This window comes from Humulus lupulus, chromosome 1, assembly GCF_963169125.1.
Source record: "Humulus lupulus chromosome 1, drHumLupu1.1, whole genome shotgun sequence".
In the NCBI taxonomy this organism is placed as follows: domain Eukaryota; kingdom Viridiplantae; phylum Streptophyta; class Magnoliopsida; order Rosales; family Cannabaceae; genus Humulus; species Humulus lupulus.
The window spans coordinates 57,678,429-57,750,517 of NC_084793.1; the positions used below are offsets into that span (position 1 = coordinate 57,678,429).

Sequence of the window (72,089 nt, forward strand, 5' to 3'; positions counted from 1 at the left end):
TTCTTTTTATGACCTTAAGTGTAACCAAGCATATTATATGTTGTGGCTAACTCTCACCATGTGTGCATGGCCCATGCACACATGAGTTGTATGAAAGGGCAAAATAGTAATTATATGAAGCTAAGAAATATCGTTTTGATTATGGTATAGGCTCGTTGAGAAGTTGTGGTTTTACTTAGCTTGGACCTGAGGTAAGGAAGTTAGATAGAATTTATGAATGTTATATTATGAATGGTAAGACTGTTGTGTGAATGAAATGTTATGAATTATGAATGCCATAATGTGATGATATGTTGGCTTGTATGAATATTGTATGATATGAATGGATGTTAGCGTGATGAACGCGACACATCAAAATGGGTTGCTAAGGATAATGAAGACGTAACCCGAGTTACTAAGGATATGAATACGTAACTATATGGGCGGACGCGCCGAGGTTATTCAAGGACCAGAGACTCATGTTTACCTGAAAGGGTGGCCTGGACAACTTAGCGGGCCATGTTCACAAGGAATTGTTTATGAACGTGTTATGATGTCTGGTGATGTTTATGAATATGTTATGATGTTTGGTGATGTTTATGATATGACAGTAGCATTATGTTTATGTTTATGATATTGATGCCAATTTTATGATGATGCTATGATGTATAAAGATGAATGATAGTGTTTGTAAATTGTTGTATCTTACTTGCTTGTTGTTTGTACTTCCTTACTGGGCTTTTAGCTCACCCCCTTACTTTCCCTTCCAGGTAGCAAATGGGTTTCTTTGTGGCACGCGGGTGATGTGGGGAGTTCTGTCGTCCTGGTGTGTATGGCGTGAGGGCATCCTATGGACGAAAAACGATCAATTAAAAACGCCATTTTTAATAATGTTATGTTTTATGAGACCTTTTAAAAACTTATCAGTGGGACTTGAATTATTGGTTGTTTTAGAACTTTGCATAAAAACTGATATTTTCTTTTAAAACTATTGGGCCCAACTTGCATGTTTTTAAGCAAAACCCCACTGAAACCTTTATAATAAGTGGCTTTCTTTTATAGACCAATGAAAATGTGAATGTTTTATTACGTACTAGTCTAGGGCGTTTTTTACAGTGAGTATTAGAGTGTTCTTGTTGTTTTTTGCTTTGTTTCTATTTACTATTGTTCTTATTTCATTCTTCATGTTCTTGTTTGTTCTTTATATTTACTTGTGTAGTGCACCAATTTTTTTTTTGATTATTTAAATTTTGTGTTTTATTTTATTTAAATGTTAAGTGTGATGAATTGTTTTATTTAAATGTTGTTTATTTTATTTAGTTGTTGTTTGTTTTATTTTATTTGTTTGATTTAATTGTTAGAATTGTTTGGTATAATCTTTTGAATTTAAATTTGTTAATTGTTTGTTTGGTTATTTATTTTAATAAGTGAATAATTGTGTAACATGTTTATTTTACTATTAGTGTTACATTTTATATAAGTGTGACAATTGATGTGATTATGTGAGTTTTGGTTGAATGCATTAAGGTGCATGGTAGATAGTGATGCACCCTAGTGATTTAGTTTGTGCAAGTATATGGTAATAAGATGCACATGTGTGGATTTTCTACACATTTTATAATTTCCATTTATTTGATATTTTTGGGTAGTTTTATTTAATTAATAGGAAAATAAATAAATAAAATACAAAGAGGCAAGTGGTGTGGACGTGTAGTGTAGGATATTAGGGGGATTGATTGATTTCTTTCCATTTTTTTTTCTTTTAAGAGAATGAAATTTAATTGGATGAGGATAGACATATTGGGAAACCACCATTTGACTCTAATCTTTTGTAATAAAAGAAAAATAAAAGAAATTAAAGGAAAATGGAGAAGAAAGGAAACTTACCATTTCCTCTTGATGGTGGCTTTATGTAGAGTCCAAGAACTTTACTTAGCTAATTGTTAGTAGTATTATAGTATGTTTAGTGTTATCTTTGTTACTATGGATTTTTGGTTCAGACCGGGAGTTATTTGGACACTCATAGTAGTACTTATAGATTTTCTAAGTTTAACCTATAGTTTAAGAATATTAAGTATAACCTAAGGTTTGATTAATGTGACTGATATTAAGGATTATATTATTATATTATAAGGTTTAGACATCAACCAATAGGATTTTAAGCACATGTTATGAATGGTAATTAAGGATTAAGTATTTTTGAGGATTAAATTAAATAAGGGTAAAGTTTGAATGTTATAGGGTCAGTCAGCAGCTTTGAGTACGTTGAGGGCTTAGTCAAGGCTGTTTACTCCATTCAAACTTAGCTAAAAATGTGTAAATTCGTGTTTAAATATTCAGCGTATGCCGATATATCGCAGCTATAGGGGGCGATATATCGCAGCACGTAGATACGGAAAACACGAATCGATGCACGGTCGCCTCGGGAACAAAGGTCCAGGCGATATATCGCCTATAGGGGGCGATATATCGCCTCCACCAGCATGTTTTCAAATACTTTTGAATTCTTTTCCTTTCAGCCATTCAAACTCCTTCAACAGTCCAGCATCTTTTGAACGAGTCTTCAGCCTCTGCTGAACGATTATTCAAATGATTTTCACCTAAAAAGCCATTATTTTTATTCAAGTAAAATCAAGATATTTTCATTCCCAAACTCTATAAATAGGACCTAGTACCCAGCCATTATTCACCATTTTCTCTAAGTTCAGAAGCTGCTAGTGTTAAGTGAGTGTGAGAGTGTAAACACTTGGTTTGGGGAAAAACTATAAGCTTAAACATCATAAGCTTATCAAACACTTTGGGAAGTGAGTTCTATAGTATTTCGGTGAAGGTTGGATTGATCTTGCAATCTTTGAGGTAAACCCAAAACTCTAGTTCCTTTCTGTATTTTATGTTATTTCCTTTCTCAAAACCTTCTACTCAGTCCCCTAACCTTATTCTTATTTTGGTTAGGGAATCCAAGCTCTTAAGCATATAAGTCGGTAAGTATGTTTTTTTTATGGTTTAGTCTTTCCATCTCTTTCATTTCATCTCCTTTCTTTAGACTCACTCTTTCTTATGGTTTTAGGAGTGTTCCAAAAGTCCCAACTCAGTCCATAATCCCGGTAACTTTGGTAAGGAAAATAAGCTAGAATCAATATGTTATGTGCTTATGTTATCTATATGTTTTATGTTATTAAAAGTGTTATGATATGTATATATGTGTTTGTAGGCTTGGGCATATGACCCATATGACTAACAAGACCCCAATAATGGGTTATGGGCATATGATCTACTTAGCTAGTAGGACCCCACTAATCCCATGGGCATATGCTTGTTTAGTCTATGGGACCCCAAGTAATAATGGCCATTATAATAAGTGTATGTTATATGTGTTATGTTTAGTCTTTATGTTTTCTTATGAAATTATGTATATGACTTTGTGTTAGATTTTCCTTGATGGGCATTAGGCTCACTCCTTTCTGTTTATGTGCAGGAAAATAAGCTTTAGAGGTGGAAAGATTTGTGACGCTTGGAGGATGTGTATCGATGATGAATGGAGTTAAGGGGCCGAGCGTTATTCGATTCGAGGATGTAGTTTCAGTTTTATGTCTTTTTATATGTATTTTCCGCACTAATTATGTAATGTTTTATTATTTTAAATTATGTTTTTGTTTTAAAGACAATGGGATCCCATATCCTTTTTGGTATTTACTTTGTAAATAACTCTTATTTTGCAAGTTATTCAATAAATTATGGTATTTTCGTAAAAATGTAAGTTTTATGTATAGTTTCGTTAATGGTCCAAATAGTCTAGAGTAGTGGGTCATTACACTTTATGGAAATGAGAATTTAAAAAGGGGGTTAAGAAGGGATAAGGCCATTTGGCCGTGACCTAGAGAGAAGATAGAGAGAGAGGGAGGCGAGCTAGAGAGAGAGAAAGGAAGGGTTGTGTTGTACCCAGTTTTCGAGCCATGTTAAATGTGACCTCTGGATTCGCAGCGAATGAACTCGTACAGCTTGAAGCATGCTCCAGGTTTAAATATCGAGCCTGCAAAACTGAGACGACTTCGATTATGGTGACCTCGAAATATTTACGATCTCGAAAGATAGTTTCCGAGACGCATCTATCTTCAGGAATGACCTCGGATCAGGGGGTCCGAGCCTGACGTACGTACGATCTCGAAGCCGTGTGACCTCAGGAGATGTCATTAGCTCGGAAGCTGATAAGAAACCTGGGAGATTAAAGGCTTGGAGATATATGATAAAAACCGTGAATATCTATAAGTGTTGTCCATAAGAGACGTAATCTTCAGTTATTATTGTATATCCCCTAGAATCGTGGGATATTATTTGGTTAGTTATACGCCCCCTGGTCTTCAGGGGACGTTTCCTTTTATATCTGATTATAGGCATTTAAAGCCATTTATTTTATTTATACAAAAAGAGTAACTACCCAAAATATGTGGGATAGTATTCTGCAGCCTTCTCTATAAATAGAGAGGTCATGCACCATTGTAAGGGACCGAAATTCTGAACCTTGAGAGAAAACTCTGAAGAATTCATGCTTAAGAATTTTCAGAGATAATCTTGAGTTTAATAACAGAGACTCGTGGACTAGGCAGATTTAACTGCTGAACCACGTAAAAATCGTGTGTTTGTATTGTCATATTTTAATCGGCCATTATCAGTTATTTTTTACGTGCTCTCCTTTCACTGTTGACGAAAAACGGCGTCAACAGGCTGTCATATTTTTCTAGAGAAGAAGAAGAAGAAGAAAATAAAGAGAAGGAGAAGAAGAGGGTTTCGAACCCTAGGTAAGAATCTATCAACTAGTGTTTCACATATGTGCATTTGGATCTTCTCCTCTTCTCTAATCTAAGGTTGATTTTGTGGTTTCTTTCTTTGGGTGTATGGTGTTTGGAAATCCTCTATAGGTGACAAGGTTTTCTTGCTAGAGTGTTCTTGATTCAACAATCAAGAGAGGTAATGGTCTTTCTTAGCCTATATATTGGTTTTGATGGGTTTATCTTTGAGGTTGTTAATGGTGATGCTAATGGTTTGATTATTGTAGGATTGATGATTATGATTTGTATTGTTAAAGGGAATATGTTTTGTTTTAAAAAGGGTTCATGGGAATGATTGAGAAAAGGTATTTGATAGGGTTTATATGAGGTTATATTTTATGTTTATATTGCTATGGTTATTTTTAAATCTTTGATTTATGTAAAATGGCAAAAATGATGATAGAAGCATACTAGGTTTTATGTGAAGGTAGATGGGAATTTTGTGATGTTTTATGGTGGATCTTAAATGTTTAGGCCTAGAGGTAAAAAGTTCAATCATATGTATTTTCTTGTGTGTTTTGAAATAATGATGATTTTAGAAATATGATAAGATGTATGTGATTTTTTTACCAATGAATCTTGATATGCATAAAAGGAGAAATGATAGAAATATGTTAGGGTTATTATAAAGGCATGTATGAAATTTGGTGTTCATGAATTAATGTATGTTATTGCCATTGTTATTTTTGTTGGATTTCATGTGTAGATTCAATGGAATAGAAAAAATGGGTTTTATAAGATTGCATGTGAATATGTTAGTAATATTCTTAGAATTATGTATATAATAAGAGTATGATGAGATTTTGGACATGTATGATTTTATGTGAAATTTTTGGGATAAAAGATGAATTTCATGAGAAATTAAGCTTGCTGATTTTTGTAAGTATAATTTGGTAAAAGTTTGATAAAAAAAATGATTTGCAAGCATAGGTAATGTCCTTGATGTTATGTTAATTTTATGAAATTAAAAAGGGTATTTTAAGTCCTAATAAAATGATATTTTACTCAAATAAATACCTACAGAATTTTTATTGAATTTTTAGAAAAATAGGAGTTTTTAAATTGAATATGGTGATTTTTAAAGATAAAAATGGTTGCTGGGATTTTTGTAAAAAAAAAAAAGTGAAGTGTGTTTCACTAAAATGAATTTGATGAGTTTTTTAAACAAAATTATTATCCTAAGTTATGGTAATATTAAAAATGGTATTTTAATTTGGTATGAATGCATATTTTGATAAGTTATGATTTTTTTTCTTTATTTTGATTGAGAAAAATATTTAGATTCGATTTATTTGTGATTTTTAAAGAAATTAAATAGTAGCTGAAAGTTTGGTTTAAATGTTAAAAATGATTATTTAATTATCACATATGGATTTATGTTACATAAAAACTAAAAATTATTTAAATGAAAATATGTTTTTCCACACTTAAAGATATATTATTTTCTCACATCATTTATGCAACACAATTAACCAATGTTAAAATTTATTTTTCCAAAGAAACATATTAATCATATGTATTTTAATTAATTCCAAGCTTTTTGTTACTTCTTTGTAATTTGAGAATAATAAATGAAATTGTCACATATTTTCTTAAGCTAAATCAAATTTATTTTATAAAATAAAATAATATTTTGAGAAATTTAATCAACCTAGAAATTTTAAGAAAAATAAAGCATGTTATATGTCTATTAATTTTAAAACGATAAAAGTAAGAAATGTAGAATTATCGTTTTTAAAACGTCTCAATTACGCAATGTTCCCACGTATGCATGTTACATGCAAATCCACTTTTACGTTCAAAATTATGTTTATTATTCAACTATGTGGTTTTTATAGAAAGATCATGCATGTAAAATAGGAAAAATGAGCATTATTCTTTTATGGCTTTATGTGTAGTTAAGATTAATTGCATGTGTGTAACTCTTATTATGTGTGCATGACCCATGCACACATGAGTTGTATGAAAGGGCAATATAGTAATTTTTATGAACCTAAGAAATGTTGTTTTGGTTATGGTATAGGCTCGTTGAGAGGTTGTGAAATTTCTTAGCTCGGACCTGAGGTAAGGAAGTTAGATAGATTCTATGATTTTATGCTATAAATGGTAAGACTGTTGTATGAATGAATTGTTATGAATTATGAATGCTATAATGTGATGATATGTAACTTGTATGAATATGATGTGTTTATGGATGTTAGCGTGATGAACGCGACACATCAAACGAGTTACTAAGGATATAAAGACGTAACTCCTAGGGCGGACGCGTCGAGGTTATTCAAGGACCAGAGACTCTTGTTTACCTCATAGGGTGACATGGACAACTAGCGGGTCATGTTCATCATGTATGCTGTATGAATGTGATATGATGATATGTTACGAAAACGTTATGATATGCTATGATGATATGTTACGATAACGTTATGATATGCCATGATGTGTTAGATGAACGTTAGTGTTCGTATTTGTTGTATCCTTACTTGCTTATTGTTTGTACTTCCTTACTGGGCTTTTAGCTCACCCCCTTACTTTCCTTCTAGGTAGCAAATATGATTTCTTTATGGCACGCGTGGTGACGTGAGGAGTTATATCGTCGTGGGGTGTATGGCGTGGGGCATCCTATGGACGGAAAAATGATCGTCTTAGGACGACATTTAAATTATGTTATGTTTTAAGAGACTTTCCAAATTATTAGTGGGACTTAGTTATTTAATATTTGTTTTTTTTGAACTTTGCATAAAAAATCATGTTTTCTTTTAAAACTAATGGCGCCAACTTGCATGGTTTTAAGCAAGTCCCCACTGAGACCTTGATAATGAGTGGTATTTTTTTATAAACAATGTTATGTGAATGTTTTATAAGTATTAGTTTAGGGCGTTCTTTACAACTTGTACTATTTTGCTTTGAGTTTGTAATCTTCTTCTTTTCTACTTCTTCTCACATCTATTTACATGTTTTTTTAGCAATTGAGTTGTAACATTTATTTTAGTCAAAACCTTGTCTATTGTATTTCTTGCTTAAAGTTGTATTTTAGTTTCCCATTTTCATTTAATAATATATATTCTCTAATCGTTGTGCTTTTGTTATAAATTGTTAGTTTGGTGAATTGTTTGTAATTTTAGTTAATTTTTTTTTATCAAAACTGGGTTTATGGTTATGTTTGAACCATTTTACAAAACACGAGGTCTAAAAATTAATTTGTTAAAACACATGGTCCAACAGATAATGAGACAAAACATATGGTCAAAAAAAGTATAAACCCATCAATTAACACTAAACTTAAAAAATTGTATTTTTTCATAAATATTAAAATCTATGGAGAACTAAATCCCACTTTTTTAATTAAAATGTGGTAATTCTATATAAAAAGAGATTTTTACAAAGAATACTTAATTTTGTTAAAAAATTACATTTTTATGGCGATTTTTTTTGTTCAATTTTTGTAGTTTTAAGATATTTTTTACATTTTAACAGTTTTGTCTTTTTTTGTGTTGTTTTTATGTTATTTTTAGGTTTTTTTGTTGATGTTATTGTTTTTTTTTTGTTTGTATTTTTTTAAGTTTTTTAGTTTGATGCAATGAGTTGTTTTTAAGTTGCTTTCAAGTTATTTTTTAGTTATTTTTTCTATGACCCTATTTTTGTAATTATGACATTTTGAAAATCGTATGTCTGAAAATTTGAGTACGTATTTTTTAAAAAAAAAATAAGAATAAAAAAAAGTAAAAACAAAAACTAAAAAAATATGTATTTATTTATTGAGAAAGATCAAATTTCCATATTTTTCGTAAAAAGTTGAAAGAAAAGTTATACTTAGTGTAATTTGGACATATATATCATGAGTTTTTTTTAAGAAATATATATCATCAGTTTTGATAGTATATAAATATTGTTCTAGAATAAAATTACGTTTTAACGTATCTGAGTTACAAAAGATGGTAATCAAATTTTTGTCTATAGTTGTATATAATTTCAAGGACCAATTACGTCTGTCTTGTAAAAATAATTTTATTTACAAAAAATACTAGCTGAAGTTTTGTTTTAAAATTACCAGACTTTAAAATATTGGATTTTCAAATTTTACACACATAATACATATTTTTATCTCTTCTATATAAAAAACATGTAGATCGGTTTGTTTTGTTAATCTTAAAGGAATATTATAAATATTTAACAAAATATACTTTTAAAACTAACTAAAATAGAAATTTATTAATTATATTAATATAAATTCAAATACAATATTATAAAATATTATTATTATAATGGTATTTAATATAAAGCTATATATATATAGTAATTTTATTAATATAAATTCAAATTTAAATGTTACACAATATCATTATTATAGTAATATATAATACATGATTAGACATTTAATAACTATATTAATATAATTTTAAATGTTATAAAATATTATTATGATAATAATATATTATCCTATTTTTTTACTAATTATATTAATATTAATTCGAATATTATTATAATAATATTTAATACAAAATTAAATATTTAATATGTATATTAATATAAATTTAATAATATTTAGGTCCTGAAGCGCGAGTCCCATATTTTCTAAAGTGGCTTTGTAAATGATATTTACCGAGCTCCTGTTATCAATCAGAACTCGGTGTACCCTCTTGTTTTCGAGCTAAAGGGTGATGACCAGCAAGTCATTATGAGGGAACTATACATGAGACGCGTTATTCTCAGTAAAAGTTATGGGTTGAGATTCTACCCTTTGCTGTTTTGGAGCTCTGGGTTTGGGTTCGTAGGGAGACCCGTCACCAGTTTTCAACTCATTCACATATCATTTCTGGGTATTCCTGCCCGATCCTGCAATATGGGGTCCCCCCGAGATGGTTATGACATCTTCTCCATCAATCGGAGGGGGTTGTTCATCTTCCCTTGCTCGAGAGTTGCTGTTCTGGGCAGGTGGTGCAGTTGTTGTCCTCTGGCTGGTGGAAGCCTGATTGGGGTTCTGATTTCTTACATACTGCCTTTAATATCCTCTCGAGATCAGTCATTCGATCTCATCTTTTAGTTGTCTGCATTCATCGGTTGTATGTCCGATATCTTTGTGGAATCTGCAATGCTTGTTGGAGTCTCTTTTCGTCTTTTGGTTTCCCATGGGGTCAGGCCGTCTGAAAGGGACATAGTTTTCATTAGCCAGGTAGATATTTTCCTGAGACTCATTGAGCTCGGTATACACCTTGTATACGGAGAAGTATCTTTCCCCTTTCTTCTTCTTTCCCCCATCCGCCTCAGGATTATTCCCTTCATTTTTGTTTCTTCTAGAAGGGTTGTCCCCAGGGGGTTTTGATGTCGTAGGATCCGCTGAGGTTGAGGCAGATTTTGTGTTTGTTGTTGTAGTTATGGGCTGAGTTGTCATATTCAATGTTGACCTTGCCTCTTCTACATTAAAAAACCTCTAAGCACGTCGATTGAACTCGGTTAAGGACCTTACAGGCTTCCTTTGCATATCTTCCTAGAGAGGACTTCCAGGCATTACTCCAGCTCGAACAACCATTAAATGGCCACTATCATCGACATCACGAGCTCAAGCGACTTCCAAATTAAACCTTGTGAGGTAACTCTTAAGTGTTTCATTTGGCTGTTGTCGGACATTGGTCAAGGCAGATGCCTTAGGCCTAATGTCGACCATAGCTTTGAATTGCTTCTTGAAATCTCTTGATAATTGATCCCAAGAAGCAATCGAATGTCTCTTATATTTTTCAAACCAGTTCTTCGCTAGTCCCGTGAGAGAGGCTGGAAACAGCATGGACCTGAGCTCGTAGCCCACATTACTAGCTCGCATGATTGTGTTGAATGTACTTAAATGACTGTATGGATCCGAATTTCCATCAAATGGTGGAACATGAGGAATTCTGAATCCTTGAGGAAACGGGGTGCTGGAGATGTGCGGGGCAAAGGGCTCGAGTTCTTCATCAAATTCTTCGTCCCTTTCCCGACTTCGTTCATTTTGTAAGAGCCTAAATGCTCTTTCCAATTGCTCAATCCTTTCTTGGACTAGATCTATGGGGGGTCTGACTTGAAGTAGCAGGAACTGGTTATCGTTGATTACAACTCCAGTTCCGCGCCCTGGCGCAGGGTGCTTACGCCCATTAAGATGATCTCTCAGATCTGGATTCGATGGATTATCATGCCCCCGATTATGGTTTAGATGCTCCCGTAAATCTGGGTAATCTCCTCGATTTCCAGTGTTTCTACGTTCCTGGTTGTATATACTTACAGACCTGGTGTCACCCGAGCCTTCGCTGACAAGGCTCGTAGCATGGTTATTTCGAGGTGGGTTTCTTGCTGGTTGTCTTGTCTCAATAGTGTGAGATCGAGACATTTGGCTTCTCGTGGGATGGGGTCCCCTATGCTCCCTAGCAGTTTTCCCATTCCCACGCCTTCGCCCAGGTCGCCTTTCCTTATCACCATGGGTCGGTTGTGCATCCCTTTGAATTGGAGAGGGGTGCCTTATTGGCGATGGCGGGTGTCTTATTGGCAATGGTGGCTGCCATCCATTATGGGGCCTAGAAGGCCCTGAGTTTGCTCGATCAGGTTTCGCAACATTCTGCGCGGTACCAGGATTTCAGGTCCGAGCCTCCAAGGGGGCTCGGTTGTTCCCTACTCCGGCTGGTGCCTTCTCGGTTGGGTTGGCATGTTCTCCAGCCTGGTTACTTCTCCAGAGTCTCAGCGGAGCAGGCTGCTCTGCTGGTGGCGGAGGTTGCTCCACTCTGCCGGTAGCTGCATTTTTGCGCGTCCGTCCCCGAGGCCTTTGTAGTGGAACATGAACGTCCCACAGAGGCGGAGCCTGGACGTCTGGCGGAGGTGGGGCCTGAGTTGCTTGCGCTTCAGCAGCTAGTCTGGCTAGCTCTTCATTCCGTTTCTTAGCTTCTGCCAATTGTTTTCGCAGTTGACGATTTTCGAGTTCCACTATTGGGACATATCGTTCAGGATTGTAGTACATGTCCTCGTCGTCCCTGGGGGCAGGTGGCCTCCGAGAGTCGGATGATCCACTCCTCTCATCGGGGTCAGAATTCACCATAAGCTTCTTCTAGGGCGCCAGGGGTACTCAGCATCATCTAAAATTTCCTCCTAAGGAATATTGGGATCATTTGCTGCCATTGCCAATCCGAGAGGCTTTCTGACTAAACAGGCTCACACACGTACTATTTAATGACCATCAATGAAAGCACCAAACTGTTGACACCGTTTTTCGTCAACTTAAATAGGAGAGCAATTAAACAAGAAAATATTGGAGGAAATGAACAAAGAAGAACACAAGAAGATTTTTACGTGGTTCAACAGTTAAATTTGCATAGTCCACGAGTCTATGTTATTAGAACTTGGGAGTTTTCTGGAAACTTTTAAGAGAATAGTTGCCCAGAGTTTTCTCCCTAGAAATCAGAAATCAGTCCTTTACAAATGGAGCCTCCTTCTCTATTTATAGAGGAGGTTACATCATATTTCGGGAAGATATTCTGGAAATCAATTAATATAATGCTATTTAATGCATTATTTCCCACATACATGGAAACGTCCCACAAAATGTGGGATCGGATAACAAATTAAATAATATCCCTTGAACAATGGGATTGTACAACAATAAATATGTTCACATATAACTGATTAACTCCGGTATGAGATTCATCAAATCTCCGAGATTAGCAGTCGATTATGAGCTCGTCGCCTAACATTGCATATGCTCGGAACAAGTAGCTGTTGATGAAGTCATCTCATTCGAGCTTACACTTCCCGAGCTCAAACCATCTCGCCTGAAGGCAAGAGATGTATCAGAGAAAAATATACATAAGTGTCAAACCATGGCCATTGCGAGCTCAGAGAATATTCGAGGCTACACATTCTTGAGCTTTTCGAGGTTGTTACTTACAACAAAGCAGTCCGACTGAAGGATCATATGACGACCGTGTATATTTCGAGCTCACACCTGACAAGCCCAGATTTCAGGGACATAACTCCTCATGCCCGAAATCTGGGTGTAACAACTCTACATTATATATATATATATATTTATATATAAATTTATGTTTTGGCTAATCACCCATTTGAACCCTTTATTTTTAAAAATGAACTTTTACATTAATTAATTAATAACCATAAATTAATTAATTAAGTAGAATAAAAATATGAGAAAAAAGGACCTTAATTATTATTAAATTGAAATTGTATGTTATAGATATTTTTGATTGACCTATTTAACTTTAATTTTTGATAAGGGTAAATGTTCATTTGGTACCCTGTGTTTTATTGAAATATAAACTTTGTACCCTCTGTTTCTAATAATTATCAATCGATACTCTCTGTTTGCAAAAACTACATATTTTGGTACCCTTTCTTGCATTAAAATTTTTAATATTCCCATATCACCCCTCATTTTAATGATTTATTTGATTTCAATTGTTTTATTATTTTTAAATGATTTAAATATATTATCATAATTCATAAAATAAAATAAATGTTTAATTAAAAATTTAAAATAATTTTAATAAACAAAAATATTTTAATTAAAATGAAAAAACTAATTAAATCTTATTATGTAAAATTAAATAAACATAATTTTAGTTTAATTAACAAATCAATCCAACTTTGAAAAAAAAAACGTGGGTGAGAATAGGAGGGTGGGGAAGTGAGATGGTGTTGGTGAGATTGGGTGAAATATGTGTTTTTTTTCATTAATTAAATTAAAATTTAGGTTTATTTAAAGTTAATTAATAAGATTTTAATTAATTTTTAAAATTTTAAATTCCAATTTTTTTAATTAATTAAATTTATTTTAAAAATAATATTTTTTATTGAAATTATTTAAAAGTTTTAGTTAAACATTTATTTTATTTTGTGAATTCTGAAAATATATTTAAATCATTTAAAAATAATAAAATAATTAAAAATAAAATAAATCACTAAAATGTGGGGTAATCTTAGAATTTTAAATATGTAAACACACAAAGGGTACCAAACTATGCATTTTTTGTAAATATAGGATATCGATTGATAATTATAAAAAAGAGAGGGTACCAAATTTGTATTTTGATAAAACACATGGTAGCAAATGAATATATAACCATTCAATCTGAAAAAAATGTTTTATTATATGGTTCCAAGCCTTTTATATATTCAGATTTTCGTTCACATTTGATTTTTCATCTCTTTTTTTTAGTTTTTTATATTGTATTCTTGATCTAGTATCTATCTAGTCTCTCCCAACATAGTGCAAAGAATGTGGTCATAATTTGCAAGTCCCAACAAAATAAAGAGGCAAAAGGCTTCTACTGAGCAACATGAAGAGGATGATTTATTATTCTATTTTGATGATAACATAGATGGTGTCCTGGTAGATTTGAAATTATAATAAATAATAATGAGGAGTGTTAGGAAACTTGCCTTAGTATTTTAGGAACGAATTATCTAAATAATTGCAAGTCTCACAGATTTCTCTCTCTCGTTCCGACATTCACGGATCTCTGTTGTTGTTGCAGTATTCTTTTGCCTTAGTTTCTGTTGACGTCACCGGAAAATGCCTCTGTATGTTCAGTCTATGTTCATCTTTTCTGAAGTTTTAACTTTAATAATATCATTTTCTATGAGTCTATGATCTATTCACTCTTGATATTCTTTGATTTAGGCATTAGTTTAGGGATTTGTTGTGGTCTTGAATTTTTGACCGGAGACTTGCACTTGGTTTAGGGTTTTGTCTTTTAAAAAAAGTTTAAGTCTTGTATTGATATCAAAATGATGATAAGTATTCTCCGATAAACAACTCTAGTTCCAAGAAAAATGATATCTATTAGTTGATGTGATTGATTTAGGTTTTCAAATAGTTTTTTTCTTTCTTTTCAGAAAACGTTTTTTAGCAGTTAAGTTTCAAGAAATTTGAATAAGTAACTATTCCATGTATATTAGAAAATAGTTGTTAGTTAATTATTTCATATTATTATATTTTTTTATAATTAATTTTTATAAACAATAGTGTTTAGTTGTTTAGAAGTCAACAACCAAGAACATAATCAATAGTCTCATATCTTTTGGTATCATTGATCTAAAGATAGGTTATTCAATTGTGCCCTAGGATTCATAATCAATAGTCTTGGCCTTTGGTGCCTATGGTGGAGTTCAATTTCTTCATTTTATAATTTCTTGTTTTGTATCTATTATGTTTTGTTTCGTTTTTGTCAAACAATAAGAATTCAGTGAACTTGGAAGAAGGCATGTATTTACAAATAAGTTGTTGATGTTGTTTTTTGTCAACTTAAATTTGAAGAGCACTAAACAAATATTCAGAAAAGAAGAAAAGAACAGTAGGATTTTTACGTGGTTCAGCAGTTAAAATTTGCCTAATCCATGAGTCAATATTATTGATTCGTAATACTATCTCAAAACTTTCTCAGAGCAATTCAACATAGCATTTTCAGTATAAGATTTGCGTGTATCCAAATGAAAAATACCAGGCTATTTATAAGCATGGTTAGAGAATATCTTCCACTGACTTAGGGAAGTTACAATCAATTATTCAAAGTTGAAATAAATGTAAATATATACATTAATTACATAATATCGCATGATAATTGAGATTTAATATCTGATAACAATGAATACCTAAGGAATAGGGATTTCCTAACAACTATCATGCGCAAAACGCGTTACTGATCTCGAATCCAAGGTTAACGCGCTTTTGAGATCGACATACATTCGAGCTTGTTATTTCGGTCAGCCTCCTCCTCAGCTGGTGGTTTCATCGAACTCAATCTTCGGAGACAAATACTTTCGTGCTTGCAATTAAGACTCGAATAACACCCACACTACATGAAAAAATGCTTTTAATAACACCAAAAATGTGTTATCAAAACATACCATAACACTTTTTGATGTGTTAAGACCGACTATGTTATCATAGGTCAGGGTACTTTACATAACACTTTATCATTGTTATACAGATGTGTTATTATACTGTCAACGATAACACAATTTCTGTGTTATTTTAATAAATAGATAAGTGCTTAATTATGTTATTTATAGTCGATTATATAACACATTTCAATAATTATAAATTTGTGTTATGCTATACTTTAGGATAACACTTTTTTTGTGTTATACTACACGTTAGTATAACACATTTTTTGTGTTATACTAGACTTTAGTATAACACATTTTTTGTGTTATACTACACTTTAGTATAACACATGTGTTATATTAGCTTAGAGAAACATAATCTTTTTTTACTTACACAAAACTAGGAAAACAAATATGAAAGTTGAAGCCAAATAAGGTAACATAAATAGATTTTTATTAATTACTCAAATGTAATTATAATATTTAGTCTACTAGTCTAGGCTTAAGAAATCATATTACAACATAATTTATGCCCAATTCAGATTCCTTTATCACTAAATACAAAACAAGAAATGTATACAAAAATTAGTGAAATACATTCTTCCATTCTAAAGGCCTCAACTACAAATGTTGTCAAGAATTGCTCCAAAGAAATCATCTCAATATACCTGCACATTGTAAAAAAAAAGTCCTTTTATTATTAAGAACATAAGACTTAAGCTAGTTTCCACCTGTAAGCATATAAAGTTTAAATTAAATTTGTAATAACTCCAAAACTTGACGAAACAGCAGGGTATAGTACCCTAATTAGCAAGTCAATTCCCACCTTGTCCTCCACGTGCCACATCACCTAGCTGACTTAATTGTACAATACTCTCGCCACCTCAGTGCCACTTATGCCTCATTAAGTCCAGCTCGCAGTTGTCACGTTTCCTTCCTGGCTCTGCCCGATGCTACGGTGATGCTACAGCATTGAAGCAGCATCAAGCCCCTTTCAGAATTCGTTGCTCCCTTTTTGATTCCAAAGTTCCCTTTCTCAAATTTTGCAAGTTTCCTTTCCTGATTAATACAACACAGAAATTTACATAAAAACACTGAAAAATATGACAATGCAAACACAAGGTCCCTAGCTACACAGACACACTAAATTGAACACAATTACAAGAAATAAAAACTCATTACTCTTTTGTTTGGTTCAAAAATTAAGTTTAAAGATGTGAAAATAACTCTAAATCCTAGAGTTATCATATAGCAAGATGTACTACCATGCAAAACAACGACTGAAGCAACAAAACATGCAACTTAAAACAAGGTTTGTGAAATGTATCAAGATAAAAAATATATCATTCTCAATGATCAAAAAGTATGTGAGGAAGAATTGATTCCAGAACTCTAAATTCTATCAATATATCCCCAAAAAAATTAAAGAATAAAAACAGAATCACACTTTGACTTCTTATACAACAAAATCATAAAGAAAAACAATAAAATAAAAATGCACCTGGAAACTTGTTTAGCATCTTTAATATAAGGTTTAGCCCAATTTCTACAATAAAACTAAAATAAAGTTAGAAAAAAGAACTCTTTCTAATAAAAAGAAAGAAGAATGTCACCTGGAAACAAGATAATTCTTTGATAACCTTAACATTTAATGAATGAAACATACCCTTCTTTAGATTAAAAACCTTCAAGCTTTTCTTTATTATCAGCTGCATTAGATGAGTGGACAGTAGAAGCAAGGCAAACTGCAACCAAGAAGCAGCCACACCAGGGAAAAGGATCTCCGCTCTATTAATTCTATTGTCTAAAAAGTAATTCAAGGTTGTTCCTGTCATCATTAAAGATCGCAACAAAAGAAAAAAATTCAGTATCTATAAGAGCAACACAGACAAACATCAACATTTAGAAATGGTCAGAGAGAGAGAGAGAATGAAAGAAAGGACCTATAACAACTGTTATGCTTGCAGTGATCACTTCTGTGACTGATAAGCCAACAAAAGCCCAAGCATACTGAGCTGAGAGAGCTATCCCAGAACAGAGTAAAAGTTCTTGCCACCACAACAACAAAGTTACAGTCTTTTCTTAAATGATACATTGAAAACTTCAAAAGAAGAAAATGGAAACTAAGATAAATACTTATATGTTTTAGTTCAATAAAATAAGTGACCTATCAAGAAAGATCTAGGGAATTTTCAGATGAACAATAAAATAAGAGAGAATCAGTAGAGAATTTTTTCAGCGTTTTTTTGTTCTGTTTTTTAAAGCATTTTTATAGTGTTTGTACATGGAGTAAGTCTCCCTTTGTGTAATTTTATACTTGGTACTCAAGAAAGAATAAAGTCTAATAAGCCATTATTTGGGGCTATTCTAACTTGGATGTATGCTTTTAATTGAGTTGAACCAAGTAATGTGTTTGGTGTATTTTTTGTTTTAAAGTCTTATCATTTTTTATTCTATGTTTCTGCATTACTCTTTCTTGTTTTGCTGATTACTCTTTCTTGTTTTGTTGTTCTTTAAGGGTGTAGGATTTACACCACATTTCTAAAAGAGACTTGTTTAGTCCATATATGAATAGCAATAATCAGCACACATATCAGATCAGAGCCTAACAGAGCAAGAAAATTAAATAATTTAGACAACAAAATTTATATATACTACATGATACTTTTTAGTAGTTTTACCACTGAAGCTGATCATATAAACAGAATCAAAGGTTATAGAACAATCGATACAAAAAAAAAAAAAAAAACAGTGGTACAAAGCCATATCCGAATCAAAATAACTTAAATAACATTGCAAATCAGTTTTATAGTAGTGCATCTTACCCTAACAACCTCGTATAGTGAAGGGATCTATCACATCTTACCCTAACAAAAGTTCACAGTGAAGAAATTAGTATCATGCAAGTAAAAGTTAGAAATAAAATCAGTACGCGTGTGTTAAAAAAGGAACAAGCAAATGAGTAGAAAAGAATAAGATAATGATTATGTAAAAGCTTACTTACTTCAGAAGCTCTGCTTCTGTCGCAAAAGGAGACCATTGCAACAACATCAAAAGATTAGAAATAAAATGTTCTTTACCATGCAAGAAGTCCAGTACCCATCGATGTATTAAACTCATAATGAACCTACAATAAAATTAATACACAAGTCAAGCACCACACAACCAAAATTATTCACAAGGAAAATGAAACTACAAAACATTAATTTATTTACTGATTTGCTGATTTTCTGCAAAACAAAGTAGCAGAGCAGGCATTAGATGAACAAGAATCCATAAAAGCAGAAGGACTACTAAATACTAAATTTGGGAAAAAGAAAACTTACCTACCATAGGTACAACTATTTAGTCATAGTTTGCTTTTCTTAAGAATGTATAAGAGAGAGGTCTGATGCTTTGAGTCAATACCCTGCACACAAGAATAAGGGGATAAGACCTATTCTAATTATTCATCATGCATGCATAAGCCACGACTTTAATTTAAAGTAATATTCAATCTATGAATTGCATATACCTAAATTTAATACATTTAAGAGGGAAAATCATAAAAATCTGCCATCTTCCCTTCCTTTCCAACAATAGTATAATATATATTTATATGTAAATGTATATAGTACAAACAATAAACACATGTATTTCAACAAATATATATATTTATTAATATGAAACTGAAAACTAAAAACCATAGATGAGATTTTGAGAAACACACAGAGAAGAAGAACATGACAGCTGGTAGGGCACTTGTCTAGTATTGCTCCATAGAAATTTATCTCAATATACCTGCACATTGTCAAAATTATCAAAGTCTCGCTTAGCAAGCCACTTTCCATTAAGTTGAAATTAAAATAACTCCTAAACTTTCAGGGAAAAAGCAGAGAAAAAGTGGGGTACATGATGTACTACCATATAAACCAACTGCTAAAGAACCAAAATATGCCACTTAAAACAGGTTGTGAAATGTGTTTGTATGCTCAATGGTCAAAATGCATGTTTAGAAGAATTGATTGCAGAACTTGAAACTCTGTCAATATGTACCAACAAGATAAGAGAATTATCTACACTTGCTTATTATCCAACATAATCATATAGAAAAACAATAATAAAAAAAATGCACCTGAAAAATTTCTTTAGCATTTTAATCAATTAAAGGTTTTAGCCCAGTTTCTTCAATATTGCTTACTGTTAGCCAAAATACCCATATAAGTGAATCCATAACAAGTTTTAGTTGATGAAAAGTGCACCAAAAGAACCCCAATAAGGGATCAAAATCATTGGGTCAGATCAAATCATTAGTTCCATGTGGTTGTTATTTCAATATTGCTGCAAGCCCAAATATGAATGAAAGCTAAATGGTAATTGGCACCAATCCTTCCATAACTTCTACAATTTATTTTAAAATCACAATAAAGAAAATGGAAAGGGGATATTTTTAATATAGAATAATGTACACTAAACAAATAGAAGAAGAAAAAATATATTTAAAATGTCATAAACAGAGAAAATAAAATATGATCACCATTAGATAACATTATAAAAGATTCACCCAATTATTTAAAACAAGTTTTTCTATTATAAATTAATATTTTTAATGAAAAATAAACTTAATCTAACTAGCTAATGCTAAATGTCCAAAACAAGAGAGAAATACACAAGCAAAAACATAAATCAATGTTTAAAACAATGAGAAACTATATATACCATGGGCATGAGTGCAAGGAGTGTTCTCAGAACAATATATATATTCAATTAGTACTGTATTATATATGTTCCAATAAATTAACAAGCAGGAATAGAAATAAGCATTAAATATGCATGCACAAAAATAAGGCAGAAGCAAATGAGGGAACACTTGAGAATAGGCATTTCAACACAACCCATGAAATCATAAACTTAATTTAGGATCAATAGTAATAGAATTGAAATTTAAACCAGATGCATAAAAAATAAATCACATGAAAACAGAGGAACGTATCCACAATATGGCACTAAAACTTCAATCCAAAGTCAAAAAACACATAGCAATTCATATCAGTGGCAAATTCTAGCCATCAAAATCTATGGCAAACCAACTTTGAGGATATGCAAGAGAGTACTATAGTATATATATATAGTATATGTATGTATATATATAGTATATGTATGTATATATAGATTATTCTGTCTTTGGCTATCAAACAATTTTAGTTCTTTCCCATTTCAAATCCAAAAAAAAATAAGCCAAGACAAATAAAAAATACACTTACAAAATTATGCCTTCTTATCATTTATATATCTCAGTGCTCAGAAATGCAAGTCCAAAAACAAAAATGTTTAAAAATTATGAGATAAGAAAATTGCCAAAAGATCACCAGTAACGAGAAGAAACCAATATGAGAGTTGCTTAAGGAAAACAACTCATTTCCCCTTAAAGCGAAAAATGAAAGTGGAAAACTTATAGAAACAGGGACATTGCACTTAGCAAATTAGTAAATATGTTAATAAAAAGAGTCAGTTGCACGTTTAGCACATTCATATCCTCCATAAGATATCTCACCCCATCCTTTCCAACCACAGTCCTGAAAATTTTGACAACAACACATTAGTATAGGCACCAGAGCTCCAAATAAAACTTTCAAGCACAAGCATGGACACGGAAAGAATAAACCTCCATTTGCTGCTTATGTATTACATAATGAATCAGCCAGAAACATTAAAAGCATCACCTTTGGAATCAATTACAGGAGTTTTTCAGGGACCGAACCAGCAGAGGATTTTGCTCCAACACAAAGAACCTTGCAGCTATGCTCATGATTGTGAATGATAAAATAATACATTTTTTTGTAAAATTATCTAGAAGTTTATCAACGAATCACCAAATTTATTTTTACAATCAAGAAATGTAATCTATTAAGGTTTACCATAGCAATATCGATGCTAGTTTGTTCAGATGGTGTATAATGTCCCCAATTAATATAAATTAGAAAACCATTACTGAGAACAAAATAATTTAAGCTAAAATGCAAGATAATATCAGTTAATGATGCAAAGAATCACACATGGTAAAAGGTTCAATACTATGCATTACCATTGGAAAATGAAAATAGAATTTGGCTGGTTGCCTTTGACTTATAGACAATATCTGAACAAACTAAAGTTGTTATAATATATAACGAAAATAATTTCATATGCACACACACATGTGTGCCCTAATATCCCAGCATAAATCCCCAAAACTTGCTTGGTGGGATCAAGTTCAAGTTAATCCCCAAAACTTGCTTGCTGGTCTGATTGCTTTTCCAGACTAGAATGAAAATTATGTTTCACTATGGCAAGAGAAATAGTTTTCTAAAGCTAGAGCTCCCACCATAAGAGTGAAATGAAAAGGAACCTATAAATGAAAATCCCTAAAAGTATGGAAAATAAGATATAAATATTGAGAACAGATTCATAACAAATGCACCTTAACAGTATTAACAAACACTTTTCATTTTCATAAAAGAAAAGCAATGCAAAACTAATACCCCCCAAGCTAGCAAGACTTCTCTTTCTGTATCGAAGGCCATCACGTCGACACCAACTATAGGAGAACATGACTTAAGGGTCATGACATTACAGATTAATGGCTTAGTATTTCCCTGTAAAGTTAACAGATTTGCAATCTACAAATAAAAGAGCAATATCAGTTATCATTTTTCTTATAAACAGAATGACCAATAAAAAAATTTAAAATAAATAATTAAAAGTCAATAAATTTTATATAAACTATAACACATGAACATGTCCGACCTAGATAACAGGATCATGGCCAGGCTCGGGAAAATGACCTTTACGACCAGCACATTCAATGTCAAAACTCAGTATGTGAAATGGAGCCATCTTGGAAAATTATCCTTTTGGTGCATGACTGATAAGTTTTGAATATCTAAAGAAATTTGTAAAGGAAATGTTTATCTAGGAAAAAAAATAATCTTTTTTTCAGAAAAAAAAATATAAAGACAAGAAAGTAAAAATTTCAATTAAAACTAAATAAACAAATTAGAGAAAGAACTAAAAACTAAATAAACAAATCAAAATTGTCCTTCCAACTTGGCGTATATTTCAAGATTTGTGCCACAACCCAAAAAGCACCACCACATTTCCAAAACAACTTCACCCTATAACCTCAACATAAACTAATCATCATTACGATGAACTAATTTACAACTTTGAAGAAATCCCTGTCAAACCTGTCTCTCTAGTAAATCTATGTACCCCACATTTTCAGCCCCTTTTAGGGACCAAAATTAATCATCAATGCTATTATTCTTGTGACCACACCAGGAAGGTAATAGGTAAGCATAATTATCTTAATAATCACAAGCTAAGTACCATCTAAAGCACTTGAAGTCTTGCGGCTACAGTAACATTCGTATACAAAGTGAACAAAGAAAGAAAAAAATTACATGTGAAGTATAAGTGCTCCTCACATCTATAAGGATACAGGCAATCAAACTCTAGCTGACAGTATGACAAATGTTTAGCTATCTGCTTATATTTTCCAACAGGTACTTCAATCCAGTTGCCACCAACTATGTTGCAATCAATCATAAAGAGAAGAGCAAATAGAACATTGCTTTCATATGTCATGAAGCTCTTCATACCCAGTCCATCAATTTGTACTCCTCTGTCAAGTATTCCTGCTAATTAATTTGAAACATTAGGCTGGAAAACAGCATAAATCATATATAGCAGTTAATCACAAGCCTGGAAAAGAAGGTGATAGCACACATCAAAAATTTGCACGGAAAAGAAGAAAAAACCCATTTGGTCCCATAAATGCCAATTTAAAAAATCATTAAAGGACTAAAAATACCACACAACTAAAAAAATAATCAAAAGCGTTATATAGGGACTATTGCATGATAGTACACTAGCCACTTCCTCAAAGTAGCAATACAAATTTTTTTTATTAAAAAAAAAATAAATAAAAGCCAACAATTTACATCTGTATTAACTGCATAAGAATAAAAGCAACGCTATACCACGACAGCTTGTAACCATTGTTGGTAGAGCAACAACAATTTTGAGAAAAGGGTAAGACTGCTGCTGCTGGTAGTACATTATGCTATTTTTCTGGACCATCTCAATACGACGGATGAACTTAGGTGCCTTACTGTTCCTATTAGCCTCCTTCATCCTTCCCTGAATCACCATATAATACATAGTTTCTAGTATAACTAATCACAATAAGGAACACACTAAAAATAACATTCTAAATAGGTTAAGTGTTAAATCCAAATACCTCCAAAATTTGATGAAAGTTGGATATATCATCAGGTCTCATTCCTGGAGGGTAGCTGATGTAGAAGTATGGCTCAAAGCCATGAACATTACAGCACACACTATGTCCTATAAATGAAAATCACAAAAATTTAGATGAACTCATCTTTAAAAGTAATTCTCATTGGAAGGGTTTACCAAAAAGTACAAGACTATGATAATATTCATAAATTTAACTCAAGCCACTTGAACATACAAATTCCATGCATAAACATAGAAAATAAGATTTATTGCTTTCCAATAGGAAATAATTTTTCTTTATGCGGTAAAATTGGTATGGTAAACCTTAATAGATTACATGTGTGTGTGCATATGAAATTATTTTCGTTATATAGTATAACAACTTTAGTTTGTTCAGATATTGTCTATAAGTCAAAGGCAACCAGCCAAATGCTATTTTCATTTTCAAATGGTAATGCATAGTATTGAACCTTTTACCATGTGTGAATCTTTGCATCATTAACTGATCTTATCTTGCATTTTAGCTTAAATTATTTTGTTCTCAGTAATGGTTTTCTAATTTATATTAATAGGGGACATTATATGTTGATTGTATGGCAGAAACATGTGCCTATATGCGTTCGTAATTGTACAAAGGAAAAAAAGTGCTTATGCATTTTAAATTGTGAAATTATAACTATGAGAGCAATATACACCATCGTTCATGCTGTTTAATCATATTGGTTAACATTTTAACACGAAGCAGCTCATCTGGACAAACAAGATACCCAAATAACACCCATTCTCAATAAGAAGTAATATTTGCAAGATCCTGGGCTCTCTGCAAGGAGCAAATAAAATGAAGCAGTTAGCTAACAATTACAGTTGAAATTTTGGGGGGTGGGGGGACAATTGAAAATAATACAGCTAAAAATCACACAGAAGAAGTGTCTACCATTGAATGAGCAGAATTTGTAAGAATATCTTGATATCGAGGAGGATATGGGTATAGATTCAATATTATTAGTATCAGCACCAAAATCAAAAGTATAAATGGAGAGAAAAAAGGGAGAAAAACAAAACACTAACCAGGGTACACTGCAACTATTTGAGTCATGACCTCTTCAATAATCCATTCATTTCTATCAAAAAGGTGGCTTCTTTGCTGAGTACTTCTTGTCTCTCCTCTATAACGGGAAATACGCTTGTCAAATTTGTAATAAGTTTGCCTTTCATAGACATCACCTTTCTTTGATTCCCATGGGGTGTGGAAATAGTTTTGACAACCAGCTTTCACCATAACTTTATGGTCCAACTTACCACCTTCAAACAACTTCATATAGAAGGTAGTCTGAATCAACCAAACACAAGAAATGTATGTCAGGAGAAGAATTGCACCTCAAGAAGATATAATAAATAAATAATTTAATTAGAGAGATTCATATTTTACCAAAATTTCAAGAAGAAAGAAGAGGGGGCTCGGACTCCTTTGCAAGACCGAGCCAGCTACAACCTCTCTGCGAGACCGAGCCACCCACCCCCTCAGTGAGATTGAGCCACCCACCCCTCCACGAGACTGAGCCACCCACCCCCTCCGTGAGACCGAGCCACCCACGACCCTGGGCCTGTCATTTTCACAAGACCCACGAGCCCCTATCATTTGCGCCTTTTGTCGATGATAGGGAAGGTCAATTTTTCAAATTAGGGGAGAGAAGAAACAAAGGTTGTGATGGAGATGGAGGTGGAGTTGTGCGATGGAGCCCCTGTCAAAGTGATTTGGGCGGAGGGAAAGGAATGAGGTGAGAGAAAGAAAAATTGGATTTGGGCAAAAAGTTAACCCATTTTTTCATTTGGCGCTTAAATTTTTTATGTCCCGCGCCTATAATCTAATTTAATTCTTTTTAATCTTACTTATTATAATACTTTTTGAAAAAGCTTATATTCATGTGTTATGGAAATAGAGATTTGTTGTAGTGCCATATGTGTCAGAGAAGATTCTTTCGCTCGAGCTTGAAGCTTAAGCTCGAACCTTTAAACTTGTGCTCGATCGCTAACAACAATAGGTCAGGAATCATGCATATTTATACCAGTGTTCAACCACTGCTTGTTATTTTCGAGCTTACACTTAACGAACCTACATTTCGAGGCTCATTTATTCATCCTCGAAATTTCGGTGTAACATTTTCCCCCTCAAAAGTGTTGGTTCGAATCCTATGAGAAGGAAACTTTTGAACATCACTTTGAAAAATGTGCCCACCTACCTCACTCGAGTGCGGACATGTGTTGTTAGGGGGTTGCATACTAAGTGTACTCGAGTACCTCTCTATTCTGCACACGTTCTTTCCTAGGACCTTTTCGCCGCCCCTTCCCATAATTGAATACGATCCTTTGGATCATTTTATAATCCGAATCAATGGCCCAGATCCTTTCGACCTTTGACATCCCCACTGGGATATATATATAGATATGTACACCCTCTTCATCTTGACCACTTTCATTTTGACTCCTCAAAAAGCACGCATTAGAGAGAAAAAAGAAAAAAACCAAGATTTTCTTTTCATGTTCTCTAAGCCAAATAAGCAAAGCAATTCTAGTACCTTCGGCTCCGTGGGATCATTCTTGCTTCCCATTCTCCAGTTGACGATCTCCTCATTCCCACGAACAAATTTGTGTAAGCTTTCTAATCATTATATATTCTCATACCCCCCTTTTATTTTTTATTTATTTTACACATTTCATTTGTTCCGGATAATGGCCTTCTAGTTTTTACCTGATTTTTAAGGCTTTACCCTTGCATTAGGCAAGTTTGTGGTTTAGGTAGATTTAGGGTGATTAGAATCACAGTTTAGACAACAAAAATTTATGGTAGAAACATGTAAAAATGGAGTTTTTCAGGTAATGTGGGTACTTTGGTCATGAGTTTCATGTAGCTTAAAAAATAGGGTTTAGGTTTAGGGTTTTAATGCACGAATCCCAAAAACATCGCCTTTTCAGGTAACTGCCAACTTTTTCCCTGGAAATCCGGGATTCTTTTAAACTGGTAATAACCACCCCACTCTCGCGTGGGTGCACTCCCAATGCCTGAAATTTACAATAGTTCGGGATAGACATTCGAGTCAATCTCGCCCTTTCGAGTCTTCAGGCTCGATTGAGGTAATCTCGTTATCTCGAGCTTGTAAACTCGAGTTATCAAGATAAAATTTTCCACTCTTTAAAATTATGGACCCTCACCTTTTTCTTTCTTGTTAGATGTCACAGTCTTCAGAGAATTGGTGGGGGCCCGAGCATGCCATCCTTTACCATCTATTAACCCTCGGACCTGAATCACCCTTCACACAAAATCAACAATTAATTCATGAGCACAAGGAATGGTGTGAGAAAGAAGACATAAGAGCTCACTTTCGACGCCAAATCGACGAGGTCGAGGAAAGAAAAAGGAAAAGACTTCGAGTCGCAGCCTATCCCATCCCAGATCCTGAGATCAGGCTTATTCCATTAGACCCCAAACTCAATGTCACCATAGCCTTTCCACTTAGTGAGCTCTCATTCACCCTAATGGAAAACACTTTAAAATAACCATCCACCTCCCAGCCCCTCTCAATCCCTACCTCGAAGGAGGATTTTTTTGAGGCTGAGCACTACCAGAGCTCAGTCACTTCCACCAGCCACATCTCTGAGTTGCTGGCCTACCATGACCTTAAGCTATCTGGTACACTGATGTTTCGTCTTGCAACCTCCAATGAAAGGAGTTGCTATGCCCTAAGAGTTAGCAATCCTGATCGGAAGGTCAAGTTCACCGCCCGAAGCCGCGAACACATGAGGGCTGGGGCCTTGCTGCCCCTAAAGGATTACTTTAAGATTTTTTTTGATTATGCTGGCCTCGCCCCCTTCCAACTCCGGACCAACTCTTTCAGAGTTTTATCATCTCTGATGTCGCTGTACCATGAGATGAAGTTGGACGGACCTTTGGCACAAGAGATGTTATATCTCTTTTGCCTCAAGAGAAACCATTCTTGAGCTCATGGAGGAGATGGGCTCTACTACTTATCGAGTTACTCGAAGGAGAAGTGGTTGTTCAAAGACATCCCAAACCATCCTCCAAATTTCAACACTCTTCTTTTCTATTTTCTTTTGAACTGTTGGGCTCGAAATATTTATTCCACTCTTTCCTATAGCCACCTATCATCGTCCTTCTCCAACAAAGGCCATGAAAAAAGACATGGCAACAATTTTTCAGCTCCCATATGGTCGAAGATCCCTCACCTATCTCCTTCATCAAGACAAGCTTCGAGCTTATGGCCTCTTAGGCGAAGGTGAGTCCACGGATGATTGGGGGATTCGCAAATACTCGAGGTGGGAAGACGTGCCAATCCCCACCACCAAACTTCCCCCCAGGAGGAGGCCTTCGGGCTCGCAAGCCCGTGCCACCGCCTCCCGTCTACATGAGTGACAAGTCTCGGGCAATGAAGCCCACGATGAGGCCTCAACGAGCTCGGTGGATGGAGGTAAAGTAGTGTTGGATTATTCCATAAGGTCTCCGTCATTACTTAAGCATGAGCTTGGCGTAATGATCCTTTTCGAGGATCCCAAGGACAACTTCTTAGCATGGTCGAGGGAAGACCTTAGAGTCCGTAGGTTTGATAGTTGGCTAGGAAATTACCAGACCACATATAGTCTAAATGAGGTCTGGGATGGGGTAGCTATACAATACGGGACCAACATTTATAGGGACCTATCAAGACTATCCCCCACCTATAGAGAGGAGCCCCCCCTAGAGTCATCAAAAGACAGGGGGATTTCTTGGTCCCCGAGCTCAAGCTCGACCGAAATTACCAGTTAGGTTTCTTTTATCTTGGAGTCTTGTTTCTTATATCAACCTCATTTGATTGCTTATATACTATTTTTTCTATTTCTTACGTGACATGGATTCACACTTAAACAACGTTCTCAACAAGCATGTGGCCTCGAGGGTGAACAAACGCCAACGGGTGTCCTAGAATGGAGGTCGCCCCTCCAAACTCTCCAAGAAAACCGAGGTGATCCCCCCGGCCCAGGTGCCGTTAGACCCAGGCTAGGTTGCTGAGCCCACAACACCCTTCGAGGTTGTGCCTCCCCCTGAAGCTCAATCGATTGAGCCCAAGCACCTATTTGAGACCGCTTTCTATCAATCTCGACTTATGTGCCCGAGTTTGTGGTCGACAGCGCTGCCGGAACCCCCAGGGTCAATTTTTTTTCTGATGCTTTGACCCGCGTGGGTCAAAGTTTCATCAACCTCAGGGCCCCTCAGTGGAAATTTGTGATCTTTTGTCGAGATGCCAACACTCTTTTCGACAAGAGTGGCGAGCTGTTTTCCTCAGTTAGTTATTTTTGCCAAGCCCCCTGCTTCTGTGCTAACTTTGATTTGTGCTTTTCTGAACTTGACCTCTTTTTTTTTTTCTTTTGTGGCATTCATATCCTTTGTTCAGCATAATTTTGTACTGAATAACGAGGTTACAGCGAGCAAAGCGCTTGCGCAGGAGGCCTGAGATGCCCAGTTGAGGCTTGAAGATGACCTTAAGAAAGACGGACTGGAAATTGAAGCGAGGGATGCGGAGATCAAAAGGATTCCCGAGCTTGGGTCCAAGCTAGAGGTGACCTTGAAGTAGGTCGAGGCCAGGGACTCCAAGATCAGGAAGATTAGGGAGCTCAATGCCAAGTTGGAAGAGGAGAAGAAGATGACCTTTGAGTTTATCGAGGGTGAGAAAGCTTGTCTTCTTGAGAAGTTTAAGACCAAAAAAGATCACGCCGTAGACATGGCGATGTATCGGATTTGGGATAACAACCCTGACCTCGATACCAGCTTCCTTGCTGGCCTGGAGGCCGAATTTATTGCCAAATGGCAGGCTCCACTTGAGGAGGAAAAGGCCAGGCTCGATGCTAAAGAGGTGGCGGAGGCTTCCGGGTCTACGGTTGAGGAGACATCTAATCCTTGAAGTCCAAGTAATGGGTTGTGACCCATTATAATTTTTGTAACTATTTTTTGTGCCCTTGGGGCAAAGCCAATTTCCAGCTCGAGTTTGAGCTATTTTGATTATCTTGTGAATGTTTATATTTTAACAGTAGTTTTTGTGCTTTCAATTTTCTAGCTCAAAAATCTTTTTGTGTATTATCTACCTTTAGATTTTTTCCTTAATATTATACATCATATTTTTGGATCGAAATATTGTTGGGATTTTATGCCATAATTAAAATCCAATTTCTTTGCAATCTCATTTTATTATCAGTAAAAGAATAGAAATCATTTTTTGATTTGGTCAATCACTTTGCTCACATGTTTTATTTTCATGATTATTTGTTTAATATAAACTTCTATTAAATCTCGAGTATATAGCTAATCATATTTATAGTGACGTGATCACAGTGGAATATAAATATGATTATATGTTCAAAATAAGTTAGTCCTAAGATTAGTCAGTGCACAAGATTTACATTGACTTTCTAATCTATGATATGATCTACTTACACATCGCAGCATTATGTTCTTTCTAGAACATTATCAAAGTAGATAAGATCAGATGTATTTGTTACATCAGACTGGACTGATATTGATAGTAGATAGGATAAGTAAACATATTGTTATTATCTATTCTAGTCATATCATATATTTGACCATAGGTCAATTCAATCTCAATTTGAGTGGTTAGTATTCTAACTGATTGTATTATTTTAGTTCTTTGACTTGTTCATTACCAGCTTCCCCTACAGACTAGCACATACTTACATCTTGGGAACTTGATAGTATAATTGAGTGGGAATGTTAATCATAGATATGAACATCTATAGCTTCTGATGAACAAGTAAAACAATGGTTTCCTTTTAGTTTGGTTCAAGGTGCTAAATGATAGAGTTCTCATTTCAGTAATTAATATTAGTTTACTGAAATATCATTTACAAGGAACTAAGTGTTTTAAATATAAAATACAATGAGGGGTAAAACGATATTTTAGTCCCATCTCATTGTAGACCGTCTATAGAGATTGAGTGACAATTATGGTTGTAACAATGAATAATTAATAACATATATATATATATATTTGTTATAGAGCGTTCTATGAATTCAAGAGTGCAATTTATTTGGAGTCACGAGGAATTAATAATTTAGTAAATTTTTTGTTAAATTTATGATAACTTATTGGAGCTTGATTTCATAGGCCCATGGTCCCCACTGTACCTTGGATAAAATCATATAGATAGTCTCAATTAATTGATTTAATTATCAATTAGAATTTTCAGAGTTGACAATGTCAATTTTGGATAGTTTCACAGAGTTATGTAATTTAGAGAAGGAAAGAGAAATTAGGGTAGATTTATTAATTAAGGCAAATTGGTGTCTAAATTAATAAATAAGTTGAAACCAAGTTGCAAAAATTTCAACCCCTAATCTCGACTTATGTTTTTTGGTTGGTTTATCTAGAATTCCAACTTTTGACTGTGTCGATTAGATCTTGCTGGCTTGTTCCAGACTTGTTTAATTCGTGTTTGGTTAATGATCCATACACTTGTTTTCTAGTTATGTTAGGTTAACAATCCAAACATTGCTATTAGAGTTAATTTTTATTTATGTTATATTTTTTTGAGCCTATGGTATGATTGTATACCACTTATGCCCCCTTAGTATCCTAAGATTGTGATCTTAGGTTGTTGAATTTTGAGGGCTTGCAAAAATGTATAACAATAAAAATACAACATATGAATGAAATTCAATACTTTATTGACAAAAAGAAAAAATCAAATACATGCTGGGTTAAAACGAAAAAATATCATTTCTATATTACTGATAATAAGGTCGTAGATGTTCACCATTCCAAGCTCGCGGAAATAATCCTCCATTTAGCCTCACAAGTTTATACACTTCAGGTCGAATAATGGGCTCGATCTGATAGGGTCCCTCCCAATTAGGCCCAAGCACTCTAGCAGATAGGACTCGTGTTGCTAGAAACACGCGTCTTAACACCGATTCCCTCAATCTGATTTTCCTATTTCACACCCTTTTGTTAAAATATCTCGTAGCCCATTGCTGCAACATTTTTCAGCTGGGCGTCGTCTCGTCTCTCTTCGATAAGGTCCAAAATTTCTTCGAGCTAAGATTGGTTCAAGGGTTGACCATATGCGTCGCACCTTATAGTTGGGATTTCAACATCGATAGGCAACATGTCCTCACATCCATAAGCCAGGGAGAAGGGGGTATCCTCCGTTGAGGTTCTCGTCATCGGTCTATATGCCCATAGGACTTGAGGTAGCTCCTCCGACCATCTCCCCTTAGCTTCTTCTAGACTTTTCTTCACAAAACTCTTTAGAGTCTTATTTACTGCTTCAACCTGGCCATTTGATTGGGGATGGGCCACGGAGGAAAAGCTTTTAATTATTCCATTTTTTTCGCAGAAGTGTGTAAACAAATCACTGTCAAATTGGGTCCCATTATCTGACACAATCTTCCTGGGCATCCCGTATCTAGAAATGATGTTCTTTACTACAAAATCTAGGACGTCCTTCGAGGTGAAAGTTGCTAAGGGTTCGACTTCGGTCCACTTTGTAAAATAGTCGACAACGACTACAACATATTTTACACAACCTTTTATAGTTGGCAAGGAGCCTATAAGGTCAATTCCCCATATCACAAATGGCCATGGGTAGCTCATCATGGTAAGCTCAGTTGGTGGAGCTCGCAGTCGAAGCGAATCTTTGACACTTATCACAACACTTAACGTACTTGAATGAGTCTACCTTGATTGTTGGCCAGAAATATCCTTCCTAATCACCTTTTTTGACAAGCTATGCCCCCTGGTGTGGTCTCCACAAAATCTTCTAAAATCTTCTTTGCCTCGGGGGGAGGTACACACCTAAGTAGTGGCATGGAGTAGTATCCCCTTATGTACAATTTTCCTTCCAAGATGGTGCATCTTGGTATTTTGTACATTAGCTTTCTAGCCTCGTTCCGGTCAGTTGGGAGACTCCCGGTTTTGAGGTAGTCAGCTATCGGGGTCATCCAAGTGGGTTGCGAGTCAATCATGTTTAAATCATCTTCCTTAGGCTTGGTTATGCTCGGAACTGGTAGGAATTCTAGTGGAACCACATTGAGTGTGTCAGCTTCTTTGGTTGTGGCGAGCTTGGCCAATGCATCTACATTCGAATTTTGTTCCTGGGGAACTTATTCTACAGTGCAGAACTCAAACTCCCCCAATGTTGCCTTAACATTCTCCAGGTAGGCTGCCATTTTTATGCCACGAGCTTGATATTCACCCAAGACCTGGTTAACGAGCAATTGAGAGTCACTGTAGTAGTGAATGGCCTTTGCTTTGAGCTCGGAGGCTATCAGAAGACCTGCTAACAATGCCTCATACTTAGACTCATTATTGGATGCCTCAAAGCCAAACCTTAATGTTGAATGAAAGTGATTTCCCGTCGGGGTGATCAAAATTATTCCTGCCCCCGACCCATTTTCATTAGAGGACCCATCGACGTAAAGTCTCCACAGCTCGTAGGTTGGGGTTACGACTTCCTCGTTGGAGAACCCTATACATTCGACAATGAAGTCTGCCAACGTCTATCCTTTGATTGTTGTTCTAAGATGATAGGTGATTTAGAATTGTCCGAGCTTGATAACCCATTTCAATAATCTCCCCAATGCTTTCAGCTTGGATAATACTTGTCTTAATGACTGATCAGTTAACACATGGATAAGATGTGCTTGGAAATAGGGTCGAAGCTTTTGAGATGCGTGCATTAGGCTTAAAGTGAGTTTCTCCATTAATGGGTATCTCGATTTTTCCCCCAGCAACCTCTTGCTGACGTAGTATATAGGTTTTTGTACTTTCTTATCCTCCCAGACAAGTACTGCACTGATCGCATGCTCGGTTGTGGCAAGGTATAAGTATAAGACTTCCCCTGTGATTGGTTTAGACAAGATTGGTGGCTCAACGAGGTGTTTCTTAAGGTTATGGAATGCGAGTTCACACTCATCCAACCATTCAAACTTCTTGCCCCGTCTCAAAATATTAAAGAATGGAAGACACAAATTTGTAGATTTCAAGATAAACCTACTTAAGGTCGCCATTCATCCAGTGAGGCTCTAAACATCTTTATGTTTTCAAGGTGAGGGCATGTCAATTAATGATTTAATCTTGTCAGGATTAGCCTCTATACCTTGAGAATTCACTATAAATCCAAGAAACTTTCCCATGGATACTCTGAATGAGCATTTTTGTGGGTTGAGTCTCATATTATATTTTCAGATCACAACAAAACATTCAGCGAGATCGTCCACATGGTTACAGTTATGTTTGGACTTCCATGTTATTCCTTATCTGCTCAGCGAACATCCTATTCACCAATCTTTGGTATGTGGCTCCTACATTCTTGAGCCCGAACGGTATTACATTGTAGCAGTACAAGCCCTTATCAATCACGAAGCTCGTATTTTATTGGTCTGGTGCATGCATGGCTATCTAGTTATATCCAAAATAAGCGTCCATGAATGACATGATGTCTTGACCTGTAATGGCATCTACGAGCTGGTCGATTCGAGGCAAGGGAAAGCAATCCTTGGGGTATGCCTTGTTGAGGTCCGAATAATCGATGCAAGTTCACCACTTGTTGTTGGACTTCGGAACACGCACATGATTGGCTATCCAATCAGGGTAGAAAGCATCTTGGATAAACCGATTTGCTTTTAGCCTTTCGACCTCCTCTTTTAGGGGTTTCTTCCTATCGTCGTCCAGAAGCCTCCTTTTTTGTTGCTTCGGGGGGAAGCTCTTATCTATGTTGAGTGCATGGCTTATAATACTTGGACTAATCCCTACCATATCCGAGTATGACCATGCAAACACATCCTGGTTTTCTCTCAAAAAGCAAGTTAATTGCTATTTTGCATTTTCAGAAAGATTTTTCCCTATGTTTAACACCCTCATGGTATCTTTCTCATCGAACTTCACTTCTTCAAGCTCCTCCATTGGTTCGAGATCGACCCTTTCTTCAACTCTAGCGTCGATCTCTTCTTCTATTTCGAAGATGGATTCATACATTTATCGAATAACTACAAGTGCTTGTGCACTTGTTTGGTTCTTTCCTCTCATGGAAATGCTATAACATTCTCGTGGTGCGAGCTGGTCTCCCTTCAGCATTCCATGCCACTAGACGTCGGGAACTTGATGGCTAAATACCTAACAGACGACACTGCCCCCATCCCAATTAGGGCTGGTCTCCCAAGCAGTACATTGTAGGCCGATGGGGTGTCCACCACTATGAATTCCATCATCTTGGTCACCGAGACTGGATAGTCTCCCAAGTTTATGGGGAGCTCAATGGATCCCGTGTTGGTAATCCCTTCTCCTAAAAATCCATACAACGTTGTTGCACATGCTTTAAAATCTCGAAGTGTGAGTCCCATCTTTTCTAGAGTGGCCTTATAGAGGATATTGACTGTGCTCCCGTTGTCTATCAGGACTCTGCGCACCCTTTTGTTGGAAAGCTGAAGGGTGATGACCAGAGGGTTGTTATGGGGAAACTGAACATGCGAAGCATCTTCTTATGTAAAAGTAATGGGTTGAGATTCAACCCTTTGTTACTTTGGAGCTCATGGTTCAAGCTTATAGGGGGAACTGTCTCTAGTCCTGAGCTCGTTCACATATCTCTTCTTGGCATTTTTTCCCAATCTAGCAAGGTGTGGTCCTCCGGATATGGTTACCACATCCTCCCCATCTATTAGGGGAAGTTGATTATCCTCCCTTGCTCAGGAGGTGTTATTTTGTTGGGAAGGTTGCGTAGAAGCTTCCCTTTGTCCAGACGATGCTTGACTGGTATTTCAGTTTCTTATATATTGTCCGAAATATCCTCTCGAGATCAGGCCTTCGATCTCGTCTTTCAGTTGTTGACACTCATCGGTGGTATGTCCGACGTCGCTGTGGAACCTGCAGTATTTGTTGGGGTCTCTCTTTGACTTCTGATTTCGCATTGGATCAGGCTGCCTAAATAGAACCTGATTCTCATTTGTGACAAATATTTTCTCCCGAGTTTTATTGAGCTCGGTGTAAACCGTATAAATAGAGAAATACTTGTCTCCCTTATTCTCCCCCCTGCCGTCCGACTTTGAGTTATTCTCTTCATTTTTCTTTCTTTTTGAAGGGTTGTCTCTTGAGGGTCGAGACGTTGATGGGGTAGCCAAGGTTGAGGCTAAGTTAACATTCGTCGTTGTAGTTATAATGGGATGAGGGGTCAATTTTATTGCTGAGCTTGCCTCTCTACATTGATGAATCTCTAAGTCCTTTTGGTGAACTCGGTTATTGTTCTTATCAGTTTTCTCTGCATATCATTCCAAAGAGGACTCCCTGGAAATATGAAAGCTCGAATGACCATGAGATCACCACTATCATCAACATTACGGGCTCGCGCCACCTCTATGTTAAACCTCGCCAGGTAGCTTTTTAATGATTCTCTCAGCTGTTGTCTGTCATTGGTCAATGTCGAGGCCTCAAGCTTGACGCCTAAAATGGCTTTGAATTGTTTTTTAAATTCCTTCGCCAATTGATCCCAAGATGAGATTGAATGTCTTCTGAATTTTTTGAACCAGTTTTTTTGCTGGTCCTCTCAGAGTAGTTGGAAATAACATGCACCTGAGCTCGTGGCCAACATTGTTGGCTCGCATGATGGTGTTAAATGCGCTCAGATGGATGTACGGGTCTAAGTTCCCATCAAAAGGAGACACATGGGTTATCTTGAACCCGTGAGGGAATGGTGTGTTTGAAATATGTGGAGCGAAAGGCTTGAGCTCCTCATTAGAGTCGTCGGCCTTATCCTTGTTCCTTTCGTCTTGAAGGAGCCTGAATGCTCTTTCGAGTTGATTAATTCTCTCCTGGACCAAGTCCAATAGAGGATGAGCTTGTGCTTGGGGTAGCTGGTTATTGTTTGTAAAATCTCTAGCTCCCTGTACCGGTATAAGGTTATACTGGTTCCCATATACTGTCTGCACATGTTCCTTTCGACTGTTCAGATGTTCACATAAATCAAGGTTCGAGGGATTGGCTTGCCCCCAGTGCTGGTTCAGATGATCTCGAAGATCAGGTTTATTGCCATAATTCCCAGTATTCCTGGGTTCGGTATTATATACGCTTACAAACCTAGTGAGGTCTAAGCTCCCACTCATGAAACTAACATTCCGTTCTAGTTGAGGGGCTCGATGGTTGCGAGGTGGATCTTCAACCAACCCTCTTGCTCCAGTTGTTTGTGATCTTGACATGTGGCTTCCTGCAGGTTAGGTGGCCCTATGTCCTCGGGTTGCCTTTGTAGAGTCCCAGAATGTTTACTTAGCTGGCTAGATAGTAGTAGTAGTAATTAGTATTAGTTAGTAGTATGTTAGTTACCGTGGATTTTGGTTCAGGTCGGGACTTAGTTGGAAACTCATAGCAACAAGTATGGATTTTATAAGTTTAACCTATAGTTTAAGAATATTAATTATAACATAAGGTTTGATTAATATTTATGGTCCTAGATATATTATTTATTATAAACTAAGGCTTAGATAGAACCATTAAGAGCATGAAACTTGTCATAGTCATGATTATTAGGGAATTAAGTATTTTGATTAATAGTTTTAATAAAAGAAAGATCTAGAAGCTCTAGAACCTTCCAGCAGCTGAAAAAGTGCAAATTCGTGTTTAATATATTAACATATGCCGATATATCGCAGCATAGGGGCCGATATATCACCTACGGAAGATACGACAAACACATCAAATTTGCATGAATGATCGAATGAGGCTCGGGAATACAGGGGGAGGCGATATATGGCCTATGGGGGGCGATATATCAACTCCATGAGTGTATTTTTGAAAGTTTGATTTTTGAATTTTAAAAATACCCTTAACCACTTAGACCTGCCTTTGAATGATTTTGACCGAGTTCTGGGCATCAGTTGAACGAAAATTCAATTTTTTTCATTTTATAATCATTTATTTTTTCAAATTAAAAGGGGTTAGTTTCACTCCTTGAACTCTATAAATAGGACCTAGTGCTCAGCCATTTTCTTCATTCTTCAAGCATTTGACCAGAGCCTCCAAGGTGCTAGTGTTACTATAGAGAGATACACTTGGGTTTGGGTTAAAGCTTTATCATTCTAAGCTTTTATAAACACTTGGGAAGTGAGAAATAGTATGATTTCGGTATTGAGATTTAGACCAATCCATAGGGTCATTCAAGGTATTCCTATTCCTAAGTTCAGTTCTGTATGGTTCTTTAGTTTTCTTTAGTTTCTTTTATTCAGATCCTAACTCTTGTTGTTAATTTTTGATTAGGTATTTAAATTCTTGAAACTTAAGGTCCTTCTTGGTAAGTTTCTTCTTGATGGTTTAGTTCTCATCTTCATCTTTTTCTTTAGATTCTCACCATTTTTACAGTTGGTTTATAGGAGTGTTCTAATCTCATTCTTGTTCCCAAATATCCTGGCTTTTGGTAAGGAAAATATGATAGATTTTATGTGCTTTTATGTTATGATATGTTTATGCTATGATATGTATATGTATGATATATTTTTAGTCGCTTGGGCATATGACTTGCTTAGATTGCAAGCCCCAAGATTATTTATCATTTCATGGGTTAGAGTTATGATTTACCCTACCTCGACTAATAGAGGACCTAGATGGGTTATCATATACTACCATGTGATCTACCTACCTCGATTAGTAGACAGAGGACCTAGATGGTTTATCACATGCCATGTTAATGAGTTCATGACTATTAATATTGTAGTCCTATACGATATATGTTTTTATAGTCATATGTTTTATAGTATATGTTTATGAAATAGTCTTATGCTTATGAATTATGATGTATGTTTTTTTAATAGATTTTCCTTGCTAAGCATTAGGCTCACTCCTTTATCTTTTAGTGTGATGTAGGAAAAAGAATATGGAGGCGGAAGGATTCTTGGCAGCTTAGCTTGTGTGTTAAGAATGAATGGACTGAATGGGTTGCGTGTCGATCGAGGATGATGTTATTTAGACTTTTGAATTATGTTTCTTTTGTAATTCCACATTTATTTTTTGAACAATTGATTTAAAGTTATGTTTTATTAAACAATGGGTACCCATAACATATTTTACTTCTTATTTTGTAATTTGCACAGTATTTATTTTTGGGGTTTTAATAAAGTTATGATTATTTCTTATGTATGTTTTATCAAAACTAGTAGCTATGTCTAGTAGTTTTGATGGTCCAAGGTCTTAGAAATAGTTGGGTCATTACAGCCTCTCGCTCGCCCCTATGTCCGGGTCTTCAATGATTCCCTTCTTTGCAGGCTCTTCGAGATGGCCTTTGTGGTGTGTGCTCCCCTCCCCGGTTCCTATTGGGAGCTGGCTGAGGTGCCTCTCAGAGTGGTGAGGGGTGTCTTATAGGAGATGGTGGATTCCTTATGGGCGATGGTGGAGGCCTTCCATTGTTGGGCCGGGAAGGTCCAGAATTGGCTCAGACTGGTTTCGAGTTATTCCTGACAGATTCAGGTTTAGTGCTCCGAGCTCCTGGGGGAGCTCGGTTATTCCCTGTTCCCGCAATTACCTCCACCGTCAGATTTCCAGTAGTATTTGCTTGAGTACTTCTGCTAGGGCGATCGTCGCCAGCGTTTGCCCTAGGCCTTGGCTGGGTCTGCTGGGCCCTTTGTTCGGCCCTCCTGGAGGCCATGCTCCCACGGGGATGCCCCCTGGGCGTCCGGGGTGGCACCCCTACCTAGCCAATTCTTCATTGCGCCTTGTGGCTTCTGCCAATTGCTGATGCAGTTGGTGATTCTCCAGTTCCAAGATGGGAATGTACCTCTCAGGATTATAATAGAGGTCCTCGTTGGACTTAGGAGCAGGCGGCCCCCTGGAGTCAGATGATGCACTAGCCTCGTCTGGGCCGTAGTCTGTCTTTGGTTGTTTCCCAGGCCTGCGGGGATAATTCTCAATTTGAGGAGTTTGTTCCTCAGGTATTTGGGGCAACGGTCACCCACCAGCACCTGAGTTTTTCGTGGCGGCCATTGCTAATGCAGGAGGTTTCTGATTAAACAATCCAAAGATTCGTTTAATTCTCTCAATGAAAGTACCAAACTGTTGACGCCGTTTTTCGTTAACTTAAATTTGAAGAGCACTGAACAAAGATTCAGAAATGAACAAAAGAACAGTAATTTTTCGATTAAACAATCCAAATGTTATAGCTTTTTTCTTTTACAAATTTAATTTATTAATGTTACTTAGATCTTATCAGTTTCATTTATGTCCGTTCTCATTTATTGTTATATTGTTTCTTGTAGGGAGTTTATCTTGTTGGGTAAACTTATACAAGATCTTAATCATTTTCATGTAAATCATATATTAAACACATTAATATAAGACGACCTAGAACATGTTTCTATAAATGAATGTAAACATCGATAATGATAAGAACACTTACATTATATGTAGCGGAATGTATTAGTCCTTTCTTCAGTTTCTCTAACCCTTGAATCCTTTCTGTCGCAGGGTATCACCAAGAAACTAAACCGATCTTCAAATTTCTTCACAGTCTTCCAAAGTATCCTTAGAATCACCTAGACTAGAGTGAGAAATTCTCACACATGAGATAGATACAAAGAGAAGAAGAATAGAAGAGAATATTGAGGCTTAGAAAAAGACTTATGCTGTAGAGAGAATCGAAAACCTAGAGCATGAAAAATAGATCTTTTGATCTTCTAAAAAACAAGTGATTCAAAAATTTGATTTCAACTCTCACTCAACATTCCCTATATAGGTTCAATTAGGTCATTTATTTCAATTAAAAAACGTAATAAAATAATAGATAATATCGGCCATTAGGTCGAAATTATCATGGACTTTAGGCCCGTGAAATTTCCCATTTAATTATAAGCCCGTTGGACTTAAAATCATGGCGTGCATTATTTTCTATTGATTATTAATTAAATAATTATTTACATCATTTATCAAATTAATTATTTATAATTTGAACCTTGATTTAAACTTATTTATTAATTTATACAATAATTTATCTTAATTAATAAATCTGCCCTAAAATCATTTTTCTTCTCTAAATTGTAAAACTTTGTGAAACTATCCAAAATTGACTTGGTCAACTTTGATACTTCTAATTGATAATTAAATCAATTAATTGAGACTATCAAGATGATTTTATCCAAGGTACAGTGGAGACCATGGGCCTATAAAATCAAGCTTCAATAAGTTATCCCAAATTTAAAAAATAAATTTACTAACTTATTAATTCCTCATGACTCCTCTAAAGACTCATAATTGCACTCATGAATTCATAGAACGCTCTATAACAAATATATATACGTTATTAATTATCTATTATGACAACCATAATTGTCACTCAATCCTCTATAGACGGTCTATAATGAGATGAGACTAAAATACCGTTTTACCCCTCATTAAATTTTATATTTAAAACACTTAGTTCTTTGTAAATGATATTTCAGTAAACTAGTATTAATTACTGAAATGAGATCTCTATCATTTAGCACCTCGGAACAAACTAAAAGGAAACCATCGTTTTACTTCTTCATCAGAAGCTAGAGATGTTCATATCTATGATTAACACTCCCACTCAATTATACTACTGAGTTCCCAAGATGTAAGTATGGGCTAGTACGTAGGGTAAGCTTGAACAAGTCAAAGAACTCAAATAATAAAATTTGTTTGAATACTAACCACTCAGAATTGAGATTGAATTGACCTATGGTCAACTATATGATATGACTAGAATAGATAATGACGGTATGTTTACTTATCCTATCTCCTGTCAATATCGGTCCAGTCTGATATAACAAATATATCCGATCTTATCTAGTTTGCTAATGTTCTGGAAAGAACATAACACTACAATGTATAAGTAGACTATATCGTAGATTGGTAAGTTAGTGTAAATCCTGCGCACTGACTAATCTCAGGACTAACTTATTTTGAACATATAATCATATTTATATTCCACTGTGATTATGTCATTATAAACATGATTAGCTATATGCTTGGGATTTAATAGAATTTTATGTTAAACAAATAATCATGACAATAAACCATGTGAGCAAAGTGATTGATCAAGTAGAAAATTGATTTCCATTCTTTTATTGATAATAAATGAGATTACAAAGAAATTGAGTTATAATTAGGGCATAAAACCTCAACAAACTCCCACTTGCACTGATTTAAACTAATGCCTTAATTCTACTAATCTCATTTCCTTGATATGCTTATCAAATGTAGCTTCTGGTAGTGTCTTTGTAAACGGATTTGCAAGATTGTCTTCAGATGCAATCTTCATATCCTTGACATCTCCCCTGGCCACATATTCTCGAATTATGTGATACTTCATTTCTATATGCTTACTCCTCTTATGTCTTCGATGTTCTTTCGAATTGGCTATCCCTCTCGTGTTGTCACAAAACAACACAAGCGGTTTATCCATATCTGGAATAGCACCAATATCTAAATAAAACTTCTTTAGCCAGACTATTTCCTTAGCCGCTTCAGACGCAACTATGTACTCATACTCCATGGTGGAATCTGAGATCACAGATTGCTCTACGCTTCTCCATATCACAGCTCCACCCCAAAGAGTAATCACCATTCCAGAAGTAGACTTTCTGTCATCGACTTCAATCTGAAAATCTGAATCGGTATAGCTTGCAGGGTTCAGAACACCACCCTTGTAGACTAGCATATAATCCCTAGTTTGTCTTAAATACTTCAGAATATACTTAACTGTTATCCAATGTTCCAATCCTGGGTTTGACTGATACCTACTCACTACTCCCACTGCATAGCAGATATCTGGTCTACTACACAACATAACATACTTCAGACTTCCAACTGCAGATGCGTAAGGAACTTTTCTCATTGCATCTTTCTCTTCAGGAGTGTGGGGAGACTGATTCTTTGAAAGGTGAATTCCATGGCGGGATGGTAGATGTCTGTTCTTGGAATTTGTCATTGAGAAACGTTCAAGCACTTTATCAATGTAAGCTGCTTAAGATAGAGCTAAAATTCTGTTCTTTCTATCCCTAATGATCTGGATACCTACAACATAACTTGCTTCACCCAAATCCTTCATCTAGAATTGAGTGCTCAGCCAATTCTTCACATCTGATAATTTCTTAACATTTTTTCCAATGAGTAAGATATCATCTACATAAAGAACCAGGAATACCACTATGTGATTTGCCTTCAGTTGGTAAACACAAGGCTCATCAATATTTTGTTCAAAGCCATAGGTTTTGATTATATCATCAAACCTAAGGTTCCAGGAACAAGAAGCTAGCTTAAGTCCATAAATGGACCTATTCAACTTGCAAACTTTTCCTTCTTGTCCAGCTACTTTAAATCCTTTTGGCTGATCCATATAAATGACTTCCCATTAAGAAAAGTTGTCTTGACGTACATTTTCCAGATCTCATAGTCGAGAGCGGGTGCTATGGATAGGAGGATGCGAATGGACTTGAGCATGGCTACCAGACTAAAAGTTTCCTCATAGTCCACACCTTCTCTTTAGGTATAACCCTTTACCACTAATCGAGCTTTATAAGTTTTGATATTTCCAGCAACACCTCGTTTCTTCTTGTAGATCCACTTGCACCCAATGGCCCTAAAGTCACTAGGTGCTTCCACAAGAGCCCAGAAGAAATTTGAGTGCATGGACTCCATTTCCTTTTTCATGGCTTCGAGCCATAGTTCCTTTTCAGGGCTAGCCATTGTCAGTTTGAAAGACAACGAATCCTCGTCAATAGTGTCACCAAAAACCATATTGCTTTCACCATACAAACCATAGTGAACTGAGTTCCTATAAACCCTCCCACTACGTTGAGGCTCCGTGACTATTTGCTCAGGAACAGTGGTACTTTCTTCATCTAAATCGACTTGCATTAGTTGAACATGAAGAGTGAGAATTTCATCATCAGTTCCTATTGATGATAATGGAGCATTGATTGGATTCAATTCTTCAACCATCTCCTCTAAAACTACTTTGCTGCGTGGTTTGAAGTTTTGGACTTAGTCATTTTCCAGAAAAGTAGCATTTGTAGAAGTAAACACTTTCTTTTCTGAATGACTATAGAAAATTCCACACAGAGTGCCTTTAGGATAGCCAACAAACATGCAAACTTCGGTTCGTAGTTCTAGCTTTCCTTCCTTTTTCCTCAGGATGTGGGCGGAACACCCCCAGATTCTAAAATGACGTAAGCTAGGTTCACAACCATTCCAGCATTCTAAAGGTGTTTTGGGGATTGATTTCGACGATACGACATTTAGAATGTTGTTCGCTCTTTCAATTGCATGTCCCCAAAATGAAGTTGGCAGAGTTGAGTAACTAAGCATGCATCTAACCATTTCTAATAAAGTTTTGTTCCAACGTTCCTCTACACCATTTTGTTGTGGAGTACCCAGCGTAATAAGTTGTGATAAAATCCTAAGTTCAGTTAAATGATCTTGAAAATGCATATCCAAATATTCTTCACCCCTATCAGATCGCAAGATCTTTAACGTTTTACCTAATTGGTTCTGAGCCATAGCTAGGAATTCCTGAAACATTGAAAATGTTTTCTGATTTTCTATGCATTAGGTGAAGACATGAGTGTCTAAAGTAATTTCCAATGAAAATGATGAAATACTAAAAACCACCACTAGCTTGTAGATTCAAAGGTCCACAAACATCTGAATGAATAAGTCCAAGTGGTTCCTTGGCCCTATCACCCCTTGCAGAGAATGGACGCTTGGTCAGCTTGCCTTCTAGACAAGATTCACGGCCAAGTAATTCACGTAAGGTGAGCTCCCTCAAAGGCCCATCCTTTGTAAGTCTTTGAATTCTATCATAGCCAATGTGACCCAGTCTCAAGTGCCATAAATACGTCATGTTATCGTTATTGATCTTTTGACATTTATTGGTCCTAGGTTTAGCTACTTTGAATAAATCATTGTTAAGAGTGAGGGGTTCGTTAGGTCGTAGAATATAAAGCCTGTTTTCTAAACATGCAATACACAATTGTGGTCCATTGAAAGAAATAGATATATTAAAACTTGTGAAAGTCATTACAAATTGTTCTAATTGCAACATGGAAACTAAAATTAATTTTCTACTAAAATCCATAATAAAAAATGCATCTTTCAAAATTAAATATTTTTTCCAAACTTCAGGTGATCTCTTCCTCTAGCTTGGATCGTAACGAACGCTCCGTTCCCAACTCTATGCTGTAAGTCGCTTTCATCCACTTCCTCCCACGATTCAAGAAGTTATAAAGAGTTACAAACATGGTTAGTAGATTCAAAATCAATAATCCAAACAGATTTATCATTCTCTAAAACACATGTTTCTAAAATAAATAAACTATAATCATTACCTTTGTTTTTCGCTGCTAGAAACATGGGGCAATCTTGTTTCCAATGCCCCTTCTCTTTGCAGTGAAAACACTCACCTTTACCTTTCTTGTTTTTCTTTTTCTTCCCCTTAGGAATTTGTGCAATTTGTTGTGCACTCATCTTTGAAGCCTTTGCAGGCATGGGGTTGTTGTTTTGTCCATCTTTCCTCTTGTTGCCAACTTTCGAAGACAAAGCTTTGTTAGCTTCAGCCTTAGCTGGATCAGCAACAACAATAATAGTCTTCTTTTTTCCTCCCTTACTAGATCCACCCATGATAGACTCGAAAGTCTGAAGCTCGTTCATGAGCTATGTCAGACCATGGTTGAGTTGATCATAAACGTGTGGAGACGGTGCCATCCGAGCATTGACATATTTCTTGGTGGCCTCAAAACGAGTCTGCATAGACTTTGCGCTGAACATGTCTTGGAGCTGATCCATCATTTCATAGGCCATCTCGATAGTATCCATATTTTTCTTGAGAGTGTCAACCATACTAGTCAACATGTAGTGCCGTGCCTTGTTATTAGCCATCTGCCAATGCTCATATTTATCTCTTACAGACTTAGGAGCTCCTTCAGCTAGAACTTCTGGGGATTCCTTAGTCATGACGAACTTGGCGTTGTCACCAATCAACCAATCAACACTGTGTTGATATTATGCTTCCACTTAAGGAAGTTTTCTCCAGTGAGTTTCTCCATAGAAAGTTGAGAGAGGATAGGAGTAGACACATCCATCCTTAAAACTACCAATTATCAATAAAATAGAAATCAATCACTTTTGCTCAATGAAACTTCTATTCACTCTAATTTCAAGAAATAGCACAACATATACCATAAATATGTAAGATATGGAAAAAATAGCAAAATAATCACATCTTTACTTCTTAGGTTTTTAACTATTGTTTACCGAGTTTTTCGGAAACTAGAATTATGAAAGATAAGAGAGCAAAAAGAAAACATTTAAAGATAATCACACAAGCATTTTTTACGTGGTTGGGGCGTTAAAGAGCCTTAGTCGACGAGTCTATTGTATTAGAGCTTAGAGAGCTTTAACAATGGGGTTTTCTACAAGTTTGAGCAGAGTAATTTCTTACAAGAGAAAATTTTGCGATCCCCCCTATAGTCACAATTGATCCTATTTATAGGCAGTTGGGTGTAATGGACTTGGGCCGGAAAAATGTGGGCCCAATAGGGATATAATCATGGTTCGCTCACTAATGGAGGTTTAATAAAAAAGACCTTTGCAAAATAATACACTTTAATCAGGGCCCATTGGGCCGGCTAAAGCATAACCACGCTATACAACTGACAACAGTATGTAGCTTTAGTCTGGTTCGCGTGGGCTTCTAAGGAGATCCTCGGGACAGGATCCGTCAGAGTATTGGTAGCACTGTTCCCCAGCATCAGCGTACATTCCGTATGTAACCTCTTTTGCAAGTTAGTTAGGGAGACCAAACTTCGTGTTTCTCAGGAATGTGTCAGAGTCAGGGAAGTTCAATCCTGCTAACCCAGATGCAAGGTTCGGATTCATTTACTAATGTCCTGGTTCGTTTACTAGGACCCCGGTTCATTTACTAGGACCCTGGTTCGTTTTCCAGATCTCAGGTTTGTTTACCGATGTCTCAATCCATTTAGATGGTCGAACTTCACCCTTATTCGCATCCCAGATGATGCCATTGAATCGGGATCGGGAAGATGAGCTGGGCCCGAACCTTCGTGCCGATTCCCTCGTTATGGTGGCGCCTATTTAACAGTTTTGGGCCCATTGACGTTTGGGTCACTAAGCCCCTCGTCCTCCCTGTTCATTGGGCTTGGGCTGGGCCTTGGATCTTTGCGAAAGAGCCCCCATACCCAATATATCATGCCACGTGTTTCGGGACAAAACGGGGATAACAATTATTTTATGATATCGTTGTCCCGGTTGGCGAGAATAAAAAAATATCATTAGTTAAATAGAGCTGTAAACTCATTTAATAATGTACACCATTATTAACAACCTACTATTCGATCAAAATAAGAAAACAAAATATCTTATTTTGTGAGCTAAACCCGCAGTTTCGATAATCATAGATTTAGTCCTAGTAATCACCATAGGGGTGAGTCTAGTAGAATTTTTACCTATAATTATATATCTTTCGAAATCTAAAATTGTCAAAATAATTAATGAACACCTTCCGTAGGGGGACGAATCAAAGTGTCTCGAGGCCCCATTAAGATATTGACCTTGTTAAACCATCGGTGGAGAACGAATATTATTCTTAAAATAAGCTCATTATTTAATTAAAAATAACATTTTTATTATTAATTTTTCGAAAATTCATGACTATTGTTCTCCAAAAAATTGTAAAAATCAAATTTTTTTAAAACCAAAGTTCTATAATTTTCTATTGATTCTAAAATGTCACATTGAAACAAATTCAATTAAATTAGAATCAATTTGTTGCTAATCAATATTTAGGTTTAACTATTATAATGAACCTATACAATTAAGTCCAACTTAGACAAATGGGTCGTAACAATTGGGCTTGTATGGAGGAGGGTTGGGTCCAGTATGTCGTTCCCACTACTAAGGTCCCCATACTTCCATATAAGGTCCAAAATATAGGAATTTAAGCATTCGTTTTATTAATTGTTATTAATTTATTAGACCCACTATAGTCATGTAAAGCAAATAGGTCTTCACAAGTGGAATCACCCACAAAAGATGAATTTAAACTTTACATTTTCTAATGGGACCAAATAAAACCTATCATTTTATGAATGTTTTATTTAGCAAGGTCCATATATTAATCAAACATATGGGCCACTATATGCATCTAAGCCAAATTGCAAAAAATACCACATATAGTGCAAACAAACATGTTATAATTGGATGGGCATAACATGTTACTATATGAGCAAGTCTATGAATTTATGCATAAATACCACAATTTATTTCATTTGAAAAAATACCACAATTAATTTTCTAAAATTTATCAAACAATTTGAATTAATTAAATTTTTTCAAAAATAAATTAGTCATTTAAATGAAATTTATCAACAATTAACAAAAGTTAATTTAAATTTCATTTATCAACAATACACTTAGTTTAAGTCATTTTGAAAAATATTAATTTAATTAAAATAGGATTTATCAACAATTAACCAAAGTTAATGTAAATCCCATTTATTAAAAAATATTTTATTAATTGGTTTGAAAAACATGATATTTTTAAAAATTAAACCAGTTGTAAATTTTTAAAACAAATATCATTTGTTGTTTTTGAAAAAATATCTTAAACAGTTAAACAAATTCAAATATATATAAGAATATCTAGCCAATAAATTTTTAAATTTTAAATTATTTAAATATTAAAATCCATAGAATAATAAGATATTTCTATTTTCAAATAAAATATTTCAAAAATATCTTCAATATCTGATAACTTAATTCAAATATTTTAATATATATTAAAATATTTAAAATTAATTAGTTAACCTATTTCTTAAATTTGAATTTGAATCTTTGTAGAAATATCTATTTTTTGAAAGATCAAACAACAAAAATATCGTATTTCAAAAGAGATATTTTTAAATAATAGAAAAAATATGATATTTTTGCATTAACCCATTAAAAAATACATTCAAAATTTGAATTTTAAGAAAATATTTATTGCAGGTCGCAGCCTGTGAAAAGGTGGCCGTGATCAGAGCCCAAAAATTTAAGAAAAAAATTATCGTAGGCCGCGGCCAGTGAAATGGTGGCCGCGCCCAGAACCCAAAATATTTATGGAAAGATTTATCGAAGGCTGTGGCCAGAGCCCGAAAAAAAATTTCAATAGAATTTTGTGTAATTTTTCAATCTAAAAATGTTTTCTAAATAATTTTGACCATGTTTTATATCAAAAGCATTTATAAAAAATTAATTGCATACAAACACAACAAAATAACCCAAATTTGCTAATATTCACATAAGAATCAATATGCTTCATAAAAAACATGAAATCCATCCAATTATTCAACACATCAAATAATTCAATTTTTACCATGTTCATGCATGAAAATAAAGATTACCAAAGGCTCTATGGCGAGTTATTGGGTAAACTTATACAAGATCTTAATTATTTTCATGTAAATCATATATTAAACACATTAATATAAGACAACCTAGAACATGTTTCTATAATTGAATTTAAACATAGATATTAATAAGAGCACTTACATTATATGCAATAGAATATGTTAGTCATTTCTTTAGTTTCTCTAATCCTTGAATCCTTTCTGTCGCATGGTATCATCAAGAAACTGAATCGATCTTCAAATTTCTTCACAGTCTTCCAAAGTATCCTTAGAATCACCTAGACAAGAGTGGGAAATTCTCAACACATGAGATAGATACAAAGAGAAGAAGAATAGAAGAGAATATTGAGGCTTAGAAAAGGACTTATGCTGTAGAGAGAATCTAAAACCTAGAGCATCAAGAATAGATATTCTGATCTTCTCAAAAACAAGTGATTCAAATATCTGATTTCATCGCTCACTTAGCATTCATTTTATAGGCTCAATTATATAATTTATTTTAATTAAAATAATCAATAAAATAATATATAATCTCAGCCATTAAGTCAAAATTATCATGGGTCTTAGGCCTGTAAAATTTCCCATTTAATTAATAGCCCGTTGGACTTAAAATCAATGTCTGTATTATTTTCTATTGATTAATTAAATAATTATTTAAATCATTTATCAAAGTAATTATTTATAATTTAAACCTTGGTTTAAACTTATTTATTAATTTAGACACTATTGACGGTGAGAACTCGTCAACTAAGTTAAGTTGGAAAGAATCGCAAGATTATCAATAGTAAAGCCTTAGAAATTTTAGTATAAACTCCAAGAATAATTGCAGAAGAACAATGGTGAAATCAGTTTGTATTCAATATGGAGCACTGGCTACAGTAAATTTTCCAACCCCCTTTCAGGTGGGGCTAGAGTTCATTTTATAGGGGGCTCTAATGGCCGTGGGTACATGGTGGTCCAGAAGGTACACGAGTACACTAACAAGAGAGTTGCTCCAGGGGTAGTGGTGTCGGCTCTGGTACATGGTCAGAGTTCGTGGGAGCACCTCAGCTTTTGTACCTGGTCAGAGTTCATGACTCCATTACTTGTCTTGTTCGGGTGTTAGAGACGTGGTGGTGGTGTAGCCACTCCTCGTACTATTCCCAACCGCCACTACTTGTCGGGTACAGGTGTCAGGCCTGTCCCATGATCCTTGTAGGCATGTACGTACCCCTTTAGAGGTACCTTGTTCGTATTCTTTTTGTCTCTTGTGGGCCACCTTGAACCCTGAAATCATGCGCGCATGGCCTTACACCTAAAGGTTGCTGGGCCTCGCGTGGCCGTGGCTGAGTGCAAGGCGGGGCGACGACGGGCCTCGTGCCTGGGCACGGACCTCGCTTGTGAGGCGCTGGGACGTGGGGCCTTGCGTGGCCGAGGCTGGGTGATGACGGGCCTCGCGTCTGGGCATGGGTCGCACTTGCGAGGCGCTGGGACATTGGGCCTCGCGTGGCCGGGGCTGTGCGCGAGATGGGCCTCGCTTGCGAGGCGCTTGGACGCTGGGCGTCGCGTGGCCGAGGCTGGGCGATGACGGGGCGCCTGGGCACGGGCCGCGCTTGTGAGACGCTGGGACTCTGGGCCTCGTGTGGCCGAGGTTGTGCGCGAGACGGGCCTCGCGCTTGGGCACGGGCCTCGTGTGGCCGAGGTTGAGCACGAGACGGCCTTCGCACCTGGGCGTAGGCAAGGGCTTCGCATGGCCTCGCATGGTCGAGGCGTGACGCCGAGTTGGTGACTACACGGACATGGCCTCGTGTGGGCGTGCTGAGAGAGGGGCGGGGCCTCGGGCCTAGGCGCATCTTGGATCTTTTACGGGCGCGAAATATTGAGCATCCACACTTGCTCCCCAGTCTAGGAGAGGACCTTTAGGTGCTCTTGTAGACTATTCTCCTTGATTCTTATAAATAGGCCCTCATGCAAGGCTCATTATTTACACCTTACTTCCTTAGCTTAGTGGTATCTAGACCCTTACTCCTTTCAAGAGGTAAAGGGTTCAATGCCCCACCACGTCACTTTTGCCATATTTTCCTTCATTTTATTTTTTCATTTCATATTTTTTTTTTACATATGAGCTAATTTCTTGGTATGTCTATTTGGAGGCTAACACATCCTTTTTGCCTATTTGTGCAGACGTGTATTTTCGACCATTTGGTGCTTTTGGCCCTCGACCTCCTTTTTTGGCCTCGACAGCCTCCCATTTCTACATCTTGAGGTATATTCTCTTTTTCCCTGGTTTTCGTTGGGTCCAAATTAGCATTACTCGGGATGGGGTATCATGGCCTGAGCTCGCAGTGAGCCTGCCCCTCTTTTTTTTTTTTTTATACTCTATAGTGGGTCATTTAGGGCGTTTGCATCTAGAGGTATTAAGCCTATTCCTTTGTGTTTTGTAGTTATCCCCTCATTTATACGTGAACCCCTTTTTGCTTTCGGGACGAGGTCTCATGGCCAGTGACGGCCTGTCCGACATACCTCCGGGAGTTGAATTTATTGACCTGTCCTCAGACTCAGAGTCCCCTGAGGAAAGCCCTTACCAGGACTATGACACCTTGAGGCAGGCCCGTATCCGCCATCTTGAGTACATGGTTGAACTTAGGCGTAAAATTTGGGTGGTGGAGAGCGAAATTGACTCGGTGCTGAGAGGAGACGGAGCACCTTTCCCCCCAGACCTTAGTGACCATGTAGCAAGCCTTAGGATGACTGTAATGCCCCGAATTTCCTAATAAGGATTAAGACCTTGACTAGGAGGCCAGGAGGGCCATAATTGATTTAATATGATATAAAATGAATATATGCATGTTAATGTGAATTATATTACTATATGATGATAAATGCATGCATATGGGTGTATTTATAATTATAAGGGCATTTTGGTAATTTGGCCCATTGGGTGCATATTGTAATTTGTGAATGAGATTTCATTATTATGGAGATATATTCGAGCTATTCGGCATAAGACGATCATAGATTATGAGTTAGCGGTTTTGTCATAACGGGGTCAATTTTGGGGTAATAGGAATGTTTATTTGGTGATAGATTGGGAATATCTGAGATCAGGATGGAATTCTGGAAGTTTTGACTATAATTTCCCCGGGGGTGTTTTCGGGACCCCGAGCACTAGGTTTTATTTGAGGTTACTTAAGCTTGAAGTAGCTTGACAGATAAGAACGTACGTTAGAAAACCTCTCGTTCTCTCTCTTGACGGTCCGTTTTACCGTTTGAGTATTTTCGAAGAAATCGTGAGTTCTAGGAGTCGGAATCAAGCGAGGATCGAGGCATAGCGATCCTAGCAAAGAATAGAAGCTTCTTAACAGAAGGATTTGACGGAAAACAACCCAATCGAAGGTAATCGAAGTTTATGTTTTGAGTTTTTCCGAGTTTCTAAGCTTTGAATTGATTTTGTGAATCGTTGAGTTTTCGGTTCGTTTGAGCCTTGGGTTTTGAGGGTTTTGAGGTATTGGGAAGTTTGGGAACTTTGTTTTGATGATTGGGGAATGTTTAGGTGTGTTTTTGGGGATTTTGGAATGTTAAAAGTACGTTTGGGAATGGTTCTGGGTTGGGCGCCGCGGTCCTTGCTCGAGTTAGCAGGTGGGCTTTCTGTTTCGCTGGGCGCCGCGGCCCTTGTGTGGGGCGCCGCGACGCTTGCCTCTGGAAATTCTGGGGGCCGCAGCCCTTGCCCTGTTTTCACCCTGTTTGTTCGTTTTGACCCCGGGAAGTTAGCTATGGGCCTCGGGAGTGTCCCTACTACTTGGATTAGTTGGGATTGATCTTCCGGAGGCTAGTTATTGGTTTGGGAACCTATGTTGATCATTTTATTGACGGTATCCTATATTTGGTTATGACTAGGTGACCGCTAAGGGCTTAAAGGTTGATCGTTCTCAAGGGTCGTTCTTTAAATCATTCTAGCTCGAATCTGAGGTAAGAAAACTGCACCTTGTGTAGATGTGACATGGATGGTTATTCTTGATGCATGTGGGTTGATTATTAAGTATGACATGGATGGCTATTCTTGATGCATGTTGGTTAATTGTTGACATGCATGGCGGTTATTGGTACATGTTGGATTGTTGAGTATGATGCATGTGATGCACGAGAAACACGTGATTAGGACATGCTTTGTATACTGGGTATGATGTTGTTCAGAGCTTGAGCCTCTGTGTTGTGCATGGATCTAATTGTACTAGTACTTGTTAAGTAAGCATGCTGAATGCCTTGTTTATAGATATTGGACATGTGATATATGTTTGGTGGCATGGCTTACCTGTGTATGGCGCTGGCTTATTAGTCAGAATCGGCAATGGTGTTAGATCCGTCTGTGAAGCTGTGACTTATTAGTTAAGTTCACCACGGGCTGAGCACTGGTCGTGTTTCACCGACCCAAGAATCAGAAGTGGCAGTGCGTTGTGAACGTTGGGCCAAATGAAGATTAGATCTAATCGAGGTTGACATTGAATGACCCATATAGGGTATTAATGCTGGACCGACCGAATGGCCAATGAGAACTATAAGCGCTTAACTAGTCTAAGACCAGATGTTTACAGCCAAGGTATATGACTCCGGTGACTGTTTGTCACATGGCTGGGGGATGCTGTCCTTAGTTACGACTCTAGAGTCGGGAGGATGGTTATGTTGGTGACCAATCACCATGCACCTATCCTGATCAAACTTATGAAGGAACCACTTATCAATTAAGCCTTGGTCACCCTATCGTCACATGGCTAGAGGGAGATGTACCCACTTCTGTGACTTTTGGCTATTGTCACCTATCTGTTTTGGACCGTTGGTCCTGAATGGCTGTGATGATTATTGTTGATATTATATCATGCTTTATTGTGTTTTCTTGCTGGGCTTCGGCTCACGGGTGCTTTGTGGTGCAGGTAAAGGCAAGAGAAAGCTGGACCATCCTTGAGTTGGAGAGCTTAGGTGATGATGTGTACATATGCAGCTGCTCGTCCGCCACGGCCGAGGTTTAAAGTGGAACTAGGGTTAAACCCTGTTTTACCGCTTAGAACGGCCTGTTGTAAATATTTTTTGTAATAGACTCTGAAACTATATTTTCGGGATCCCAATATATATATTAAACGTTCTAGTGAAACGTTACATCTTATCCAAAGTTTTTAATCCCTAAACCGCTAGTCATACCTAGATACACGATTTTGGCCAAATGACTCGATTAGCGAGTTTAGCACTGTTTACAAGGCACACTGTAACAGTCCCTGGAGTTTGGGCGTTACAATGACCCTTTTAGAATTGCAGAGGGAGTTGGAATTTATGGAGGGACACCTTCCGCCTGAGCCCTCCAGCCCATCCTCGCCTTATGACTACCATGGGGCCACTACCACTTCTCCTCAGCCCTTAATCTTGGTTTTCCCTAGCTTAGCGCTTCCGCAGTCACTCCCCCGATGGAAGACTCTTGCTAGGAGGAAAAAATGGAGGGTCAAGTGTTCTGTCTCTTCCTCACATTTTTCTTTTGATTTTGCAGATATGCCGAGGGCACGACGACAGGTGACTTCCAATGAACCGGACGATGCTCCTTTACTGGCAACCGAACTGGTGTCGTGTGTGTCCGAAAAAAAAATGATGGACTTCGTGGATCACTATTACGTCCCTCTGGAGTACGCATTATATGTTCCTCAGGAGACATGTCGGGCTGACAGTCTTAGGCCCGCCTTCGTGGCCCTCAGCAAGCACATCCTGAAGGCGGGTGGTACCATCCCGTTACACCCGTTCTTTATTGCGGTCCTCAACTACTTCGACCTTGCCCCACTTCAGCTAGCTCCCAATGGCTGGCTGACTTTAAGCTGCCTTTTCGTTGCATTTACGAAGCTGTTTAAATGCACTCCTACGGCGACGGAGGTGCATTTCCTCTACAACCTCATGCCCCTTCCCAAGTCCAAGGGCTTTTACTATTTACAAAAGGCCAACAATGAGGCCACTTTGATAGAGGGCTCGGTGTCCAACCTGGGGTCCTGGAAGCAGGACTTTTTCTTCGTGGAAGGCCCCCTCTCTGTCCGCGAGGACTTTCGGGCCACTCTCAGTAAGTACCCTGAGCATCACTTTCTCTCTTTTACTTTCTTACAACTTATTGTTTCATGACTTACATTCATATCAACCATGGCATGTATTATGCAGAGCAATTCGCTGAACCCATAGTTGTCGGGTCGGAAGCGAGAGACATGAGAACGTTCCTCAGCGCTGACCCCGCTATGAAAAAGGCAGTGTGCCTATTCACCGTGAAGAATCTGAACCGCTATAAATTGTCCCTTGTCTCAGACCCCAAGTTGATGTGGACCATCTCTGGGTCCACGAAGATGAAGGGGGCCTTGGCTGAGCCTTGCCCGGATGATGATGAGGATGAGGAAGAGCCGGAGGAAACCCCCTTGACCGCGGGGGATCTCACCAGCTGCCTCCATCTCCTGGGGGATGCCCTCCATGTGTCTCCTATGATCCGGACATAGCCCCTCATTCTTAAGACCAGCAGGCCGTTCCGGGGTGTTATGTTTGCCCTGACCCTGAGGGCTACGACGCCTTCACTCAGGCTCCTCTCGACACTGGACCATCGGGGACTTATTTTGCCGACCTTCCGGAGCCTCCCTCTAATCTACCAGATCCTTAGTTTTCCACTTTCACCGTGCCCCCTCCTGTTTCGGCGAGCAGGTCATTTGTCCTCACCCAACCAGGTGCCACTGGTGCGGATGGGGAGCCCTGGGTGACTCGGATGGCGACGTCTTACGGGCAGCGATATATTCAACTTGCCTCGGGCCTCACCGTATCTGACTGGAACGGTCTTGGGAACGTTGCCCAGACGGACCTTGGGGAAACCCTAAGGCGCACCATGGCCTGGGTGATTTCCTGCACCTCGCGTCAGCATTATTATGTATAGATGTACATGCGTTTTTCTTTTTGCTACTTATTGTTGATGTCGTTAACTTTCTTGTGCAGGCCTATAACGTGGCTCTACGGTTTGCCGACTCGTCTAGCAACCTCTCCGCGTCTATTGCTGAGAGGGACTGCCTTACAGCCCGGGTCTAGGAGCTCAAGAAAGAGCTTGAGAAAACCCAGTCTGAGCTAAAGAAGGTTCGGGTCGAACTTGCCACCTCGTCGAGAAGGAAGCTGAAGGCGGTTGCCAAGGCCAAGGAGCTGAAGGACCAAGTTGCCAGCCTGAAGAGCGAACTCTAGGTGACCAAGGATATCGTGACAGTGTCGCAGGAGAGGGTTACTTATTTATAGGCTGAAGTCGAGTCTATTAGGGTCGAACACCAGACTGCAAGGGCCGAAATCGAGGCTACCAGAACCGAACTCCAGGCTGCTAGGACCAATGTCGTTACGTTGCAGGAGAGAAATGCTTCCTTTGAGGTAGAGAAGACTGCCATTGAGTACAGGTCCATAGCCCGCGCCCTTTACAACGTGTGGAGGCAGGATCCCAATTTTGATTTCTCTTCTTTTGGTGAGCATGCCGTCGCTCGAGCGGCCATGTGGAGCGCCCACGGTAGGAGGCCCTGAAGTAGTCATTTCATAACTTTTGTTAGCTAGCCCACCATGGGTGTACGCTCTTTTTTTTTTCTTTGACTTTGTAATATCATTATCACTGCTACTTTTCTTTTGTAACTCTTGTACTGTCTTCAAAACTTTCTTTTTCAATGCATATATACATGTGTTGCTATTTATCTCTTATTCTACTGCATTTGAGGCCCTTTTGAGCCTGTATGATGGGGTTTGGTTGGTTCCCCTCTTTTATTTACCAGGCTGGAGGTCCTTTGGAGCCCATGTGAAAGGGTTCACTGGGACCTCTTTTGGTGCCTCTTGATTACTCTTATAAGGATATTTTGACCCCTTGGGTCCTAGCTATCCTTTTATATATTCTTGCGCGTGCTTATTATTTTTTTGCGAGAAGCGTCCCTCTCGTCGTTATTCATAGTACTATTTTTGCAAGGGTCTCTTTTAGGACCCTTTTTGGCTAGACGACTTGGTGGCCGCTCTAGACTTATTAGTGTTGTCACTATATATTTGTCTTTCGTAAGACCTTTTGGCCTCCTTGATGTTCACAATGGTAGCTAATCCTTGTGAACCCAAGGGATGCCTTGCAAGGTCCTCTCCCTGTTTTTTGAATTTAAGGACTTCGCCTAAGGCCCCGATATAAGGGGTCCTTCTAGGACCTCTCGTTAAAGGGTCCTTTTTAGAGTCATGGTCCCTTTTGGGGTCCTCCCGATGGAGGGCCCCTTTTAGGATCCTCCTGGTGCATAGGGTCCTTTTTAGGATCCTGGTGCAAGGGATCCTTTTTAGGATCCTCGTGCAAGGGGTCCTTCTTTGGATTCTCCTGCTTGTTGCTTGCTTTATCTTCACGGGCCACTTCCTCCTGATGGAGGGCCCTTTTTAGGGTCCTCCTGATAGGGGGTCGTTTTTAGGGTCTTCCTAATAGAGGGCCCTTTTTTTTTAAGATCCCCTGTTAGAGGGTCCTTTTTAGGATCCTCCTTTTTAGGAGGGCAAGGGGTCCTTTTTAGGACCCTCCGTTAGAGGGTCCTTTTTAGGAGTCCTTCTTGGGTTCCCCTTACTAGCTGCATGTTTTTGGGTCCTGTCTTGCCCCCCAAGTGTTTGGTGAAATTTATTTCGGCAGGCACTTTGGCTGATGCTCGCGTAGCGAAGAAAAGTGACACATGAAGTTGCAAATAGTTTCATTCATAGCATGCGGTTTATAACCAACCTTGTAAATAAAAGGGTTACATCTAACTAGGAGGTTATCTAGGTAGCCTCTTTGATTCTTACTTAATTAAGCTAAAACAACAAGGAACAAATTAAACACAGGTTCTTTTTGCACTGAGTGTCGAAGCCTCGCTGGTAGCACTTCTTGAGATGATCTGTAACTTGTGCGTCCAACTTGTGTGGGTCTAATTTGTGTGGGTCGCTCCTTCATACACAACCATTGCCATCGGTACGGATGGTTTGGTGGATGTGCTGAGGGACATGTTATAGCATTGCCTCGCCTCCTTCTGCTCCCCTTTCACGCATGCTACTCCCCCGGGGGTTGGGAATTTCATAGCCAGATGATACACAAAAGTTATCTCCTTCAATTCTCTCAGAGAGGGTCTCCCTAATATTGCATTGAAGGTTGAGGTGCAATCCACCACGACAAAGTTAGCCATTACGGTGGTTTGCCTAGGTTGCTCCCCTATGGTGAGAGCTAATTCGATTGCCCCCAGGGGCTGCATCGAATCTCCCGTAAACCCATACAAAGATGTAGTGCAAGGCTTTAGGTGGCGAAGGCTCAATCCCATCTTTTCCAGCGTAGGTCGATACAAGATGTCCACAGAGCTCCCGTTATCCACCAAGACCCGATGTACCCTCGTGTTAGCAAGCTGGGCAGTTAGCACCAGGGGGTCATTATGTGGGAAATGCACCCCCTGCGCATCTTCTTCAGTGAAAGTTATCGAGTCATTCTCGCCCTTGAAGCTCTTCGGGGGGCGTTGCTCCAAACTTAAAACGCAAGGTGGTGGACTTCGTCTGGCCTCCTTGGCGTACTTGTTTCGCCCCTTCCTTGAATCGCCTCCGAATCCTGGTCCCCCAAATATAGTCCTGACCTCTCCCTGTATTTTTGGGGCCACCTCTCGCGCCCACGGCGGGGACGCTCCTTCTTCTGGCCTCTGGCTCTCCTTGCGCACGTACCTGCCCAAGTGTCCCCTGCGAATGAGCTCCTCGATTTCCACCTTCAAATGGTTGCATTCCGCGGTGGTGTGGCCGACATCTTTGTGATACTGGCAATACCTGCTGGGGTCTCTTTTGGACCGGTCTTTTTTCATTGGCGGGGGCCTTTTGAAAGGGACCTAGTTTTCATTCGCAACGACAATATGCTCCCTCGCATGGGTGAGGTCAGTGTAAAAGGTGTAGGGGCCCTGTAGGCGCTCTTTAGAGCGTTAATTCTTCTTGGGTCGATCGCCTCTTGTTCCCTCATAAACCCCCTTCGTCTTTGCACCACTCGGGTCTCCTCGGGCTGAAGGTTTCGGGGGCGATGGGCCTTTTCCGGCTTTGAGGTTCTCGTGACCATCCTCCACGCGAATGTATTTTTGTGCCCGCTCGTAGAAATTATCTAAGTCTGTGACCTCCCTCTTGAGCATGTTATCCCATAACTTGTTGCCTGGGCGTACTCCAGCTGTGATGGCCATTTTCAGCTCTCGGCGGGTTAGGTTCCCTACTTTAGCTGCCTCCATATTGAACCTATGAATATAGCTCTTCAGGCTCTCATTTTCTCCCTGCTTCACATTTGCGAGGCTGGTGCCTGGCATCGTGTAGTCGCGCACGGTGTGGTGCTGCTAGAAGAACTCATCAGAAAGCTATTGCCATGATCTGAAGGACCTCGGTCTAAGTCTTTTGAACCACTTGTACGCGGGCCCTTTCAAGGTGACGACGAAGCAATGACATCTCGCCCCGCTGCCAATTCCCCTCAGCTTCATCAAGTCGTTGAATGTATCTAGATGGTATTTTGGATCCGTGCTTCCTTCGTAGGGGGTCATGTGGGGCTCTTTAAAGTTGGCAGGGAGCTGGATGGCCTGAATCTCCCTCACGAAGGGCGACTCATGGTCGAACTCTTCCTCAAAAGCCTGACCGCCAGAGGCAGTGACGAACTTGCTTCGCAGGCTCCTCATTTCTGTGTCCAGGTCCTGCCTCCTCTTGCTTAGAGAGTCCCTCAAAGCGGATGGGTTAAGATCCGCCTTTCCCTTGCCCTCTCGAGGCGCCATAGGGGGAGCGGTCCTTTTACCTGCCCTCTTTTAGTTGAGCTCCTCCCGTAAATCTGAGGGTGCTCTCTTAGAGGTGACCTCGTCCTCGTTGTGATGGGCCGCGTTGGTCTTCGGCTCTGGCTTCTGGGCCTGCTTCGGTGGCTCAGGATGTTCGCGTTGCTTCGTTCGGGGGTTGTTGCTGGTGGAGTGTCGGGTCCTCCCATCGTCTACTGGAACTGTGGTCTCTGCCCCCTCACGACCTTTCTCTTTTCTCTTGGGCAAGGTCACGCTTGACTTACCCTGCAATAGGTCATTCAGCACCTCTTGCATATTCTCCAGGGTGGTCTCCAACCTTTGGTTCTTACGGTGGAGCTCACGTATTTCTTCTTCATAGAATCCAGATTTCGAACTCGAGCTCACAGAATGGACCCGGGGATGCTTATCGAGCCTGCGTGTAGAGGGGCCCGGGTCCTGCCGGCTGGAGTTCGGTACTTGGGGTGGTCTAGGGAGCGGGAAGTCGTTAGCATTTCCCGGTGGTGCTCTTGGAGGACTCTCTACAGGCGGGACGCCCGGTGACGAGGCCTCTCTATCATCCTCATGAATCTCAGGGTCCCTTGGGGGCTCCACCTCTCTAGGTGGAGGGGGTTCCTTCATGGAGGCCTTCAGCTGGACTCCGGTAAGGTGGACCTCCACCTCTCATGGCTCTCTGAGTCGCTTTGAACGTCTTGGCATTTCTTCTTGCTGGAAGTAATGGTAGAACAGTAGCTTGGAACTTAATTTCCCACAGACGACGCCAAACTGTTGACGGTGAGAACTCGTCAACTAAGTTAAGTTGGAAAGAATCGCAAGATCAAGATTATCAATAGTAAAGCCTTAGAAATTTTAGTATAAACTCCAAGAATAATTGCAGAAGAACAATGGTGAAATTAGTTTGTATTCAATATGGAGCACTTGTTACAGTAAATTTTCCAACCCCCTTTCAGGTGGGGCTAGAGTTCATTTTATAGGGGGCTCTAATGGCCGTGGGTACATGGTGGTCCAGAAGGTACACGAGTACACTAACAGGAGAGTGGCTCCAGGGGTAGTGGTGTCGGCTCTGGTACATGGTCAGAGTTCGTGGGAGCACCTCAGCTTTTGTACCTGGTCATGACTCCATTACTTGTCTTGTACGGGTGTCAGAGACGTGGTGGTGGTGTAGCCACTCCTCTTACTATTCCCAACCGCCACTACTTGTCGGGTAAAGGTGTCAGGCCTGTCCCATGATCCTTGTAGGCATGTACGTACCCCTTTAGAGGGACCTTGTTCGTATTCTTTTTGTCTCTTGTGGGCCACCTTGAACCCTGACATCATGCGCCCATGGCCTTACACCTAAAGGTTGCTGGGCCTCGCGTGGCCATGGTTGAGTGCAAGGCGGGGCGACGACGGGCCTCGTGCCTGGGCACGGACCTCGCTTGTGAGGCGCTGGGACGTGGGGCCTTGCGTGGCTGAGGCTGGGTGATGACGGGCCTCGCGTCTGGGCATGGGTCGCACTTGCGAGGCGCTGGGACATTGGGCCTCGCGTGGCCGAGGTTGTGTGCAAGACGGGCCTCGCTTGCAAGGCGCTTGGACGCTGGGCCTCGCGTGGCCGAGGCTGGGCGATACGGGCCTCGCGCTTGGGAAGTTGCCGCGCTTGCGAGATGCTGGGACGTTGGGCCTCGCGTGGCCGAGGCTGTGCACGAGATGGGCCTCGCGCCTGGGCACGGGCCTCGCTTGCGAGGCGCTGGGACGCTGGGCCTCACGTGGCCGAGGCTGAGCACGAGACGTCCTTCGCACCTGGGCGTAGGCGAGGGCTTCGCATGGCCTCTCGTGGCCGAGGCATGACGCCGAGTTGGTGACTACATGGACATGGCCTTGTGTGGGCGTGCTGAGAGCGGGCCGGGGCCTCGCGCTTGGTCATGGCCGAGCGAGGCGGGGCCTCGCGCCTAGGCGCGTCTTGGATCTTTTACGAGCGTGGAATATTGAGCATCCACAGACACCAATTTGTCTTAATTAATAAATCTACCCTAAAATCACTTATCTAAATTATAAAACTATGTGAAACTCTCAAAACTTGACTTGGTCAACTTTGATAATTCTAATTGATAATTAAATCAATTAATTGAGACTATCTAGATGATTTTATCCAAGATACAGTGGGGACCATAGACCTATGAAATCAAGATCCAATAAGTTATCATAAATTTAACAGATAAATTTACTAACTTATTAATTCCTCGTGACTCCACTAAAGACTCAGAATTACACTCTTGAATTCATAGAACACTCTATAACAAATATAGATACGTTATTATTTATCCATTGTTACAACCATAATTGTCACTCAATCCTCTATAGACGGTCTACAGTGAGATGGGACTAAAATACCATTTTACCTCTCATTGTATTTCATATTTAAAACACTTAGTTCATTGTAAATGATATTTCAGTAAACTAATATTGATTACTAAAATGAGATCTCTATCATTTAGCACCTTGAACCAAACTAAAAGGAAATCATCGATTTATTTCTTCACCATAAGCTATAGATGTTCATATCTATGATTAACACTCCCACTCAATTATACTACCGAGTTCCCAAGATATAACTATGGGCTAGTCTGTAGGGTAAGCTCAAACAAGTCAAAGAACACAAATAATACAATCAGTTAGAATACTAACCACTCAGAATTGAGATTGAATTGACCTATGGTCAACTATATGATATGACAAGAATAGATAATAACGGTATGTTTACTTATCCTATCTACTGTCAATATTGGTCTAGTCCAATGTAAGAAATACATCCGATCTTATCTACTTTGCTAATGTTTTGGAAAGAACATAACACTACAATGTGTAAGTAGATTATATCGTAGATTGGCAAGTGTGTGTAAATCCTGCTCACTGACTAATCTTAGGACTAACTTATTTTGAACAGATAATCATATTTATATTCCACTGTGATTATGTCACTATAAATATGATTAGCTATATGCTCATGATTTAATAGAAGTTTATATTAAACAAATAATCATGAAAATAAAATATGTGAGCAAAGTGATTGACCAAGTCAAAAATTGAGTTCTATTCTTTTACTGATAATAAATGAGATTACAAGGAAATTGAGTTTTAATTAGGGCATAAAACCTCAACATATCTATCATCCAGCCAGAAGCTATAGCTTTGATGTTGGTTTTGGATTGATCTTTTCTGCTCGGGTTACCTTTACATTTTATAGAGACTGATTATTTGTCTTTAGTCTCTGGTTTTTCTAACAAATCCTTGCATTATAATGAGTTAGGATCTGTGTACGAGGATATAGCAAATTTATTATCCAGTTTTCCATGTACGTCGTCCGACAATAATGTCGCTCATGAGTTGGTTGCGCATGCACTCGAGGTGGATTGTGAACTTGTATGGATGGAAGTTTTTCCATCATTTTTATTGGATGTATTACACTATTTATTTTGAATGAAATGTTCATTGTTAAAAAAAAACTTATTCAAATTAAAATTTAATAAAATATCTCTTCTTTCTATTAATTTTATATTTTATTGGTTAACAAAGTGGAGCATAAGGCACTGTGTTAATTTCAGGAAGTCTGGGGCACAATTGAGGTTGAGGTTCACTGGGTTGCCTTTGGCGAGATTTGGTTTTCTTAAATCTGATTTAAGAGTTTCTTTTCTAATGGTTCTTAGCAGTTGTACATCCCAAGTTTTGGTTTAGAGATATGTAATGACCCACAAAATATACAAGACAAAAAACATGCGGAAATCTAAACTTTTACTTTAAATCATTGTACCGAATATCCATATAAAAAAATGTTTTAAAAAGGTCGTGTGCGCACACTTTTAGTTTAGCAAACGGAATTACAACTACTCTTCCACAAAGTTATAGCAAAAGAAATATCATAAAAGAAATAACAAGTTCCTAGCTTTTTCATTTCAAATTGGTGTTCCATCAAAAACCTTGCCTAGCCAGGCCACGTGTAAATATTCACAAGCACACTCCAGCGTTCACTGCTCCACATTGCTTTTGCACTTACCTAAACACAGGAAACAACTAGGTAAACAAAAACTCTTAGTAAGAATAGCCTTACATGCAAGTATACTAAGACCCAACAATGAGTCGTCCAAAGGTAGATATAACTTCTGATCACTTGGGTATGGGATAAGTCCTAACCCTACAATACAATTTTGCAAGTAGTGAACATAACAAATATCAACACTTTGGTTGCACTCAACAACCAATTAGTTACATAACATAAATAACCTGCACTCAGAAAATTCCCAGAACATTCAATATAGATAACCATATCTGAATAATAACTTTAGTTTTTTCCAACAACCAAGTTCACACATGGCACAATAACCTGCACTCTAAAAATTCTCATAACATACAATATAGATAACCATATCTGAATAATAACTTTGGTTATTTCCAACAACCAAGTTCACACACAACACAATAACCTACACTCAGAAAATTCCCAGAACATACAATATATCACTCATATCGTAATATCCTGCACTCAGAAGATTTTCAGAATATTCAAGATATATTTAACACACATCATGGCTAAGCATTTAAATTATCAGCAAGGGATATGTGCCTTAATCTGGTTCTCGCATTTATCTCCTGGATCCAACCCGGACCATATTTTTACCATGTCCAGGCTTCAACCCTGACTATATTACACTAGGGTTCTGGATCCAACCTAAACCTACTTACCATTTAGCCGCAGGATGAAAAAACATTGCAAGAGTAAGCATTAAGCATACCCTGGTCTTAATGACCCAAACAAAACTAGTGTAATATACTACTACAAGCACACACTAGTATATTCATGTTGTAGCCAAGAAAGAGAAAGGCTAACTTACTTCGAGTCCTTAGTCTCCAGCTTGATCTTTAACACCACTATTTGTTTTCCCTTTCGTGGTTGCTGTAATTAATGCAGTGTACTCGGATTAAACTATGACATACTCTTATAGCTAATATTCTATGATCGCTACGTGCAATAAAGTTCTCTTAGAGACTCTATACTATAGCATCTTATACACCTTACAGTTTATAAGGTCGGATTACGCTCTCTGTGTCGTGCATCTTAATATTCTTTAACTAAAGAATCCTCTTATCGGATACCTCATATTTTGGTTTTAGGAAAAATGAGTTCTACTCAACTCATATCTTTAGAAAAATACCAACTTGTCATTCTCTTACGAAAGTTTACCATTTTCTATAACTTACCAAAATATTTCTTTTTAAGCCTTTACAAATAATATCTGACAATGATATCTCGTTCTCTTAAAGGTTCTACAAAACTCAAACTCCCATTTTTACCATTTTTATCCATAACCTAGGATCTATTTTTATGTTATTTTTGAAAAGAAGGGCAATTGGACCCTTAACTTATAAAATGGTAAAAATAAACTTCTAAATTAACTCATGTTGATTTGGAATTGGTTAAATCTCCAAATCCTTAGTTATCTTCACAAATGATTATTTCTTTTCATTTACAAAACTTTAATGTCATTATATGTTTTAAAGTGATAAAGTCATGTTTTTAAGCTTTTGCCCTCAATCGAGTTATATTTTAACCAAAATCCTTAAAATATCCTCATAAGAATGGGTACTAGATGAAAGTCTCACGTCCAAAATTGTTTTAGGATAGGAGACCTTACCTCCCAAAAATCACTTTTCGTTAAGGTTCGAAATTACTACCTTTCAGTTTTTAGGGTAAATTTAGAAAACTTATTTCTCTTAAACCGTGGCACATTTTTCTCTAAAATTTTACAGGAGTCATTATACACAAATTAACTAATTCCCTTCAAAAGTTCATAATTTTTGGGATGACAAAACCCATTTAAATATTTAAAGCAATCTAGGCAGTGCCTGCTACCTAGAAGTTTTTCACATATTTTAAGGTAATTTTGAAAATTTATTTCTCTTACACCATAGCCCAGTTATTTTTGAAATTTTTCAGGGATCTTTATACATGTCTAAATTAGTTTCTATAACAATTTAATAATTTTTCGAATAATTAAACCCATCGAAATGTTTAAAGAAATCTGGGCAGTGCTTGCTGCCTAGAAGTCTTGTTTCTAGATTTTAGGGAAAATTTGAAAAATCATATCTCTTATACCATAACACATTTTCCATTAAAATTTTACATTGACCAATATTCATGTTTAAACTATACACTCTACCAAATTTCATAGCTTTTAGATTAGGAAAACCCATTCAAAAGTCAAAACACTCTGGGAAATGCACGCTGCCCAGAAATGTTCCAGATTTACATCAAAATGTCAATACGTGCATATCTTGGGTTTAAAAATACATTTTTACGATTTTCCAAAATTTATCATCAAGTATTCACAAAGAAATATGCAAATACATAAATATTTTTCACAAATAGAGGAAGTAATGTGTGATCTAACCTATTGGATGCCAGACCACAAAATTTTTACAGCATGCATTTTTACACAACCTAACAACAATAAGCATTTCTAGCATAACCCTAGCCACATGCATGAATGCAAATCATCAAATCACACAATATCAACCTTAAGCATAAAATAAACTCCAAAAACCATTAAAATAACCTATACAACCAGATTTACCAACATAAATCACAAAACTCAAGAACAACCATAAATTTCTACCTTTAATAGTTCTAGCTTGGAGATGTGTTTTCCTTAGCTTCTAAAACTCCCCCTTGTGCTCTATACTCTCAAACCGAGCCCCAAAGTCTAACATGCAGATTTGTAAGAGATTGTTAGGGTAGAAAGAATTAGATGAGGGAGACAACATGCAAACTACCAAGATCTCTTACCTTGCTTTCACTTGATCACCAAAGTGCTAAATCCTTGAGATCATACTCGTACATGCTTCTCTTGAACCCTAGAACACAAGATCCATGCCATGCATAGTTATTAGATCACATTCATGCATAATTAATCATTTGGGTTTCGAGTTTGAAGAAGAAAAGAGGAGAAAAAATGAAGTAGGTTTCAAAACTTACTCTACACAAGTGTTCTCTTGAGCTTCTCCCTCATTCAATGGGGAAATGAGTGTGCTTAGCTCATGGAGAGAAAGAATTGCAGCAATGGAGAGTAAAGGGACCCAGAGTTCAGTTTTGGGGAAAGGAAATGGAAGAGAGTATTTTTCTTGAGGGGAAAGAAATTTCGGGAAAATGATTAGAAGTGTACGAGAGCAATGATTAGGGTTTAGCTTGTGAATGGGGTAAGGCTCTTACTCTTTCCTTAGGGTAGGTGTCCTAGGCTCTTGAGCATAGCCTTGCCACCCACCCTTCTCTCTCTCATCCCTTGGAAAAGATCTTTATGCCCTTGCTAATTTTTACCTCTCTCCTTAGACACTCAAGGGCCCTTTGGTAATTTTACTTACCTAAAATTTCCTAAAATTTTACCCTATAGTTTTTAAATATATCCAAGCTTAATTAATTAAATTAAATGTGATCCAAAAATAAAATTGGTCACATATCACATAATTTTGGTAATTTTATCAAATTGACCAAAATGCCCTTAGAGGCTCGAGCAAGAAATTCTCATTCTTAAGCCCGGTTGATTAGAATTTAAACCTCAATCATTTTTTCATAAAATTATTGGCTTGTCTATAAAGTCCCAGTTGCTAGAAAAAGTTAATATTTTATGTTGTAGTATTTTCTATTTTATTTAATTCGAGATTTTTCTCTCATTAGGGTTTATTCCTTGGTCCGAGACCAATCTTTCTTTGCATAAAGCTAGATCTTTTACCGAATCATTGCAGCGGCTATAAAATTCACTAATCATCCCAAATTCATATAATGTCATTTATCAAAATAGTATTCCACATAATTTTTCACCAGCTCCAACTGGCTACTAACGGGTGTTCAAAATACGGGATGTCACAATACCTACAATTTATAAAAGTTTCATCCTCGAAACTCAAACAGATGGGGATACCGCTCCCGTATCTTGACTTTCGTCTCTCAGGTCGCCTCTTCAATGCCATGGTTACACCTTGTCTTTCCAATCCAGAATTGCGACCGGTTTTTCCTCATAACTTAGTGGAGGATCTATGCTAAGTTCATCTGAACTTAGCACATGGGTGGGTTCATTCACGTACTTCCTTAAGGTTGACACATGGAATACATCGTGAACTCTAGAGAACACGGGCAGAAGTGCTAGGTTATAAGCTGCCTTCCCAATGCATTCCAGAACCTCGAACGGTCCTATGAACCTAGGGCTCAGCTTGCCCTTTTTCTCGAACCTCATAGCTCCTCTTTGTGGAGCTATCATTAACAGTACCTTGTCCCTAACTTCAAATTATAAAGGTCTTCGTCAACGTACAACATACTTACATTGTCAATCTATAGAGGTTTGTAATCTCTGATGAATCGACCTAATGTCCTCCGTAGCTTGGTCTACCTGTTCTGATCCCAAGAATTTCCTCTCACTAGTCTCATGCCCGTGGATTAGAGATCGACATTTTCTTCCATATATTGCCTCATACGGAGAGTCATGATAGCTATTGATGTATGCCAACTCAATTAATGGAAATTTTACACTCCACAAACCTTGAAAATCTAGAACGGAAGCTCTCAACATGTCTCCCAAGGTCTGAATTATTCATTCGCTCTGGCCATCCGTCTCTGGGTGGAAGGCAGTACTAAACTTGAGTTTAGTTCCCAATCTCATTTGCATTCTCTTCTAGAACGCGGAGGTAAATTGCCTGTCATGATCAGACACTATAGAGATGGGAACCCCATGTAACCGCACTATCTCAGCAATGTACAAGTCTCCCAACTTATCTGCACCGTTTGTTGTCTTTATGTGTAAGAAATGAGCAGATTTTGTTAGTGTATCCACGATAACCCAGATTGCATCGTGCCCTTTCAGAGTGTGTGGTAACTCGGTAACAAAGTCCATGGTGACCATTTCCCATTTCCACTCAGGGATCTCTAGCGACTGCAATAACCTTGCAGGTCGCTGATGCTCTTCCTTGGTTTGCTGACATGTGAAACAGTGTGCCACATACTCTGCTATATGTCTGTTCATTCCTACCCACAAAAAGTATCTTTTGAGATCCTGATACATCTTTGTGGTTCCTGGGTGCATAACGTAAGGAGTATTATGAGCCTCATAAAAGATTTGTTTCTTGATCTCCTTATCATCAGACATACATAATCTATCCTTGAAACCCAACACTCCATCCTCCAAGATGTGAAACCCTGGTCGCATGTCTTTCATAGTCTCATGCACCAGTCGTTGGATCCATGGATCTGCGAGCTGTCCCCCTTAGATTGCTTCCATGATTGTGGGTTGCACGAATAACTTTGCCAAACTTCCCACTACTATCTCTGTAATGCCCCACTAATCTAGACTTTTGGACCATTATCGAACTTTACATACAAATTCTTACTAAAACATACATTTGAGAAAATACCATAATTTATTATAAACTTGTAGAAACAAAGGTTACTTTCATAAAATTAAGTAGGATATGGGTACCCATTGTCTTTAAAGCAAAAATAACTTAAAGCGAAAAGAGTTACATAGAAAATGCGGAAAATACATGTAAAACCATAAAAAAAAAGGGTAAAATGAGACTACATCCTCGAATCGAATAACGCTCGGCCCCTTGACTCCATTCACCATCGATACACATCCTCTAAGTGTCACGAATCTTACCGCCTCTAAAGCTATTTTCCTGCACATAAAACAAAAGGAATGAGCCTAATGCCCAACAAGGAAAATCTAACACATAGTCATACACATAAATTTCATAATAAACGTAAAGACATATCATAACACTTAATACATACACTTATTATAATGGCCATTATTACTTGGGGTCCCATAGACTAAACAAGCTTATGCCCATGAGATTAGTGGGGTCCTACTAGCTAAGTAGGCATATGCCCATAATCTTTTTGGGGTCTCGTTAGTCAAATAGGGCATAAGCCCAAGCCTACAAACATACACATTCATAACATAATCATAACATATCATATTTCATAACATAACACATAAGATAACATAAGCAATGAACATATAGATTCTATCCTATTTTCCTTACCAAAGTTACCGGGATATGATGGACTGAGTTGGGACTTTTGGAACACTCCTAAAACCATATGAGAAAGAGTGAGTCTTATGAAGAAGAAGAAATGAACATGAATAGGAAGACTAAACCATTGAGAAATATGCTTACCGAAACTTATGTGCTTAAGAACTTGGATTCCCTAACCAAAATAAGAATGAGGTTAGGGGACTGAGTAGAAGGCTTTGAGAAGGAAAATAACATGAAACAAATGAAATGGAGTTTCGGGTTTACCTCAAAGACTTGCAAGACCAATCTAACCACAACCGAAATACTAAAGAACCTTACTTCCCAAAGTGTTTCATAAGCTAAAGATGATTAAGCTTATGACTTTCCCACCCAAGTGTTTAACTCTCACACTCTCCTAGCACTTGCAGCTTCTGAACTTAGAGCAAAAGGTGAATAATGGCTGGGTACTAGGTCCTATTTATAGAGTTTGGGAATGAAAGTATCTTGATTTTACTTGAATAAAAATAATGGCTTTTTAGGTGAAAATCATTTGAATAATCGTTCAGCAGAGGCTGAAGACTCGTTCAAAAGATGCTGGATTTATGAAGAAGTTTAAATGGCTGAAAGGAAAAGAATTCAAAAATGTTTGAATTTATGCTGGAGGAGGCGATATATCGCCCCCTATAGGCGATATATCGCCTGGACCATTGTTCCCGAGGCGACCGTGCATCGATTCGTGTTTTCCGTATCTATGTGTTGCGATATATCGCCCCCTATAGCTGCGATATATCGGCACACGCTGAATATTTAAACACGAAATTACACATTTTTAGCTAAGTTCGAATGGAGTAAACAGCCTTGACTAAGCCCTCAACGTATTCAAAGCTGCTGACTGACCCTATAACATTCAAACTTTACTCCTTATTAAATTTAATCCTCAAAAATCTTTAATCCTTTATCACCATTCATAACATGTGCTTAAAATCCTATTGGTTGATATCTAAACCTTATAGTATAATAAATAAAATCCTTAATATCAGCCATATTAACCAACCTTAGGTTAAAATTAATATTCTTAAACTATAGGTTAAACTTAGAAAATCTATAAGTACTACTATGAGTGTCCAAATAATTCCTGGTCTGAACAAAAAATCCACAGTAACAAAGATATTACTAAACATACTATAATATTACTAAATAATTAGCTAAGTAAAGTTCTTGGACTCTACAATCTCCAAATCCAATTTGAAGATATCGGTTTGTAGTTCTTGGGGTATTTCCTTCACCAAAATTACATAAGCCATTGGTTGTTGACTCAATGCGTCAACTACTTTATTAGCCTTGCCAGGGTGGTACAGTATATCACAATCGTAATCATTGAAAAATTCTAACCACCTCTGTTGTCTTATGTTTAACTCTTTCTGGGTGAAGAAATATTTTAGACTCTTGTGATTTGGGTATATGTTACAGAGGATCCCATAGAGATAGTGTCTCTAATTCTTCAATGCGAACACTACCGCTTCTAGCTCCAAGTCGTGTGTTTGGTAGTTTCTCTCATAGTTTTTCAATTGTTGAGAGGCCTATGCGATCACTTTCCCATGTTGCATTAGTACGGCTCTGAGTCCTTATCCTGATGCATCACTATAAATAGCATATCCCTTGCTAACCTTTGGAATAGTGAGTACGGGAGCAGTCGTCAATCTGGTCTTTAGCTCTTAAAAACTCTGTTCGCACTTATCTGTCCACTCAGATTTGAAGTTCTTTTGGGTTAGTGCGGTCATAGGCATTGCTATTTTTGAAAAATCTTACACAAAGCGCCTATAATACCTTGTTAGGCCCAAGAAACTACGAACTTCTTGTGCGTTCTTCAGGAACTTCCATTGTTTCACTGCTTCGATTTTGGTT

General features: G+C 37.6%; 1 long non-coding RNA gene and 1 pseudogene across 1 annotated transcript; both read right to left on the reverse strand.

Moving 5' to 3' along the window:
- Positions 1-16,099: 16,099 nt before the first annotated feature.
- On the reverse strand, positions 16,100-17,685 carry LOC133831274 (uncharacterized). Its single transcript, XR_009892479.1, has 3 exons — positions 17,606-17,685; positions 17,329-17,490; positions 16,100-17,219 (listed from the first exon to the last, which is right to left on the reverse strand). It is a non-coding gene; the product is annotated as an uncharacterized LOC133831274 (long non-coding RNA).
- A 4,601-nt stretch (positions 17,686-22,286) lies between these two features.
- On the reverse strand, positions 22,287-24,162 carry LOC133831323 (DNA polymerase delta catalytic subunit-like; annotated as a pseudogene).
- Positions 24,163-72,089: the final 47,927 nt, after the last annotated feature.